The sequence below is a fragment of the Ylistrum balloti genome, unplaced genomic scaffold (assembly GCF_031769215.1).
Source record: "Ylistrum balloti isolate Yb309-2 unplaced genomic scaffold, AGI_CSIRO_Ybal_v1 Utg370790, whole genome shotgun sequence".
Taxonomy (NCBI): domain Eukaryota; kingdom Metazoa; phylum Mollusca; class Bivalvia; order Pectinida; family Pectinidae; genus Ylistrum; species Ylistrum balloti.
Window position 1 is genome coordinate 1 of NW_026782461.1, and position 72,089 is coordinate 72,089.

At 35.1% G+C, this 72,089-nt stretch overlaps 3 protein-coding genes across 3 annotated transcripts in view; all 3 read left to right on the forward strand.

Moving 5' to 3' along the window:
- The first annotated feature begins 5,960 nt into the window (after positions 1-5,960).
- LOC132558457 (Fanconi anemia group D2 protein-like) lies at positions 5,961-43,550 on the forward strand. The gene is made up of 40 exons (XM_060223033.1): positions 5,961-6,030; positions 6,353-6,478; positions 7,976-8,031; positions 8,892-8,944; positions 9,111-9,158; positions 10,531-10,591; positions 11,556-11,614; positions 12,368-12,455; positions 12,719-12,843; positions 13,779-13,866; positions 14,577-14,681; positions 16,714-16,805; positions 17,053-17,161; positions 17,829-18,002; positions 18,786-18,920; positions 19,880-20,011; positions 21,089-21,196; positions 22,411-22,460; positions 23,216-23,275; positions 24,088-24,268; positions 25,005-25,081; positions 26,405-26,542; positions 27,112-27,212; positions 27,594-27,818; positions 28,294-28,414; positions 30,208-30,283; positions 30,802-30,887; positions 31,442-31,523; positions 32,714-32,830; positions 33,649-33,896; positions 35,723-35,836; positions 37,046-37,173; positions 38,626-38,725; positions 39,745-39,961; positions 40,669-40,740; positions 41,360-41,398; positions 41,567-41,716; positions 42,027-42,173; positions 42,368-42,463; positions 43,470-43,550. The coding sequence occupies exons 1-40, from the start codon at positions 5,961-5,963 to the stop codon at positions 43,548-43,550; spliced, it is 4,335 nt and encodes a 1,444-aa protein (XP_060079016.1).
- A 5,052-nt stretch (positions 43,551-48,602) lies between these two features.
- Positions 48,603-56,351, forward strand: LOC132558468 (interaptin-like). The gene is made up of 3 exons (XM_060223047.1): positions 48,603-48,885; positions 54,927-55,075; positions 55,362-56,351. The coding sequence occupies exons 1-3, from the start codon at positions 48,603-48,605 to the stop codon at positions 56,349-56,351; spliced, it is 1,422 nt and encodes a 473-aa protein (XP_060079030.1).
- A 7,730-nt stretch (positions 56,352-64,081) lies between these two features.
- LOC132558463 (zinc finger MYND domain-containing protein 10-like) overlaps positions 64,082-72,089 on the forward strand; it is a 9,100-nt gene continuing 1,092 nt past the window's right edge. Inside the window, exons 1-11 of the mRNA XM_060223041.1 lie at positions 64,082-64,179; positions 65,067-65,175; positions 66,431-66,544; positions 66,951-67,084; positions 67,531-67,612; positions 68,296-68,384; positions 68,560-68,660; positions 69,986-70,068; positions 70,716-70,805; positions 71,161-71,286; positions 71,693-71,814. Of these exons, the coding sequence (XP_060079024.1) occupies positions 64,082-64,179; positions 65,067-65,175; positions 66,431-66,544; positions 66,951-67,084; positions 67,531-67,612; positions 68,296-68,384; positions 68,560-68,660; positions 69,986-70,068; positions 70,716-70,805; positions 71,161-71,286; positions 71,693-71,814 (1,148 nt within the window). The remainder of the gene's footprint in view (positions 64,180-65,066; positions 65,176-66,430; positions 66,545-66,950; positions 67,085-67,530; positions 67,613-68,295; positions 68,385-68,559; positions 68,661-69,985; positions 70,069-70,715; positions 70,806-71,160; positions 71,287-71,692; positions 71,815-72,089) is intronic.

The following is a 72,089-nucleotide window of genomic DNA, read 5'->3' on the forward strand; positions in this document are numbered from 1 at the left end:
TCCGTGATATAAAGTTTCAATTGAGAAAAAAATTATTATTTTATCGATTGCAATTATATTTTGCTGTGATTCCTTTCAAAAAAAGTTATAATTTATTGCTTTGGCCTTGTAGCCTGGACAGTTTCAGGCAGATCAGACAAAAACCAGCCTAAGCGTCTGACTGAGCGAGATTACACAGGCGGGAAATTCATCTTGTCGAGAATGTCATTCAGCTTAAGGAGCTAAATATTATCTATACGAGGACCCCATTTATCGACTACATTGTCCTGATTTCAATGTTACTTCGACGCGAATATAACATTAGATTTCTGAATACACTGAGAAATCATGTTAGTGTTAGAAACCAATTAAGGTCAATTAACAACTATCAAAAGTTGTATCATACAGACATAAATCAAAGTCTATGTCCTTGGTTAAAACATTTATAATTTTCGGACCTATCGGTGGCGGCCTAGATGTTGCTCGAGTTAACACGTGTGTTAGCTTCCGGTTTACATATGCTTTGTATAGCTCCGAAATATGGGGTTGTTAAAATGACTTAAATGTATCCGAACTTGGATGATTCCATGTACAATTTGATATTATGAATATGATGATGTATTTGTTTCACTTAGAAAAACACTATTTCCTTTGTTTATGGAACCTGTTCACATTCATTTAATCTCCATGATTTTCTCCCCTTCGTTTCACTCTATGATCAGTGCCTCTAGATGTAGTCACGGACCGTACATTGTTTGGTGGCGAATGATTAAGACCCTACTGCTTAATGAATAAAAAAATTGACATTATCGAAATTTGCTTCTAAGCTTTGCTTCAAAGTTGTGCAGCTGTATCCGAGGCCTTATTTTAAAATTGTGTTTTGAATTATATATATACATAAAAAGTCCTGAACAGCCATAATTTCAAAATGAAAGTAGAACTGTCACAATCCGGTTTAATTAATGTTTCCATTTCCGTGAATTGTCTGTGCTTATCATTTGCCTAGTTACAAAGTACAACTGAGTAAACATTCTATTTTTAGACGAAGTTATTATCTGTAAGATGCCTGAAATACAAGTTTTTTTTTTTTTTTTCTCTCTCTCTTTTTTTTTCTCCATTTTTTCTTCATTTTCTGGACTGTTTTTTCTTCTTTCTTCTTTCTTAATGATTGATACAATGACTTCACTCACTGATTAAAATATAGATATATTTCAAATCCGTGCTTGACTTGATAAAAAGATTATAGTAAAAATGTTGCCATATGCTTAAACATAATTTGAACAAAATCATTCATATTTTATATCCTTTTGGCATTTTTTTTAAAATTTCCGTTTCTGTTTCAGAGGTTTCTGTATACTTGTTTGTCTTCATACCTTTTTTTTATCGATTTCCAAATAAAACGAAACGCACACTTTTAAAAAAGATTTTTTTCATTACATGTATAAGGCATATACAACCGTAGTAAACCAGCCGTTAGCTTAAAAGTCTTATATGTTGCTTTAGCGTTTAGAAACACCGATGGCATATTTTGGTGTAATGTGATTCCAGATAGTTTCACTCATGTAAAATCGATTTTCTAGCAAAGTACACTTTACTTTTCAATGAAAATTAATCAGAAGGTATGAAATATATAAACCGGTAAAAATAGAGTTATTTTGTAAGTATAATAATTTCCTACCACGTGCAAACATTCCTATGCCGTATCTAACTGTGGCGTATTCAGACAGCACGGGTCACAGTGAAGTGCCTTCAAACTGTATCTTTAAATATATTCAAAATAAAAGAAGGATATGCTATTAATGTGGTCATAATACACATATGTTCTAGTTTCATATTAATATTTATAAAATTGGCTGAGTTAAATGATCTGAGATCTCAGGACTTTGTACTGGCAGGCACATGTAGTTCGGTTCATGTTCGGAGGTTCAGGTTCATGTTCAAGGTCAATCTACTTCCAAATGCAGCATAGTTTGTTTAATATGCAAGAGAAGTGAATAAGTAATAAAAGTCATATTTACAAGATGGCGGAGAACACAACCGAAGAAATTATAACACATACTGATACATATATAATGATTATCATACTAACAAATTTAATTGAAAACACGGGTACATTAAAGATATAATAATAAAAAAAAAAAAACAACAATGTAATTTCAAACATTTAATAGTGACATTATTTTTGAGGAAGCATAAATTAAGAATTTACCAAATCTTCTCAACGGTTTTATATTTTTACTTACAAATAATTCAGTTTATTTGTATCACTGATTCGAATCTACTCCAAGTCCATGCTTGTATACAGAAGAGCGCTGGTGAAGATATCGACTTAAAATGTAATAGTTTGGATTCTGAGAAAGCGAAGATCATAACTTTAAAGTGTGTCATTTTCCACGTCTCTTCTATAACATAACAAAGATAACATTTGGGTTTTACGTATACATTGGTACCTACCAGTTTCAACACTCAAATTACGTGCTTGTGTCCGTAAGTCAGTAAGACTGTGTTGATATATGTTTTTTTAAACATTGGTAACCAAAGACTTAGTAAGGTAAATCTTCAGTTCAAATCTATCAACAATATGTTTATATAACATACACTTTTTTTTTCAGTAAAACTGTTTCTCATCTCTTTGATAAAAACATCATGTACCCGTTGAGTATATAAAGACAAAATATTTTTCATTAGAAATATACCAAGCATTTTACAACCCTAAACTTATTACCTCCTGTTTAACATGATACATAAAATTCATCTAACAATTAGTTTTGTTTACACTCAGCTCCACAAGTTCATTACAACACGATCTTAAAAAGCAATTATCAATTTAAGCCAATATTATACAACAGCAATCTTACGACCCGTTTGTAAAGGAAAACAACCCAGCTCAGAGTACACCATTCGTAAGAGTTATTCCTGTCTTCTTAATATTAAACACATTTTAAGTAACAATAAATGTACCCTTTCTAACAGACGCGCAGGAATGAATGACTAAATCACATGTACAGTTACACTGGTAAACATGCAATATACATGTACGTATCAAAAGTGACAATTTATTTTTGTAGTTTTACATGAATATTTCCATTTTCCTGTTTAACAGGGAACAATTTTTTCTACCTTCAGCAGTCATGGTAGTTAAAGCAACGACAACTTTACCATTTTAAGACAACAAAATCGATCTACCAATGCAATTCAATGAACACATCATTTAAATCCACAGTTCGTTGGATAGATACGTCTAATTTTCCTAAACTTTGTCCAATTTAACATCTTAAGTTCATGGTACAGAACAAAAAACCCCACACAAACAAACTGGCATGTATTAGAGATCGCTTATGTCTTCCGAAAGCAGGGCGGTGTCATCAGCATCACCCAAATTTCTAATTAACACTATATCAGGCCTATGTAACCGATAAGATTTGTTTGGTAACTACGAGGTGTTATTACAGATTTTGTCATCGTGGGTAGTTTCGTTTTTGTTTGCTACAACAGTTAACGACAACGGAATAGGTCTTTACACGGCCAGAACCCGTACAGGTATGCTATTGCCTAACAAAACCTAATTTATGCTTTATGAGTGTAATTCACAACTATAGCGAAAGACCCAGATTCGCAAGTCTGGAACACGGGCCTGTGAGGGGACTGGCGCTTAGCTACATAACCTTAAGGCTTACATAATATTTTTTATAAGCGAGCTAAATTCCTGTGGTAGGGGGCTTAACTGGTGTTCACGGTTGTTATATTATTTCAGATACAGCCACTTTTTGCTGCCTGTCTACTAACTGATCTGTCATGTCTGTCTTACTGTTGGAGCCGTGACATACATTGTATAATCCAGAGATCGCAGTGGAGACTTATTTATCGAAAGCCTTTGTGTTTGCTCATTGAGCTGTGAAGTTTCCAAAGCTCACTCTTCTCACTGTTGTTATGTAATCTTCATAACCTATGTCTTATTTACTTCTTTTTTTGTGTATGTATTTAGTGTGAACATGGCACTAAGTCGGAAAACGTTGGCAAGTGAACAGCTACATGAAGAAAGCAGTGTGGATTTACAGAAAGTATAGACATTGATAAAGCAAACGGTATATTTAGTGGCAGATACAAGTGGAAAGACGATTTATACCTGTATTGACACCAAAAATGCAGATCACATCTAGCACCTGACTAACAACTAACCACTAACCCTCAGTCTATCGGATGGGACTTAAAATGGTGGCCTTTGTGAAAATGTCCAACTCGCACGATAAAGATCCCATTGTGGCTTTTTTTTTTTAAAAAAGAGCAGGCGTGAACTGGCCCCTGATTAGGGTAAGACTAACAATAGGAATTATTCATTAAGCAATTCTGACTGACTTCAAAATACTGTCAACAATTGAAATTTACTTGCTGTAGGATCCCCTTCCACTCGCTCTCTGTCCTTAACCGGTCCTCATGCTGTGACATGCTTAGTGTTAGATTATATCTACAATTAGGCCAAGAGGTCATCTTCTAAATTATAGTATAAGAACAGGTCAGGTAGTGTAGACAGCCCCTCTCAACCTCATCTCTGTATCCCATTTTTCCCCATTGCTTCCTAGTTTTCCCTTCTACTCATTTTCATATCTTTTCATGTCCGCTGAAAGGCCGAAAGACTGTTATAGTGGACATAAAACCTGTTAAATAGATAAATAAATAAATGGCACCAGTCTGAACAATGGGTCATGATGTTTAAGTTTTTACTAGTTTGTTTGGCCTTTTTTCAACATGGAAGATCACCGAGTTAGTGTTTTATTTTGTTCCTTCACCATTATCCTACTGATTTTCATCTAAATCAAACCTTTATCATGCTTCACTATTACTGAATTATTTCAGAAAAAATTACAAATTTCAGTTTGAATTTGCCAGTATAACTTTGCTATCATAATGTTTCCTGGCATGTCTCTGTGTACTAGGGGTATCCATGTGAACGCATTTGATGCTCAAAATTGACAATACAATGTCTGATTGATTCATGTACATACGCTCACTAGATACCATCATATATTAATAGAATTGATATGTATTACTCACAGGCAATCTGATGTTACCTAAAAATTAATTTTACAAAATGCCTAAAATTCCTTGTTCTACATCCTGCAGGCTATACCCTGGTGTAGGGTTATATGCAGGGAATTAAAATATTCTTTATTCTAAAAACACTAGTTTTGTGCTTTTGTAGAAAATTGGTATGTAGACACAGCAGGGCAAGTTAACTTGAATTTCCCGCTGTAACTTTACAGAGTTATATAGATTTTTGCTTATAGCCCTCTATTTTAAGTCCCAGGTGGGAAAATAGGACCCAATAGGGAAAATACAGTAATACTACTCCGTCTTAAAGAATGATTGGATTTTGGCTAACTTTAGTCTGAAGCATCCATGGGTGAATGTTGATTTACTTTGTATAAATGGTGTTTCTCAACATAGGGACTGGACCCAATAGGTGACTTAATTAAAAGCAATTCAAGGGTTCGCAGAAGGGCAGGCCTCATTATTATTTTCAGCCTTAAAAAATCCTTCTCTTTTAGAGAAAATGTTACATTTAATTATGAAAAAAAATGTTTTTAAGTGAAAATTGAAATATCTAGATGAGTGATGTGCCCCCACATGCATCTTGTTGATTATATACCAACCATTTCCGTTATAGTGTCCCATGCATGTTCACTTTCAATGTGAATAATGCTAGCACTCTTGGCCACTTGAGAGATTTATTTCAAATTTCAAAGTACATCAACCAATATCTATTTCATTTGATTTCTCTATTCTGCTAACACACCTGCTTCTTTTGAAATTTTATTTAAGAATTCTTGAATGAAAGATGAAGCCTAGGATTTTGATAGATCTAGTCTAGGTAGTCTGAAATGTTATCACTACTGGATTGGCATGTAAAAAAGAAAAGGGAAGAAGCATTTATGCTATAGTACTTCTTTTTCTAGATTGGATGTAATACTTGACCAGTGATAATGGCTGGTGACCGATCAAGAACGTCCAGCAAGAGAAAGGGATCTGACCACAGCACTGACCAACAGAAGGGTAAATCTTGTTTGAATTTTTGTTTTATATTTTGATTTTGACTTGTATGAAAGGCTCCTCGAAACACACACTGGCTGGATACTTAAATAAAACTTTACAGAGATATATAAGATGGCCTCTTGGTTTTCTGATTGGCTGTTACATTTATCTAAGTACCAAATTATTAAACCTTCATAAAACAAGTAGGGCTTACATTTTGTTGAGTTTGTCAAAATTACAATATACGAAGAAAAGACTTGCTTACAAATACAGTTTCATTTAATCTAGACGAAACAACAACTGAACGTGAAGTGATTTTATATCATTTGTATTTCATTCCCAGGAGCATTAGCTAAGAAGAGGAAGACTTCTAATGAAGACGAAAACTTTTCCAATGGCTCTGTGTTTTGTCAGCTGCTTGGAAAATGTGGACTTACATTAAAGAACAGCAAAAAGTTCAACACATTAAGTAAGTTAAAAATTTTAACGAAGAGAAGCTGAATAACAACATGCTGTTTAGGTATCCAGAGCAAAGCTCATTGTTCATTGCTGAGTTGTCCAGGGCAAAGCTCATTGTCCTTTACTGAATTGTCCAGGGCAAAGCTCATTGTCAATTGCTGAGTTGTCCAGGGTAAAGCTCATTGTCCTTTACTGAGTTGTCCATGGCAAAGCTCAGTGTCCTTTACTGAGTTGTCCAGAGCAAAGCTCAGTGTCCTTTACTGAGTTGTCCAGACAAAGGTCATTGTCCTTTACTGAATTGTCCAGAGCAAAGCTCATTGTCCTTTACTGAGTTGTCCAGGGCAAAGCTCATTGTCCTTTACTGAGTTGTCTAGGGTAAAGCTCATTGTCCTTTACTGAGTTGTCCAGACAAAGCTCATTGTCCTTTACTGAGTTGTGCAGACAAAGCTCATTGTCCTTTACTGAGTTGTCCAGGGCAAAGCTCATTGTCCTTTACTGAGTTGTGCAGACAAAGCTTATTGTCCTTTACTGAGTTGTCCAGGGTAAAGCTCATTGTCCTTTACTGAGTTGTCCAGAGCAAAGCTCATTGTCTTTTACTGAGTTGCCCACAGCAAAGCTCATTGTCCTTTACTGAGTTGTCCAGAGCAAAGCTCATTGTCCTTTACTGAGTTGTCCAGAGCAAAGCTCATTGTCCTTTACTGAGTTGTGCAGACAAAGCTCATTGTCCTTTACTGAGTTGTCCAGAGCAAAGCTCATTGTCCTTTACTGAGTTGTGCAGACAAAGCTCATTGTCCTTTACTGAGTTGTCCAGAGCAAAGCTCATAGTCCTTTACTGAGTTGTCCAGAGCAAAGCTCATTGTCCTTTACTGAGTTGTCCAAAGCAAAGCTCATTGTCCTTTACTGAGTTGTCCAGAGCAAAGCTCATTGTCCTTTACTGAGTTGTCCAGAGCAAAGCTCATTGTCCTTTACTGAGTTGTCCAGAGCAAAGCTCATTGTCCTTTACTGAGTTGTCCAGAGCAAAGCTCATTGTCCTTTACTGAGTAGTCTTTGTCTCTCGTGCATTGTCCATTAAATGTTTTTCATTGATGTCCTATTGATAACTGTGAAACTAATTCTTTAAAAATTGTAGCAAGGGTTCCATAGACCATGATAAACAACTCTGCAGGGCTCTGAAGGGCTGGACTCAAAGAAGGAAATTTGCCCATGTTTAGAGAAAACTCGGGCCCAATTTACTGTAGAATCAAAATCCCTGCATGGATGAAAATGTCCAAAGATGCTTTGACAAAACTGCCAATTTCATAACCCTAAGTTTAGCTCTATAAACTTTTCAAATGACTAATAGTCATGTTAATATGGTTTGGCTGAGTCCCTGGGGTCAGATGGGTGACCGGTTGGGCTTGTTGGGGAAACAGACGTAAACCTCCATATTTCCTTTTCCTTTGATTGGGATAAAGCTATTTCAGCTAAACAAATTAAAAACTAATTAAAGGGAATATGTTTATTGCAGATGTGGACCAAGCTATATTCCAACGAAACCTGCAGATGGCTCTGAAATGTCCTGAGGTAATGTACTGTAAAGGTTGTTGCTTTCTTTGGGCTAAGTATGAAGTATTAAAAAGCAGGCTATATGTTTTCATATTATTTAACAAATTCCTTTCTCTATAGCTTAGTGAAAATCTTATATTCATAGTTGCATATGCAGTTTCTGATTAAATTTGTACAATCTTATTGTCATTACCTCACTTTAACTGCTCAGTGAATTGGTACAGAAAAGAGCACAAATTCTGTTGATACAGGTACTGTAAATATGTTATCTACAATTGTGAAAATCATAAAATTAGAGCCCTGTAAAGGATAGATATTTTACAATGTTAGAAAGGTTTTCCATTGGGTGATGACCTGTTCTCCCTTCATCTGCAATCCATCTTCACATCTTCTTTTCACACTTCTCCCAATGTAACTCTTTGTAAAGAGGTGTGTGTGTACTGGTTTTGAGATATCTCTTTGTAATTCTCTGTAAAGAGGAGCGTGTGTACTGGTTTTGAGATATCTCATGAATCCTCAACATCTTTGTTTATATATCCTTGGGTATCCTTGTAGAATACTCAATTTTGTATAAAGCTAAGATTTGTCTCCCTTTGGGACAGAGGATTTGGCTTAATATGGGAAAAAGAGATAAGGTTTTAAAACCATTCTTTTCCTGCTTCCATGAAGATGTTTCGAGAAAAACTAATTATAATCATGAATAGAAATATTAACTGTGAAAGTTGAAATGTCTAGGTGAGTGATTCAGGCCCTTTGGGCCACTTCTTGAATATCATTTCCCCATTTCAATACAACCTTCCAAATAGACGTTCAGATGTGTTTTACACCCTTACTGTTTGGATAACAAAATAATTAGAAAATAATTTTTGTCTGAACAGGTTGTGGATGAGTTTGTTGAAGGTTTCCTTGAGTTCATTGAAGACCAGACAAGGTGAGTTAATTAAAACCCTTAAACTACTACAACCATATCTAGATATGGTTACTTCATAAACTTAATCATTTATTCATGTTCTCAATTCCAATTTTCAAACCCTTATGTTTTTCTTAGCCTTTGGAACTTTGTGTTTGATGTTGTTTGTTTTTTCTTTTTTTTTCAGATTTCACTACAGCCTTCTCCCAACCAGTTCAACATCAGACTGTGATCTGTAAGTCAGAGTATGAACAATCAACACTGGTCTCCTTAAACTTTTGTTATTAAATAATGGTATCATGTTTTCTATTTTAATCATCTTTCCCCTTGGATTGTATTCCCCTATCTCACTTACAAATGGCTGAAAGATTCTGATAATCTTACCTACACAAATGGCAGGTAAGCTTATGCTATGGCACAGTGTACATTGTCCATCAGTCTCTCAGTCAATCCACTAGTTTATTCATCAATTATTTCTACAAATCGCTGTTAGTCATGGATGACTGACTGGATTTGACCAAATTTGGTCAGAAGCATCCTTGGAGAAAGTGCTCCAAATGAAAAAAAGAGCAAGATCTTCTTCTCTAAGAATACCTGGACATTCAGTCATGATTTTGGTCTGAACTATCCTTGAGTTAAGGGAAATCAATTTTGTATTAAACAGTTGGTCTTGGCCTGCCAGGGCAAAAGAATGGGGTGCAATAGGAGAAACATTAAGAACCAGTTCTCATAAATCATTCTTCAACTGTAGGAATGTCTGGATTCTTAATATTTTCAGTTTTTGATTGAATTTGGTCTGAAGCTTCCTAAGGTGAAGGGGAATCAATTTTGATCTAGGCTCCCAGGGGCTAGAGAGTTGTGTCCTAAAAATCAATGCCCTTTGTTAAAATTTTGTGTTCAATGTAGTTGTTTTTGGGAAGCACTTGTCAATTTAATTGATATTCTTGTTATAGAAATTTACACCAAGCAGCACCATATTTATCATAACAATGAAATAGTTTGTTGGAGTCTAGTTGTGCATTATCCCATTTATGAACTTATCTGAAAAACAACATGACTGACAGGTGGCCATCTTGGAATCTCTTATTTAGGATAAAATAACACAAATATCTTGTAAAATTAAATTTAATAAAGTAAAAGAAATATAATTTTAAAAAGAGGAATAGCAGAATTTAAATATTGGTGATAAAAAATAATTTGGAAAAAATTGCTTGGATTTAGGATTTACTTTAGGTATATCCATAATGGCTGACCAACAGACAGATAAGGACGTTAGGATCTGATGTCTGAAATTACAGGTCTGTTCTGAATGACGAGCTGAAACTATGTGTCAAGTATACATTTTTTGTGTACTTGTAAAGCTTTATTCATGTTGAACCTGTTGATTAACCTTTAGGCAACTATTAATATTGCAACAGTACACATACAATATGTATTATAAAGTCATTAAGAGAGACCATGTGGAGTGATTATTGCGATGCCACATCACTATCAAGTATCAATATTTAGGCATATATACAATCTCACATATGTTTGAACAATTTGAATTGTAAGTGAAACAAAAATGGAAAGAGTTGAAATTTATCACTTGATTTTGATTATATCAGGGCACGGAACGGAGGACAGGACTGTGTTATACGTCTTATGTTGGGTGTGGACATACTGCAGGTATAGTAAACAGCTGTCATACTACAGGACAATAAGTCATAACACATGGGCATATTATAGGTACACTTCAAAGTCATTACACAGATACAGTACACAGTCATTACACAAGTACAGTACACAGTCATTACACAGGGACAGTACACAGTCATTACACAGGTACAGTACACAGTCATTACACAGGTACAGTACACAAGTACAGTACACTGTCATTACACAGGTACAGTATACAGTCATTACACAGGTACAGTACACAGTCATTACACAGGTACAGTACACAGTCATTACACAGGTACAATACGCAGGTACAGTACACAGTCATTACACAGGTACAATACACAGGTACAGTACACAGTCATTACACAGGTACAGTACACAGTCATTACACAGGTACAGTATACAGTCATTACACAGGTACAGTACACAGTCATTACACAGGTACAGTACACAGTCATTACACAGGTACACAGTCATTACACAGGTACAGTACACAGTCATTACACAGGTACATTACACAGGTACAGTACACAGGTACAGTACACAATCACTATACATTGATGTACTACACTTATAAACCAGTTAACTGACAGAAAGGCAAGGTAATAAGGTCAAAGTCAGCAAGTCCTATTTTTCAGAACAACAGTGGCAGAGAGTGATCATGATTTATATTATATTTCTGCAGTATAGGTTGGTGAAGGCAATCACATCTTTTACTAATGTGTTAAAATTCAACAATTAATGGGTCGGCATCTTTGAATTTGACAAATCAAATTTTTTATTATTTTCCAAAAAGTACTGGGATGATCATTCTTACATTTTGTTTGTTGATTTCCCTTTAAAAGATTAATATCTCTGTCAATACAACAAACAATTATGCAGAAAAAAAGAGAAAAAATTTCCATCATACATAGAACCAATAAAGTTTATAAAATGGTGGATACCTTGACGATCTCTCATTGTCTTGTAGCCAAAGTTGATGAATGCTTTACTGGAGAAGCTTGCAGAGTTCATGGAAGACGAAGATCAGTAAGTACTCGGATGACTTTTAGTTATAGAGTGTTGAAGTACTGTGTATTATCCTGTAGATACTAGGATAAGGGTGAGCATATGGAAATAGGGCCTTGTTTAAAAACAAAAACAAAACATAAAACATTAGCTCACTTGCTGGGAGGAAAAGTAAGCTTATGTTGTGGCTCAGTATCCATCCATCTGCCTATAACTTTTTTCTCTTCAATTGAATTCTTTTCGTTAACTGAAAAGTCCAAGGTAATGATAAATGACCTGTAATGTACTGGGATGAAGGGGAAGTTTGATGTCCAAATGATTGACCGTGTCCACTTGCAGGAGTAAATGTGTTAAAACTTGAATGACTTCTGAATATCCAAAAGTCCTCTGGTACTAATGTTGGTTCTGCTTCATGCTCTAATGAAGAATTACAAAGGTTGTTGAAATAAATGATGTTTAAAAATCTTCAGTTAGCTTTTGATAACTGAAAGGCTCAGGTTGCTGATATTTAACTAGTAGCATGCTATAAGGAATAGCTACTTAGTTCTGAACTCTTTTCATAATGTCATAATTGTTGCTACAGCAACGACTATTGTATGTAAGTTTTTTAGTGAGAGGAGTGTTGAGGCCAAAGGAACTCTTGTTGCAAAAACCCTTATGGAAGTTATTACTTAAAACCATGATTTATAATCAAAAGAGAGGTCAAATGGCTGTTCAAGCTCATAGGCCTCTTGTATACATGGATAAAAAATTGATTTTTTTTTCTTATTTTAGTTCTATATTTGATCATGGAGAGAAAGTGAACATACCTCGCCTGCTGATGTGTCAATTTAGGTGGCTGGATAACATCGTCCATGGCAAGGTTGATAAATTTTTTTCTTAATATCATGTTATTATGTTTTTACATTTGTTTTCTTCAACAAATTTCAAAGGAACAAGTAATATCCATATTATTCACAACATGATTTTTTTTCCTTTTTTCCCCTTTCTTTCCTTTTCCTTTTTGTTTTGTAATTTGCAATAATTTAGAATGAAAGACTGAATTTGAGTAATGAAGTTCTTTCATTATGTTGTACACACCAAATATCTGAGTAAAATCCTATTGTTTTGCCATATTTTATACAGGAGGTGACAGATAAGATGTTGGAAATGATTGGCATCGTGTCCCTTGATATACAAAGGGAAATAATCACCTGCCTTCCTGAAGTTGTGGAAGATTCTGAGCATGGAGAAATAGCTAAAGCCCTAAGGTAAATCTGCCCAAGCCTAACACCCAGAGCATACATGGTAATTATTTGGTATGGAACCAGCAGATAATTCAAGGAGAGATGTTTCAGTAAGAGTTCAAAGTTTGGGCCAGCTCCTGCAAGTTGTTCTTTGACATTACCTAAGAACAACCCAAACATGCTCAATTGTTAAAAAATCAGTTCAGTGTGAGCTTATGCATCACTCTATACCCCAGTTGTCAACACTTGTTTTCAAACTTCTTCTTCATAACCAGAAGGCCAAGGGTACTTTTATTAGAACTGTATTATGCTTGTCTGAAATGCTATTGAGTTATAAGTTTATCAGACCCAATAGTGGAACACAACCGCATCTTTTGTCCATCCACCACTCCGTCTGTCAATCAACTTTTCCTACAAATCGCTACTTGTCATTAACAACTGAGTAGATTTTTACTAAATTTGGTCAGAAGCATCCTTAGGGGAAGGGAAATCAATTCTGTATAAATAGTGGTTCTGTCCCTCTTTGGTCCTGAGGGGCAAGGCCGCAAATGAATTTATCAAATTCTTAAAATCCTTCTGCTTCTGCAATGCTTCTGTAGGACTCATTGGATTTTTGGATTTTGTCAATATTTGGTCCAAAACATTCTTAGATGAAAGGGGTCAGTCTTGTATATAAATGGTGAGTTTCAAGCCAGTGGAATGAGAGAAGCAGGGTCCATTAGGAGAAATAGGGAAAATTCTTGAAACTCATTCTTCTTCTATATTAATTACGTCAATCTCTCCCAATTTGATATGACTATCCTGAGTCAACGGATTTCTAAGAGTGCTTTATATACTCCAATTCACTATAAATGATATTATTTAGTCTTCTCTGAACTGAGGCATTTTCACAAAAAAATGGATTAATGCACAGTAAACTGAAATCTTGATTTCTTTGATATTGTTTTCATCTTATATAGGGAACTTCTGCTGCAGAATAACCAATTGACTGTTCCTGTACTGGATGCTTTGTCTAACCTGACCCTTACTCCAGACCTGTTATCTGAGGTAAGTTATCTGTTCTAACTAGACACTCCAGACCTGTTATCTGAGGTAAGTTATCTGTTTAAACCTGATACTTTAGATATTTTGTTAGAGATAAGTATATTTTCAGATTCAAATGCTCTTGATAGATGGAGGAACATTATGGTATTTTATAGAAGTTGTAGATTAAGGACCCCTGGATCTCAGAAGGTTACTGTATTTTATTGAGGAGCATCAGCATAACTTGTTAGAGTTATCTTTCTTTGTTAACAACTTTTATGACAATCATAGCAATAAAAATGTCATTTTTTATAAAATTGGATAAAATGCATAAAAATGCATGAAGGTCCTATGGCCTCTTGTTTGAGAAGTACTGGATGAATCATTCTCAAATCTCATGCTATTGCCCTTAATTATGCAGTGTCCATAGAACTAGGTTATGTATATATATGAGAATTCTGGATGGATCATTCTCAAATTTGCTGAAAACGAAAGAAGATGAGAAAAGATCCAACTTATATAAAATCTATAAAAATTGTATGTTTATATGTATGATGACAAAGTCCCTCAGAGATGTCTTGTTTACTGATTCTAACATGTAATTGATATACTCATCAATGCAACATGTGATTGAGAGAAAATAAGAAGAAAGAAGTGAAAAGAAAGGGAAAATGTATAAAGAACAAGATAAACATAGTGTAATTACAGCTAAACAAAGTCTTCTGATGTTACAGGTGAGAGGATCACTGCTGCTGACGTTGGCATCAGTAAAGATGGAAGATTTACCAGTCGTTATCAAGTTCCTTTTTGAGTCGGTCAACAATCAGGACACTGTTGAGGTATATAGATACATATAATAGACCCTTAATAATTTAAATACCTTCGTACTCGGCTTAAGTTTTCTGGATCAGATGTTTTCCTGACTGCCTGAACCTCGATCTTAACCTGTCTCTCTCAATTACAATGACGTCATCAGTAAAGTGCTCTGGGTTGTTTTCAGAATGTTAATATCACTTTTACTGTGAATATAAACACATATAAACATCTCTCATCATCTAAACATGTTTTGTTTTTATAAATAATTGTATATGAAAGTTAGAGTTCAGTATTATGAATGATTAGTTAAAATGTCTGTTAGATATCACAGTGATATGGAATTTAAACATACTTGATAACCCATTCTTTCTGAATGTGATATAAATTACATAAAACATATCTATGTGTGTTTGATGCAATTTGATTGCCAAGATATTTCCTTAAGATGACATGGAACGCTTCTTATTTTTAGAATCAAGTGATTCTGCATGACGAGCACGTATCCTATATTTGCATGTAAAAGACTCAGTGATTTGAAAGTAATCAAAATACTGTAGTTTATTTAATGAATATTTTTTGTACTCAGTTTGCTTTCAAATACATCACTGATGACATGGAAATCTGATTAGCTAAAATACTGGGCCAAATGAGCGAACTTATGGCATGTGCCATCCATCTGTCCGTCAACTTTTTGAGGACCGGGCAAATGTATGCCCTTATGCTGCCGTGCCGGGGGCCAAATAGGGGATATAAAAGTACTACTTTAAAATCCTTCTTCTTTTGTAGGAATCCCGAATTTGGTCTAAAGCATCCTTTGGTGAAGAGAAACCGGCTTTGTATTATTGGTAGCCTCAGTCTACTGGGTTGAGAGGAGTGGGACCAAATTTAGGAAATAGAGCAAATGCTTTAAATCCTTCTGAAGGAATGTCTGATTCAATCCAAAGCACCATGTGGTGAAGTGGAATCAATTCTATGTAAACAGTGGGTTTCAGCCCCCTGGGATGGGAAGGGCAAATAGGGAAATAGGGCAGGATTATGCCCAAGGACATTCTTTTATGAGAGGATTTAAAACTTTAATTCAGCTGGTCCGAAGCACTGGTGAGCTTGTATCATACCATGGGTGTCCAGGTTCTGGCATCTTTCCATCTGGGATGGGAAGGGCAGGGCCCAATAGAGGTAACTGAGGAAATTTTGTAACATCCTTGCTTTTCAGGAATGCTGGGATTCTGTCCCAATATGGTGTGAAGCATATTGGGTCTTGGCTCCTAAAAGGAGAAGGGCAGGGCCAAAACATAAAATATCAGGTAGAGCAAGTTCTATGAAGTCCTTCTTCTGTAGAAATGCCTGGATTATGTCCAAATTTCATTTGAAACATTTTTGGAAGTAGAATCAATTTTATATAGAAGATGGGTCTTGGCTTCCTGGGGCTGGAATGGCAGGGACCAATGGGGAAATATGGCAAATTCTTAGTAATCCATTTCCTGTAGGAATGCTAGGAATTTGGCCCAATATTGTCTGAAGCATGTCTAGAGGAAAGGGAATCAATTCAATTTTGTTCTTTTTTAATTTGGCCCAATTTCTTCTGATGCATCCCTGGGTAAAACAAATAAATTTTGTGTTAAAGATTGGTCTGGGGGCAGTAGTGGAATATTCCAATATGGGAAATAGAGCAAACCCTTCAAAACTCTTCCTCTCTAGGAATGCTTGGATTCTGTACCAATTTTGTCTAAAGCATCCTTGAATGAAGGGGAATAATTTCTGTGTAAGAGGTGGATTTCAACCCTCTGGAGCAGGATGGGCAAGGCCCAATGGGTGAAATAGAGCTGATTCTTTAAAATCCATCTTGTTCTGCATGGATGTCAGGATTATGTCCCAATTTAGACTAGGACATTCTTTGATAAGAGGATTTAAATTTTTAATTCAGCTTGTCTGAAGCACTGGTGAGCTTGTATCATACCATGGGTGTCCAGGTTATGGCATCTTTCCATCTGTCATGAACGTCTGATTAAATTTTGACTGAATTTGGTGAGAAACATCTCTTTGTGATATTTTCAGATTGTGAAAGAAATTCGTACCAATCTTGACTTCAACTCCAGTTTCAACCCCAAGATCACTTCCACACCATTTACAGCCAATGGAGGCAAGAGGTATCTATAGATATTAAGTTATTATCAGGATAAAATGCACTCTTTTTTTTTTGCAACTATGATAGGTGCGATTATAAGTTCTGTGTTAAAAGTCATACGTTCCTTCATACATAGATCTTACTATCATATATTTATTGATTTGATACACAGATCCTACTAAAGAAAAAAAAAATTTTTATGTTCTTATTTTCCTGTTACGTTGACTATAGAAAGGACAGTTTTACAAAACATGTTGTGTTGATGACAGGGGATCAGAGTCTGAGATAGAGAGTGCCAGAGGCTCAGAGCTGCTAACCTTGGATGCCATCAAATCAGGAATACACTTCCAGAAAAATGTAGCAGAAGCTTGGATAAAGGTGACAATGTTTTAATAGATACAGAAAGATACAGTGAATTTTACTGGTGGTGATAGGCTTAGCAAATCTTCCATCGGTCACAAGTATAGACCCTGAAATGTTTAACATTCCCCATTATTAGTGGTGATAGGCGTAGAAAATCTTCCATCTGTCATAAGTATAGACCCTGAAATGTTTAACATTCCCCATTACTAGTGGTGATAGGCTTAGAAAATCTTCCATCTGTCATAAGTATAGACCCTGAAATGTTTAACATTCATACATATGCCTTTTAGTTATGTAAGCGTTTCTTTGGTTTGGTTCATTTGCATTTTGATTTTATTTGTTTGCATTTCTGCCTCCCTTTTGACTGTTTGCTTTAATGTTAGTGTACGTTTGCATTGGTTTGCATTTGCATTCACCAGATGTATATGTCTATTTCCATGTAATTTCCATCCTTTTGAGTTTGCAAAGAATTGGAAAATTTGCATTCACCAGATGTATTTCTATTTAGGTTTTCCATGGAAGTAACAAAGAAAAAGAAAAATTGAAGACAGATTATTTCCATAGGTTTTCCATGGAATTAACCAAGGCAACCAGTCTATGCATTCTCCATCACTGTACCAAGATTTTGAATTCTTCATTGTTCAATGAACATAAAACCCCATGAGCATCCTTTTTTTGTCAGGTGATTGATGGGGTAAAACAGCCAGGTGACCACAAAGTGATTGACATTTTTGTTCTTCTCATACTGCACACCACCAATCGTAAGAAGGCTGTAGTGAGTCTTTTCCGTAACAAGATTCGGGCTGGTGGCTTCACTGAGGTGTTGGTAAAGGCAGCATTTAAGGCCCACTCACAGGTAATATGTGAAACATAAGCTTAAATTCAGAACATTTTCTTCAGATTTGTAATGTCAGTTAAATAAAAGTTCTTGTTACACAACCAGTAGAAGATTTGAGTGTGACATCTTGATGACTACACAGTCACCTTCATCAGACAAAGTGTGAAGCGTACTAGCACTGATGTACGTAGTGTAATCAACCAAGTCATTCATCTGTACTAAAATCCTAATGGTGTTGTGAAAATCATGGCAATAAGAACATACCAGTTCCAAGTTAGGCTGAAAGGATGCACAAGAATGAAGATTTATGGGATATTGTTAAGTGTACTGTTATGCAGAAAATGAGATATTATTAGAAATAAAATGCCTTTTCTGGTTAAATATAGCTAAAACATTTAAAATATCATTTGGTTTACATGAAGCAATTTCAGCAAACAAAAACCTTGTGAGCGATACAGGCCCTATTGGGCATTTGTTAGTGTTAGTACAGGCATTGGGACCTTATTTATGGAATTTCCCATCTCTCTCTACTTTCATTGCTTATGTCATAAGGTTGATTTTGTGAACTGCTGGTCATAGAAGAAAAACAAAAGTAGAAGACCTACAATAATATGTAAACATTTTAGGCTTAAAGGGTGACCTAAAAGGATATGTAAATATTTTGCAGTCACAGGAATACATACTATATATTAAATTGTTAATGAAACTAAATACAAATTTCAGGTTGACATAGTTGTAGGATCATTGATATTCTGTTGAATGAATTAACTACTGATTCGTAGAGTTTTCATTATATTTCAGGTAATGCGGGACTACTTTCCGTCCTTCTTGTCACTTGCAGAGATTCTGCTGCGGTCTCCAGAACCTGCAGTCATGTATTTTGCTTGTGTTATGTACAAGCAAGCATTCACAGCATTTGACTCCTTCTTTCAGCAGGTAGGATTTTCACGGTGTTTACTCCACCATAAAGCAAGGGTGTGCCAATTGTTTTCAAAGCAAGTGAAAATCCATTTACCATTAGAATAATTTCTACTTGCCCCATAAAGAATACAGTATTCATTTGGAATACTTAAGGCATGACTAAGAAATTGTTTATCTTACCTGGTCACCCATGTTAGAAATGGCTACAAATTGGTTTGAATATTTAGCCCACCACAATCAGACAGTGGGCTTTTTCAGAATGCCCTGCATCCATAGTTAATCCTTCTGTCCATTTGTCCATCTGTACTGATTGACCTCTGCTTGTAAATTTTTTTTTAGCTCACCTTCAAAGCATGCAGCATCCATTTTCCCTCTGTCCTCTGTCCTTCTAGCCATGAATGACAGAGCAAGTTTTTGACCAAAAAGAGAAATTTAACAAATACCTCAAGATCCTTCTTCCTTTATAGCAATGATAAGATTTTGATCATATTTGATCTCCAGCATTCTTTGGTTCAGTAGAATAAATTTTGTATAATAATAATAACCAAAAGGAAAAAAAATGTTTTTATTGAGGGTGACATATTTAACACAGTATACATTATTTCGCGAATATTGATCTAGAAATGACTTTACATTTACAAATGATGAGCTGTTAGAGACATGGACTCTGGAAAACTCCTATATCGGCAACCAATAGCTTTATATAAGCCGCCATTTTGCTTATGAGAGTCATGTGACTATATCTGAAATGGGATTCAGTCATGTGATACATGTTGTGTCCATACTTAGTTTTATTTACCAGAGTTCATGCATTCTAGTACATAGACAAAAGAAACGAACATTAACACTCCACCTGCTTTTATGTTTGAAGAGTGAAGTGAGTTGTGTTCAGGGTAAGATGACAGGACTTTAATAGGCCAGACATATTGTGCAATCTAGTGAAATAAATTTGTAATGGGTTTGAATGTTTCCAGGAAATTGTAGGAAACCTGGTGACTCACATTGGAATCGGGTTTGAAGGTGAGATCGACTCTTCGCTTGACATTTTGGCTGAACTTGTCGATACACATCTCTCAATGATGGCACCTTTTGCAATATTTGTCAAGGTATGTTTCTTTCCATTCAATTGTAAAAAGAATTTTTTTTCCAATTCATGTTATTTAGATTAATAATTAGCAGAAACTTAACTATTCAGACAAATATCAATTATCGTGAATCACCAAAGTTTGTGGAGGTTGTATAAGATGTGAAAATCATCATGAATTTATTCAAATATCACCAATCTGACATGGCGTTGACATTTATTGTCAACATTTTTCATATTGCAGCTTTCATCACAATTGGTGGGTGTGTTAAGGAAAGGAATTGATAATGTGTTGTTGATTTTAACCCACCATCAACAGAGACTTGGCTATTCAAATCACTTTTACAACTATAGTCCCTGACATGTCATGCCTCCGTCTGTAAACAATCATTGATGTAGCTTTTTCTTGAGAAGCCTTGTATAGATTTTTCTCAGATTTTACATGCAAGTGCCCCTCGGTTTTGCCTGTTTGATTTTGGGATGAACAAAATGGCTGACAGGCTGCGATCCTTAGTTTTTTAAAAAGAAAGATTTTTTTTCTATTTCTTGAGAAGCATCCTATGGATCTTTTTTCAAGTTTTATATGCAGGCTTTCCTTGGTCTTTAATTGTGCCTTTTTGAGTTTTAGACTGAACAAAATTCAAAATGGCTGACAGATGGCCATCTTCCTTTTAGATCAAATTTCTTACAATTAAGAGCAAGAACAAAGGAAATAATTCAAAAGAAGGGAAAAGATTAAACTTTTAAAAAAACAAATTAAGACCAAACAATGGTGGTCACCTCTTATTGTATAAATGTTTGGTTTGCGCCAGTGGGTGGGGCCCCGCATGCGAGCGATACAGGTTATATATGAATGTTGTTTTGTCATTTTATCATTCTATAATGCTTCCTTCCTGGTTTGCACTCATTTAATATTTCAGTAGATTTAGGCATTGAAATGTGAGTTCGTTTGTATTTTCAAAATAGCAAGTGAGGACTTGTTTGCAGTGGCCTGTACGATCCTGGAATAAAACTGAAATATTCTGCATTGTACTATTGTTACCTTGTATTGCTGGGCACTTATTCATGATGACGCTGTTATCTGGATGTCTGTTTACAGGGTGTTCTGGATTACTTAGACAACCTCTCTGTGATACAGATACGCAAACTCTATTCCATGCTGAGTATGTTGGCATTCAGGAATTCTTCAGAAGGGGGACTCATACAGGTAGGAGAAAATATTAATTCTTACAAATGAATTCTGTGACAAAATATCAGATGACATGTATTGTCACTTACAAATGTGATTATGTGTAAGCTTACTGTAAATATGACATGATTGTTCATTGTTATTTATAATAGCAGCTTATATATTTCATAAAATAAATACCATGTTAGCAAGTACACAAGCTCCTGAGTGTATTTCTACAATTTATTATGATCTTCGTCTACATGTTCACCCTTATCAGACTTCATCAGGTAAAATCTACCTCAATTTCTATCCCCTAAAGTATGAAAATTATGGGCACAACATTTCTATAAATAGTTACTATTTGGTAAAACGACTCTGCCATATATGAGATAACTACTGTGTTGATTTACATTCTATAACATTATTTTTATATTGCTGTGTCCATACTGTAATCTGCCTATCCTTATACTAGTAATAGCTTAATCCATCACGGTTGATACAATTGATAAAAAAATTGTTCAAAATGTGCAGAGTTGCTACATATTTTCGTTATTTTTAGGGCTTGGGAATACGGTATAGAACATGTTTTTAGCTCACCTTGTCCGAAAGCTAGAGACAGTACTTTCATAAATTCGCTGTACATATGTAGTTGCAAGCTTTTTTGACAATGGGACTCAAATATCTCATGGACCACTCAACTGAATGAGTGTGGGTAGAAGTATATCTGAAGCATCATTGGGTGAAGGGGACTGAACTTTCTGTAAGTGGTAGGTGTAATGCCTCTTGGGACAAAAGGCAGAGGCCCAATAAAGGAAGTAGAGGTCTGAAGCATCTTTGGGTGAAGGGGACTGAACTTTCTGTAAGTGGTAGGTGTAATGCCTCTTGGGACAAAAGGCAGAGGCCCAATAAAGGAAGTAGAGGTCTGAAGCATCTTTGGGTGAAGAGGAATACATTTTTCTCTGCCCCCCAGGGTCTGAGGGGCGGGGCTAAATATTGATCAAAATTTTTATAAAATTTGATTTTTGTTCTATTCTATTGACCTTTGCCATGGAATGGAAAAGCATGCCATTTTGAAAAGCAGTGATGACAATTTTACGTGATTTCTTGATCCACAGACTATTCTGAGGCCATTTTCTTTGGGATTATGATGTTACATCCCTCTAGAAGTGAACTCTCTAGAGAAAATTTAGGTCTGTTGGCCCCTTGTTATTTCTTCACACTGTGCCTATATAAATGTCTAATTATTTCAGGATGACCTTCATATTTTGATCAGGAAGCAGCTTTCCAGTAATATTCCAAAGTAAGTATAAAAGAGCATGGTTTCTGTAAATGTGGCAATGTTGTGAGGGATCAAATTCTGTTGATTCTTTGTTCTTTATCAGTATGCATGGACATCTTCCTATTTACACCATGCAACTCAAGGAAATCTGACTGTTTCATCACTAATATTTTGCTGCAAAGGTGATTATGATCAGTCAGTGATAAGTTTATGTGATAGTAACCTATATATGTGTTATCTATGTACAGGTACAAGGGGATGGGAGTGATAGAGGCAATGTGATAGTAACCTATATATGTGTTATCTATGTACAGGTACAAGGGGATGGGAGTGATAGGGGAAATGTGATAGTAACCTATATATGTGTTATCTGTGAACAGATACTAGAGGATGGGAGTGATAGGGGCAATGTGATAGTAACCTATATATGTGTTATCTATGTACAGGTACAAGAGGATGGGAGTGATAGGGGCAATGTGATAGTAACCTATATATGTGTTATTTATGTACAGGTACAAGGGGATGGGAGTGATAGGGGCAATGTGATAGTAACCTATATATGTGTTATCTATGTACAGGTACAAGAGGATGGGAGTGATAGGGGCAATGTGATAGTAACCTATATATGTGTTATCTATGTACAGGTACAAGGGGATGGGAGTGATAGGGGCAATGTGATAGTAACCTATATATGTGTTATCTATGTACAGGTACAAGGGGATGGGAGTGATAGGGGCAATGTGATAGTAACCTATATATGTGTTATCTATGTACAGGTACAAGAGGATGGGAGTGATAGGGGCAATCATGATCATCAGGAGCATCACCTGTAAAAGGTTTGTGTCTTGTCTGATTACCCTGCTTACTCTACAGGAAAAAGTAATTGAACATCAGAATTGGCTGTATGATGTTTGAAAAGCGTTCAGTTCAGGAATTTTAGCCGAAATTATTTTTATCTTTTCATATTTTAGTTTGAAGGGATTCAATAATGTGTGCTGTCATCAGGCTTCTGTCTTAGTAGGTTCAGCTCTATCTACTGTATCCTGCATAAAGAAACAAAAAGTACATGATTAATTGAAGTATAAATACATCCTTGAAAAGCCCTTGAATTCAGTGTTTTGACTTCAAATTTTCCATGAGTTTTGACAGATAATTTAGCAAAATTGTCTTCATCCATGAAACAATTCAGCTTTTAAATGTCTGCAGTTCCATGAGTGTTACTCAGCTTAAACTTACCTGAAATGATCATGAGAAAGTCATGACCAAATCTTTTCTTCAAGTGGCTGCAAATTTCAATATGGCCTCCATATCCCCCATCTTGAAAACTTGAAAAAACACATTTGGAACTTCTTCACATTTCACATTTTTAGCTCTCCTGCACTGAGAAGGGGGAAATGGGCAGAGGAATCATGGGGAAAAAATGCTTCTTTTCTGTAGAAATAATAGGATTTTGTCTAAATTATGTGAAGCACTTTCAGTTGAACGGGGACATAATTTTGTATAAAAATGGATCTTAGCATATAGAGGCAGAAGAGCAAATAGGTAAAGTAAATATGAATTTTTAAAACTATTTTACTTCAGTTTTATTAAAGCAATTTCAGCCAAACCAAAGCAGATGAGCACTAGAGGCCATATGTTGTTATTGCAGAACAAACCCAGCCAGTCTTCAACTTGAGTCTGTGCCTCTGACTGATGATCTCTACAAACAAGTGATCAGTCTCCTACAGTTAGTTAAGACATCAAGCAGCCGCATGCCTGAGGTGGCATCTCTCTTCATGGATGAGCTAGCAGCTATCATTCACGGTGGCCACATTGATTCTAAAATTGAGGTAAAGTAATTTGTTATCAAAAAATAAAGATAGTAAAATAAACATAATTAATGTTATATCTGTTATTGTGACATTCCATTTATCATACCCTCACCTCATTTAGTTCATGTTCATACCATGGCATCACAAAATCATGTTCTACACCTGTTTAAGTTTGGTGTCAACAGGAAAACACTAAAGATTACCCTGTGTATCTCACCTGACCCACATGACTTAATGAGCTGATGGCATGGTGTCTTTCGTCCGTCTGTCTGTCCTTGAATGGTTCTTGTTTTAGCTATTGCATTGGTCTCTGTTTGTACTTGATCCACTTAAGAAATAATCAGGTGGTCAGACGCAGTGATAACACGCTCGCGTATCACCAAGTTGTTGGGGGTGCCAATTGATGAACAGACATCAGAAAGGTCAGGGGTCACTTGCTAGACCAGTTGGGTTTCTCCCAAGCACTCTTGATTCTTCCCACAGTAGATTCCTTGCATGCCTAGGTCTGGGCAAACAAGCGTGATTGCCATGGAAGCATCCTTGTGTGAATGGAAATCATTTTGGTATAAACTTTATAAGCTTTATAATTCCTTATCTTGTTGGTAAAATATAACAATAATAGAGTGAGTGAAAGTTTAAATATTTAGGTGAGTGATATAGGCCTCATGGGCCTTTTGCATGTTATGTGTATAGCTTTAGAAATAAAATGCTGTCATTACACTGTACTTCAATATTGTGTTAAATATCTTTACAGGCATGGATTAGTGACAATGTTATCACAGACTTCCAGGACGATTATGTGGTTGACATTGAGGAAGTACCAGATAAATGGTAAGTAGGTTGGTAACATGAGTGAGAGGGAACCAGTTTGTGTTATATATTAACTCAATTCATTTTGTGGAATTACTCAGGCATATTGGGTACTTGAGCTGTAGTGTGATGGACAAGAAATGATGAATTACAATTTTTAAGTAAAACTTTGACATTTAGGACAGATATCATACAGCAACCTGTGATAATAACAGGCCTTGTCTATAGTATATACAAAACCTAATCTTTGACCTGACATCCATTTATACCTATAGCTGTCTGAATTACAATGCTGACTTCAATTTCCACTGAGTTAAATTCCCAAGGTATAAACTTACAACTAGAGGAGAGATGGTAGCATTCAAGAAGTTTATGAATTACTCAATTTTTTTTCATTATTTGCTGAATTTGCCCTTTCTGGTCCTGTCCTTCAGGTCCCACGGGTTCACACCCACCATTCATACCAAATTGAGTCCGAATTACCTAACGAATGCTTCTGGCTCAATTTGGTATAAATGGTGGGTGTGACCTCATGGGGCAGGACTAGAGAGGGGAAATTTAGCAAATAATGAAAAAAATTTCTTCGGGAATTTTGTCTGCAGTATCCTTTGGTGAATGGGGACTCAACTTTTGGGGCAAGAGAGGTTGGGCCCAATAATAGGGAAAATAGATCAAATTTTTCAAACTCCTTCTTCAGTAGCAATGCCTGAATTCTGTCCAGATTTGATCTGCAATATCCTTGAGTCTAGAGTGGACTAACGTTTGTAAAAACAGTGGACTCGGCCCCTTGGGTAGAAAGGGCAGAGTGCAAAAGACAAAGTAGATAAAAAAATCTTTAAAATCCTTCTTCTGAAGGAGTATCAGGATTCTGTCCCTATGTGGTTATGAAACATCCTTGGATGAAAGGAAATAAATCTTGTCTTTAGGGGTGATCTTAGTTCCATGGGGCTGAAATTGCAAGGCTAAATAGGGGAAATAGAGATGATCTTATCATTCTGCTGGCCATGTGGAACAAGAGGGTGGGGCCATGGCAGAAATAGATACAAACCTTTAGACTTTCTTTTCCTTTAGTTTGGAGAAAGCAAAGTGAACAAATCAAAATCAGGTGAGCAATACAGTCCCTATTGACCTTTTGTTTGCCCAGTGTCTTCATGATTAAAGGAATTTTGCCAGAATTTAGTTTGTAGCTTTGAATATCTTCTATCCTTTAGAGAAAAATTAATGTTATTAGATATGAATGAAAATATTTTTATGTGAAAGCTGAAATACACAGTGCCTACTAGCTACTTGTTGCACATGTACTGGTTGATGCAAAGAAGAAAGATTAGTTGTATTTCTTCACAGCAAGTTTGTGGTTCCATTTGAGATGAAATACAGTCTAGATGATGATGTGGAGGGATCCATTGCTATCAATATCATCCCACTGGTGGAAAGGAGTATACAGGACAGGAAAAAACAGCAGCCGCAAAGGAATGAAAATGGGTAACATTTATACTATACTCAAACTATATCAACAATGTAAACTTTATACTGTTCTCAAACTATATCAACAATGTAAACTTTATACTGTACTAAAACTATATCAACAATGTAAACTTTATACTGTACTAAAACTATATCAACAATGTAACCTTTATACTGTACTAAAACTATATCAACAATGTAACCTTTATACTGTACTAAAACTATATCAACAATGTAACCTTTATACTATACTAAAGCTATTTAAACTGTATATTATACTAAAACTATATAAACTTTATACTATATTACATGTAAATCTATATAAATTATGCAAACTTTATATTATAGGGCATTTCGACCAAATTCATTCCTAAGCATGATTTTGTAGAATAGATTCAAATTTGTAAAAACCAAAGGTCTCCCTTGGGCATAATAAGGGAACAGATGTAAGTCTTCAAAATCTGTGACCAAACCTGACGAAATGAGTTGTACAGCTTTTTGTATAAGATGGGAGGAGGTCACCAACTTTTCAGAGGAGACTGTTTACAAGACTGTACAATTCATATATCTTATATGTATCATTACAGAAGATCTCCAGATCCTGTGTGTCTATCGTCTCATTTCCGTCTACTGCGGATCTGTGAAGAAATGCAACAGGGAGATCTTGCCAACATTGATGCACTTCTGGGTTAGTGGTTTTGACTTACAGTACAACACACATCAGGTTTCACAGTGAAGTCCAGAATAAAGTGACATACATCCCCTACTGGTGAAACAGAAGTAATGGTGGTGTTGGGAGTAGGCGGAGGGGAAGGAGGTTAAAAGTTTCTCGTCTCTTTGAAGCAAACAAGCTAAAGTCCATATTTACTACATGGTATCACAACATCTTGTTTTACACCTGATTAGATTTTGATGATCATTTGTCAAGGTTAAAATTGATTTTATTTGTAATGTACATTTTGAACTTTCTACAAAGACTGTTTTCCACATAATGATTATTTTGGCATTCTTTACACTAATATCCATTGGAGTGATACATGCCCTCTGGGCCTCTTGTCTTACATGCCAGGTTGCCCACTATTGCTGCCATCCCCTGAGACTTTTGAGAAAATTACGAGTTTATCACACAGAGAGAAAGAGATTGTTTGTTCAGCTCTGTTCACTGGCCTCAACTGGTTCAAAGAAATTATCAATGCCTTTGCCTCCCAGGACGACCTTGAAATGAAAGGCAAGGTCATCAAAAGAGTTCAGAACATTACAGAACTACAAGACTTGCTTGAGAAATGCTTGGCAGGTATATATCTCAATAATGTTATGTTTAAAATGTTTGACTTTAAATCATGTTGATTTTTCTTGTTAATTTTGTGTGTTTACATGGTGAAACAGAAATTTTTTTGTCTCTCATATGGTTGTTTAATAGCAAGGTAACATATTCTAATTTTTATGACAGATTAACTTCAGGTGACCCAGTTATTGTATGATTGAGAAGAATGTTTTAACATAAGTATACCAGATATGTTTGTGAGACAATTTGTCTAAATTCTGTATATGTAAAGAGTATCAATCTATATGCCCTTAGATTAGAATAGTGGATCTATTGGTACTCCCGAAACATAATACCTAATTATAAGCTTTATGTGATTAATATCTACTGTGTAGGTGATTGTACTGATCTTCTCAGCATGCATTGTTCTTCCTGTAACTTTATTCAAGGACTAAATTGATATACTTGACAAATAACACCCAGAATTTGTAATACTTTCTTGTAGCCACACCAAATTTCAAACCTCAGCCTGCCAATTTTGACTTTTGTGAATGTCCTGCTCCAACTCTACAGACTGCTAATGTAGTGAGTAAAAACAAGAAGAAGGGCAAGAAAACAGGCAAAAAGTAAGACATCTTGTTAGTATTTGTTCAGCCTCATGCCACGCTTGCATATATATATATTGTGCATACAGTGCTTATTGTATTTACATATGTGTGTGCGTGCGTGCGTGTGTAAAAAGTGTACTGTTGTGTTGCCATTGCAAGGCAAGGCTGCATTCCTCGATCTATAGTTACACCTCATATACGTGTTTTACACAAGTGCAGTCAAACATATTTGAAATACTATACCTACAGGATACCATGACTTTGACTGCTTTAAGCAGATAACTGGGTTAAAGTTGAATTCGCAAGTTCTTTAAAATCCCTCTTTTCCTGTAGGAATGATTAGATTTTGTCAAAATTTAGGCTTAATATTTGTAATCGGTGAAGAAGAATCAATTTTGTATAAACAGTGTGTCTCGGCCACTTTCAGCAGGATGTGTAGAACTTACAGGGGAAATAAAGGAAATTCTTGAAAATCCATCCTCCTCTGTAGGAATTCCTGAATTCTGTTCCAGTTTGATCTGATGCATCTTTGGGTGAAGAGAATTCAGTATTGTATAAACCTTTGTTCTCAGGCCCATGGGTCTTCTGTAGGAAAGACAAGGTCCTGTCCCATTGTATCTGAAGCATCGTTTTGTGAAGGGAAATTATTATTGTATAAACAATAGGTCTTGGGTCCTAGGGGCCTGAGGGGAGGGGCCAAAAAGGGAAATAGAGGATCTCCTTTACAATCTTTCTTCTTTCTTGGAAATGTTTCTGTTCTAATTTGGTCTAAAACATACCTGATTAAAACAAACCCAATTTGGTAAAACCAAGAAGCGTGACCCTCCTCAGAGGCCAGAGGTGTGGAGTGCCATCCTTCTTTCATACAAGGATATTGTCAATGTTTGGTCTGAAGCATCTTCAGTAAATGGGACTCAGTTTTGTATATTGTTTGTTCCTTTCACCTGTCAGAGATCCCCTGCATCCTTTTGGATTCACCATACCCCATTACTGCACTATAGTATATGACTGGTAGGACATTTGCAATAACAGAACTTACCAAAAGCTTAGATAAATTCACCACTGACACCAACCCCAAGAAGACATAAAGAAAGTCATTCAGACACAGACCATCAGGATCTGCGCCACTTAGTGATAACCCAAGCCCACAACAAACAAAATAACAGAAACTTTATACAACAACATTGTTCCTTTGCTTCAGAAGACAAAATGGCTACCAGAGATTATGATCTTTGAATTTGAACTTGGAAGATTGATATTGCTCTTTCTCACAAAGTTCATGTTAGGTCTTTCTTACATGAAGGATGTCTTTGTTATCAAGTGATTAATAGAAAATGAGGAAAGTAGAGGGAAAGGTCAGTCTTGCTCAAATCAATAATGATGGATAGCACAATTCTCTCAGATTTCTTGTTACCATGTCCAAATATTACCTCCCTCAGTCTTTAGCTCACCTGCTGTGGCATAGTATCTGTCCATCCAGGGTCAACTTTTCCCTCTTTACTTTCAAGGTCACAGAGGTCAAATATTTAAAATCTTTAAACAACTTCTCAGTAATTGAAAGGCTCAGGGTTCAGGTACCGGGCCAATAGCATACTGGGATGGAAAGCAACAAAGTTTGCTCAAACGATGACCTTGACTCACTCTAAAGGTCACAGAGTTAATTGTGATAAGAAGTTAACATTCAATAACAAATAGTCTCTGAGTCAAAATATTTTTATAGTCACATGCAGGGAATTGGCTTAGCAAAACTCAGGCCCATTAGGTGTCATGTTAATTTAGATTATAAAATATGTTCTGTCATTGATTTCCAGGAAAAAGGCTGACAAAGAAAATTCACCAGAAGAGGAGAGTGATGATAACAGTAAGAATGCTTCAGTCCTAAGCAAAGTAAGTCACTCTAAAGTCAAAAGATTCAGGGCCTTTCAATGACTTTCTTTTCCTGTCAATGACTTGGTCAGTTTTCTCTCCCTGTCAATGACTTGGTCAGTCTTCTCTCCCTGTCAATGACTTGGTCAGTTTTCTCTCCCTGTCAATGACTTGGTCAGTTTTCTCTCCCTGTCAATGACTTGGTCAGTTTTCTCTCCCTGTCAATGACTTGGTCAGTTTTCTCTCCCTGTCAATGACTTGGTCAGTTTTCTCTCCCTGTCAATGACTTGGTCAGTTTTCTCTCCCTGTCAATGACTTGGTCAGTTTTCTCTCCCTGTCAATGACTTGGTCAGTCTTCTCTCCCTGTCGATGACTTGGTTAGTTTTCTCTCCCTTTGTGTTATTGGTTAAGTTTTCTCTTTCTTGAAATCACCACATCAGTGTTTTCCCTCTCGGGATACACTTAAATGGTCTTTTTTGTATTGAGCAAATAAACTACTGGAAAATATTTACATTCACATTGAGTAAAACTTTTTGTAGACAATGGCCGACACACAGGTGGATGATGGAACAGAACAGTCTGATCAAGCAGTTGTCAGTTTCAGTAAATACAGACCTTTTCTCAGGTAAGGTTTCTAGGTCCCTCTTCAGGTAAGAGGTATCATGTTTGTTCAAATAAATTGCAGATACCTTCATACTGTGACGAGAATGAAATATGCCATGACCTTGATTTGTATTAATTTTTGATTGGAATTACAAAACAGCTTGGAATTTTGTTGTCAAGGAGGTTCAGTGTTTTGTTCAAATTTCTGTAATGTTCTTTAAATCCACACTTGCTACAAACAGTACTCAGCAGGCTTAAATTTGATGCTTGATATTGGATAAAGCAGTTTTGTTAAGTTTGTGCAGTTGTTCCAAGCAAAAATTCAACTCAGTTGACTGTTAAAGACTATGAACCTCTTGTTTAAAAAATTGGAGGACCCTAAACTTCCTAATTACACCTGCACAATCATGTAAAGCAAAACTATGACATTTTAAAGAACATTTCAATTAATTACAAGTATGAAAGGATAAAAGTTAATGATAAAACCTCATGGAAATTCTTGTTCTTCAATATGAATACTACCAAAACATGTTTCAGTGTGGCTGTCTCTGACTCCTGTGTGTGTCTGTTTTTTAGGGAGTTTGACATCAGCGTTTTCACCATTTTACATACAGGAACAGTCATGGACAAAGCATTGGACACAGATCTTAACACCAAGGTAAGTCTGAGGATATAAAAGAAATGTTAACTGATTTTGTCTGATTTTTTACTGTACTGGAAACATCTGTATTGTGGTATTAGGTTTTAGGCTTTGTAAACTTCTTGTTAAGTTCTACCAGTTGAATTTAGCTCAATTTTCATGTTAGGCAAATTGAGCTGATGGCAAGGGTGTAAGTTTTCACCCGTCTATCTTATTTCTTCTGGAAACTTTGAGGTTGTTACTAGTCATACAAGACAAAACTGAATTTATTTTGGTTAGAAGCATCCATGGGGGGAAAAGGAAACAAATCTATACAATGCATTTATGATCCCAGTAGACCAAATGGGTGGGGCCTAATAGTGGAAATTTTGCAAATTCATCAAAATTTTACTGCAGCAATGACAGGAAGTTGTCAAAAGTTTCATTTGAAGTATACTAAGGTTAAGGAGAACCAATGTTAGGGCCCACAACCCCTTAATTACAGAGTTATTACCCTTTGTTAATTTCATGTCTGAAGCATAACTTTATCGATGGTTAAGCAAGGATCATGAAACTTTGTGTATACAGTACATTGATGATACTAAGACAATGTGTTGTGTACTGAATTTAGGGCCCTTGACCCCTCAATTACAGAGTTATTGCACTTTTGTTAAAAATATATTTTCTAGAGTATAACTTTGCTTGCATTTAAGGTAGGACAATCCCTTAGTACCAAACTTATTGCCCTTTGTTAAAATTTTGTGTCCAATAAAGTCGTTTTCAGGGAGCATTCATCATTTACACTGATACTCGTTTTGGGGACAGATCAGTAAAAACAAAATGGCCAACAAGCTGTGATTTAGACAGTTTAAGTTTGCAATTGCTATTTCTTTAAAAGTGTAGAACACACTTTTCTTAAATTTTGAAATTTTGTTGGTCACTGGTTTTGTATGCTCAACTTTGGGACTCACAGGAAAATACAAAATGGCAGATACAATGGGGATAAAGAGCAATAAAGGAAAAAGAAGAGAAAAGATTTATCTTATATAGAGAGCCAAAAATGTCATACAAAGTGGGAACCAAAGTCCCTCTGGGATCTTTTCGGAAGTGCATAAAATATGATTGTTAGATACAATGTTGAAATATCCAACTGACTGATTCAGACCCTTAATGGGTCTGTTGTGATGGGAATTTACTTATATGTTTTATGATATACTTTGACTTTCAAGGCAACCACAGAGCTGTTGATCCAGCCAAGACAGCTTGAGTTTCTGTTGGAGGATCTTACCAGTAAACTAAACCACATTCTGATTTCCTCTACATCTACACGGAGGTCGTTTTTCAAGGTCAGGTCAAAATGCAACCTATATGTTTTATAATCATATGTCAATTTAGATTTTTCACAATGTAATGTCACCTGAATACATATTCGAGCTTTCTTAGTCTGTAAAAGTATTACTTGGGAGATTGTAAAATGACACAGCATCCATTGTCCTTTAAACCCACCATCATCAATTCTTTGTTTTCATTTTATGACTGATCAAAGGGAAAATAAATGGCGAAATAGTGGCCATCTTGGATTTTTGACAACTATATTTTGTTATCAGTTTGTCCTAAGAAGTATTGGATGGATCTATCTCAAATTTATTGTGTAGGTTTCCATTTATCTGTAGTTGTGAATTATAATTTTAGGACCAATCTGAAAAAAAATTGTCCTCAGTATTTCTGGAGTGTTACTTGGTTTTTGGACCAATTAGAAAGAAAAAAAGGAAGAAAATTTGGCTGATGAACTAATAAAACATGTGACATGGAATTGTTGTGGGTATAAATCCATTAAATTTAATAAGTTTTAATAGATTTACAACTGATTGGAGAACTCAGTAAGTTGTAAAGTTGATAACTGAATCTGTGAAGTTTTTGGTTTCATGCTTGGGTGCCCACAAAGATATTAGTACAACTGATTCAATACATTGTGGCAGTTTGTGAAGTTGACTTTACAGCAATAGCATTCAAACATTAGGAAAATCTTTTCCTATAAAATTGATGGTGGGATTCAAGTTTGATGATTAAAACAGATGGTAAAACACTTCTGTTATTATGTATGTATACATCCCACAAAACATTTTGCACTCTAATATAACTTTTTTGTACTTGATCTTAACAGACAAGGGTGGCGAAGAACATAGGATTTTCACGTTTGGAACAACATTGTCCTAAAACAATTGTTCTCAAGACAATAAAGCTGTTACCAGCCCTGTGTAACCACCTGGAGGGTGCCAGCGGGTTTTTCCAGACCATGATTGCAGAAAATGATGGTGTGATGGACGGACCAGGCAGTAATAAGCCGGAGGCTATCTTAATGGGATCCTGTTTCCATCTATTGCTACAGTGTTTACTGTCATTATTCTCATGGTAGGTATTATATATTGTTGGGGACCAATTTTGGAATCACTGTGGTAATCAATTCATTTGTCTGTCTCTGTCTGTGAATTCATGTCCCGTCTTTTTTTTAACAACTGTAGCAAACTTCATGAATGTGTGATGCAATTAAATTCATATTTAAGCTATACAAGTTTATTCAATTAAAAATTTTAAAAAGGTGGTAGTCACATGTGTGTCTGTTTATCTTTTGTACAATCTTTGAGATGGTGGTAGAAAGCCCACCCACCCTTGAGGTCTTCACCTCCCGTCTTGACTTGCTTTACCAAAATTGTGAACTTAATGACCCCAGAGTTTCACTTTCCCCCTGGGGAGGGGGATATATTTTACTCTACCTTATATAAGAAAATCACATATAAGCATAAAGTTTTATCAATCTCCATTAGAAATATTTTAATTCAAAGTTAGCGAGAATTATTAGCACAGGATGTTAGTTTGACAGTACATTGTATGTCTATATTGACCCTGGCTGACGTCCAAGGTCATGTGGGTGTGGCCATTAGAGATCAGATCATTAAGGCCAGTCTGGAAAGTAGGGGAAATTGGGGTATAATTAAACAAAAGTAGGTAAAATTCAATTTTTTCATACCAACATAGCTTAAACCAGTTCTTGTTTCAGAATTTTACCAATATTTTTAGCAGAGTTATGTCCCTTTTATTGGCAAATATGTGCATTGTGTAGAAAAGGCTAAATCTTTTTTAATTCTATTCCTTTCAAACTTGATATGATGATACAGGAAGCAAAGGGATTTGACAAACATTTCATGTGACACTGATTGCCCCTTTATGCCTTTTTCTACAGGTATTGCCAATTTTATTCATCGTGTACAATGGCTAGAAATACACATTTTGTAACAGGCTACAATCTAATATCATTTTAACAGTGTACACTTTGTCTAAACAAGGATATGGATCTTTATAATATTGACATACAGTATGTATCTGGTAACAATATTTCTATGATTGCTTTGTAAAATTTCCTTTTAGGGACATCACAGTAAAAGCATTATTCTTTTTATTGATTATGCATGTTATTCAGTTATGTTTCTATGCTATTCCGATAATTATATTCCTTCCCAAACTCTAGTTTGACCCTTCATATTATCTAGGAAACCCCTCGCAAATTTAGAGCTGATAACATGTGACAGTTTTGAAAATAAGGAAGTTCATTTGTATACACAAACACATGTATGGTGGCGAAAAATGTAGTGACACTGTACATAGTCACCTGTTTTTCAGCACCCAGACATGATATGGACAAGAAGACATTGTTTGATAACTTAAATTTTATTTAAAATGATGAAAAACGGTGATATTAATAACCATCAGCTGTACACATATTGTAAACAACACGCAAAGCATTGACCTAGTTCAACTTAGTAGGTCTGTCAGTCATTCCAGCAGTTTACATGCACCATCCTGATTGCTTTTTTCGTCTGATAAGTTCCCGTCTGCCATGGTAAGCTGGTGCAATTCTGAGATTTTTGTCTGCCAATTTGGTCATAATTCATTTTGTGGCTAAAATCATAACTTTTTTTCAACCCTGTCCGATTCACATTGGAAGCCATTGTCGTTTACTGATGTGGTGTGTTACATAAACAGACTTATTAATCAATGATGAGAGATTTTCCTTTTATGGTGAATACTTAGCATCTTTATGTACATGTTTCAACAGAAACCAACTGGCATTGTTCATCAGGTGATACACTCGATATATATGCCCTAAAATGATAAAAACTACAGAAAAAAACATTGTTTTACCGTGTTGTCGCTTTAATTATTACTGTTTCGCCTCACAGGAATGGATTCTTGATGACAGAAAACAAGCCTCTTTTGAAGGAAGCACTAGGAGTCCTGGTGGCAAGGATAAAGACATTCACAGCATCCCAGATAGGGCTTAAAGAGCTTGTCAGGTAGGTAGTTTATATACAAGGCTTGTTACAGCATCCCAGATAGGGCTTAAAGAGCTTGTCAGGTAGGTAGTTTATATACAAGGCTTGTTACAGCATCCCAGATAGGACTTAAAGAGCTTGTCAGGAGGGTAGTTTATATACAAGGGTTGTTACAGCATCCCAGATAGGACTTAAAGAGCTTGTCAGGTGGGTAGTTTATATACAAGGGTTGTTACAGCATCCCAAATAGGGCTTAAAGAGCGTGTCAGGTAGGTAGTTTATATACAAGGGTTGTTACAGCATCCCAGATAGGGCTTAAAGAGCTTGTCAGGTGGGTAGTTTATATACAAGACTTGTTACAGCATCCCAGATAGGGCTTAAAGAGCGTGTCAGGTAGGTAGTTTATATACAAGGCTTGTTACAGCATCCCAGATAGGGCTTAAAGATCTTGTCAGGTGGGTAGTTTATATACAAGGCTTGTTACAGCATCCCAGATAGGGCTTAAAGAGCTTGTCAGGTGGGTAGTTTATATACAAGGCTTGTTACAGCATCCCAGATAGGGCTTAAAGAGCTTGTCATGTGGGTAGTTTATATACAAGGCTTGTTACAGCATCCCAGATAGGGCTTAAAGAGCTTGTCAGGTGGGTAGTTTATATACAAGGCTTGTTACAGCATCCCAGATAGGGCTTAAAGAGCTTGTCATGTGGGTAGTTTATATACAAGGGTTGTTACAGCATCCCAGATAGGGCTTAAAGAAATTGTCAGGTGGGTAGTTTATATACAAGGGTTGTTACAGCAGCCCAGATAGGGCTTAAAGAACTTGTCAGGTAGGTAGTTTATATACAAGGGTTGTTACAGCTGATAGGCAACCATCTTGGCAGTTAAAATTTTTTTTTAATTTTTAATTTCTTAGATGAATTTTAGAATTTCATATAGTCAAAAGCAAAGCAGAGAAAAGAAGGAGACAAATCAAACTTTAAAGAACAAGGAAAGATAATTGATGGCAGGCGCCAACATCCCTCAGGTGTTTCTGGTACAAATATTAATAGTTGTCATGGTTTTCATGTAAACACAAAAATATAGTACAAAAATGTACTATACCATTTGATTTACTTAAAAAATACTCATAGTTTGAACATAAAGCAATTCAAATGTAGAGATAACTGGAAGAAAATATTCACAAATATTGTTTGTCATTAATGTACATTTATTCACTGAATTACATTCCAGAACCTCCTACCAGTACATTGCAAATTTTGCAAGTACAGTGCCAAACTTGACCACTTCAGTGACTTTACTCAGAGTCCTGCTCACACTTGGGGACAAAGTTGTCACTGATGACCTTCATTCCAAAATAGGTGAGTCTAAGTTATATACAGTTGTCAAAGCTAACTATCTATTAGTATCTAACTATCTATTTTATATGATTGGTTTGGTCTCTGCTCCTGGGGCTGGAGGCCCAATATGGGAAATAGTGCAATCATTTAAAATCCTTATTCTGAAGGAATGACAGAATTTTATCCCAATTTGGTCAGAAGCATGTTTTGGTGAAGGGGTATCAATACAGTGGATCACGCGCCTTCCCTGGACAGGAGGGATGGGGCCCAGGGCGGGAGGGATAGGGCCCAATATGGGAAATAGAGTAAGTTATTTCTAATCCTTCATTTTCTCTGGGAATGCCAGGATTCTGTCCTAATTTTGTCTGAAGCATCCTTGCATGAATGGTAATCAATTTTTGTTATAAATGGTTGGTATAGGTTCCCTGGGGTGGGAGGGGCGGGGCCCTTTAGGGAATAAATAGCAAATTATTGGAATTCCTTTTGCTGATTTTGTCCACATTTGGTAAGGGTGAGGCCCAAAACGAGAAAATCCTTTTCCTCATCATGGGTAAAGCAAATCCAAGTGAGCAATACAGGCCATGTGGACCTCTTGTCCAATTTTATAAAACAACCTTCATATTTATACATACGGTATATATATATATCTCACAATGAACTATATAACAAAGATTATTGGTTATGTAATCATTTTATTTATGAGCAATGCCAACCCATATAGTAGTAAAAGATGATCTACATGGTGGAATTGTAATATAACATGTATATACAATAGTCTGTCTTTTCAAAACAGTGAAGCGCTGGGAATAATATCACACTTTATGTTATCTTGTTATACATCAGTGATAAAGCTGTCAGATTGTCATACATATCTGTTGTATAAACAGCAGAGCCAAATTGACTACAGTACATTGTAACCATCTTGTGTACTTTCTATTTTATTATCTCTTTACCACAGCCGAAATAGTTAGTCGATTCCTTACTATCTCGTACACTATGTACAACATTGTTAGTTTGCTTAATACTGGTCATTTGTCTGATAGAGGTGACCGTGTAGTCATTGAAAAGTCTCACTCTAATCTTTTACTTGCTGTGTTATAAGAACTACTATTCCATTGACATTACAAACCTGAAGAAAATGTTCTGAAAAAATAGGTTTATTATTTTAAAAGCCATGAATTGATATAAATCCAGGTAAAATGAAATTATAAGAAAAACAATCATCAATTTCTTATTACGTGTTTGCCAGCCAATCAAAACGTTTTCAAAGTATTGATTAAAAGTTTATTTATATGATGGTTGTAATTATTAATTGATGTCTTTGAATTGAGTTGAATAACACCCATATATGGTGGTAGAAAAGAAAAATCATCATATTATCATAGAGACAAGTTTTGGGATTATAAGGTATTGAACCCTCTTTCATAATTATTTATATGTGATGCAAACAGTTTTTGTGTTTAATGTTGACAGCGACAATATCGGAGGAGTTCCTAAAGCGGGAATGGATTGGAACTGATGGTGAGAGGGAGAAGGGAGCTAAATATAATGAGAACCTACAGTTTGTACTTAGGTAAGATGAGCTGTGTATCTTGTGTCTGTTCATCTTGTGTCTGTTCATCTGTCCTTAACAAGTTTTGTTATTAGGTAAGGTGAGCTGTTTGTCTTGTGTCTGTCCATTCATCCTGGATTTTGGTTACCAGTATGTGGGATTTTGAAAGCTTTTTAACAATGTCTTGCTGAAAAATAATTAATCTTTCTAAAATTTCATATGCAGGTTCCCAATGGTTTCTATAGCACAATGCCCACTGTCTGGAAAATCATGTTAACATTGTTTTCTCCTGATGTAATTTGTATTAAGACAGAACTTCCCAGGCCTACAAGTTTCCTATAAAACAATAGCAAATGTGTGTTTAAAATGGACTTGTATTGCCAGGTGAGGAGACAAAAACCTCAGATTAGCGTCCTAAATCAGGTTATTAACTCACTTGCTTATGCCATGCCTTGGTGTCCATCACCCATCTGTTTGTCTTTAGGAGTCAACTTTTCTCATCTGCCAAGAGGCTACGCTCATGCATAATAATATTGACCTGTAGTTAGCATGCTAGGATCCATTCCTACCAAATTTGTTCAGATGAATGACCTTCACCCGCTTTCAATGCTACAGGGGTCAGATGTGATAAAATCTTTGAAAAGCTTCTTCTGGATAACCAAAAGGTCAAGGCTATTGATAATGTTTCCACAACATAATTGTATGAAGGGCTATCTTTATTTAAATGAACAACTCTAAACAACTTTCACAGTCACAGGTGTTTTGGCAGGGCCAGATGTGTTGTGAACTTAAAAGTTCTTCTGAAAACAAGCAATAGGACCTTGGTCATGGCATTTGCGAAGTAGCATGTAATTAACTTTATGAACTGACAAAATCTTCTTTTTATAACTGTAGAACAGGTGAGCAATTCAGGCCCATCAGGCCTATATCATATATCGGATCTTTAAAGTCAACTATCCACCAAGGCCTATTGCTGTCTTTTCAGTTTATTGCTTAAATGTATATGTCTGCAGGTCTTCAGAATTCTTCTTTCCTTTCAGGACCTACCTCAGTTATTCTGAGGACTCTTTGTCATGTGTAGAAACCATAGTGACCAAGGGAATAACAGAGTTACTGGAGATGGACAAGAATGGCAGCTCTGACTTGTATCCTACACTGACTAAACACTCATTCTCAGTGTTCTACAGGATAATGTTCAATGAATTGATTGGATGCCTCAAAATAATCACACCTGTAAAACAAAGTGACACTAGAGAGGTAAAGTTGTCTCCTTGTAATAAACAGAGAAGTAGATTTGTTTCCCTGTAAAATAGAATAAGACCAGAAAGGTAGAGTTGTCTCCCTGTAAAATAGAGTGAGACCAGAAAGGTAGAGTTGTCTTTCTGTAAGATAAAGTGACACCAGAAAGGTAGAGTTGTCTTTCTGTAAAATAGAGTGGGACCAGAAAGGTAGAGTTGTCTCCCTGTAAAAAAGAGTGAGACCAGAAAGGTAGATTTGTCCCCCTGTAAAATAGAATAAGACCAGAAAGGTAGAGTTGTCTCCCTGTAAAATAGAATGAGACCAGAAAGGTAGATTTGTCTCCCTGTAAAATAGAGTGAAATTTAAGCTGTAATTCTGTATCAGTATGTCCTCCCTATTAAGATATTTTGGAAACATTAGGTCAGTAATGTCAGTAGAATAGAAATGCTTCAACACAACCAGCAGAGGCTTGAAAAGTGACATTTCAATAACAACACTGGCAACTTCATCTGTAATCAGTCGACACAACTTTTTTCTCTGAAATCTCATGTACACTATGATGTAAAATATTGTGATGTGCTGGTAAAATGATTGTAGGAAAAAAAGTACACAAAATGTAGCTATTTACTGAAGTCAATTAATTTATGTGATTTAATGTATTTTGTCTATCAGGTCTTCCATTGCTCTCCTCTCTTTACTAATTCCTGTGATTGTATCTTTACCAGATGAAGCTAGACTGCCTGTTGAGATGGAATCAAACAGTTCGTATATTACACATACTGGTGAACCTTATCAAGGTAAGAGTAACAAAATATTATGCTGCCATGTTTGTAATATTTATCTCCAGAGTTTCATTAGCAAACCTGGCCAAAATTCTTCTTCCTCTGAAGGAATGACAAAATATTATCCAAATTTGGTCTGGAGCATCCCTGGGTAAAAATGAACTCAATATTGTATAACCAATTGGCCTGACTCCCCTTGGGAGCATAACATTGGGGTACAATAGAAGAAACAGAGGAATAACTACGACCTTCTGTTAAGATGAATGTATCTATGGGAAAAAGGGAAAAATTTTGTTTTATTAATGGATTGCCGATATGCAACCATGATGGATTCGACTTTCTTAAGAGGAGTTTTCAAATTTTCTATATAATTGAGAGCAAAAACAAAGGAAGGAAAAGAAAAGTACTTCTTTACAAACCCAAATGAGTATAAAAAAAATGGTGGGTACAAAGATTTTTGTCTAAATTTGAACACAGGTTTTCAATATGTATACATTAATAATATGCACATTTTGAATCTTTGTATCTTTTATCACTTTTTTTTCAACTCCACTGGATATGTTAAACTGATTTCTTTTGAATGGTTTTGTAATTTTTATGGATTTGATAACATTGAGCTATGTTTTCATTTCAGGCTTTTGATGGAAGGATGAATCTGGGAACAGCTCTGAAGGTATGATCGAAATCATATCATTTTTAGCTAACTTAAGTAGATTTGTGTATATCTAAAGCATGTGTCATGCTGCATATATTTTCCATGCTTAGTCATCAATATCTTAACAATAAAAGATCATAGAAAGAACCTTGTGATATTGATTCACTCTTGATAATGTTTTTGCAGTGTGGTCGCCAGTTCCTGGACATATTCTTGCGACAAGGAATGCCACTGTTGGACAGCTTGTTTCGGTCACATAGAGAAGATATTCAAAGTTTGCTCAAAAACCTACAGCTTAGTACACGTGCACTCCACCATATGTGTGGTCACTCAAAGGTCAGTATACACACTCCAACACACGTGCGATAATCCAAAGTCAGTGCACACTTTACCACATGTGTAAGCTGTAGAAAAGGTCAGTGAGTCGGGCCCATTGTGCCTCTTGTTTGCCTTTACTGCGAAACTGAATTTTGGCATAGCTGAGTTAATAAGAAGCATGTGTAATGATACTTATGGCATATATCCTGTATGGCATGGCAATATGGAAGATAATTTACTAGCAAAAACACAGGATTTGTTAAATGAAGCAGTCTGACAAACATTTTTGACAGCATTGCTAAATGTTGGTATGTATGATACCTTACAGATATTGAGAGACCTAGCACTGACCAATCAGGTGCCATTTTTGAAGAAAAGTCTGGAGACATTTGTGTACAGAGTCAAAGTCATGCTCACAGTCAACAAGTGCTTGGAGGCATTCTGGCTTGGCAACCTCAAAAACAGGGATCTTAAGGTAAGTCACTCCACCTTTATAGTGTACCTGAACATTATATCAGGTCACTCAACCTTTATAGTGTACCCCATGATAGTGTTAAATGGTTCCTTGACCACCTACAGTCAGTTGACCGAATGAATGCCACAAGAACCAAACTCTTCAGGCCTTTTTAATGTGTTACTACATGATGTATGTTTATGGTCCAATAACAGGGTGAAGAAATAATGTCCCAGACATCAGTTGTGGAAGAGGAAAAGGAAGATGAAAGTGATGAAGAGGAATCTGTTCCCGATGAAGAAAGTGATGTGGTAGGTCCTAGTCAACATACAGATCCATTCCATTGTCACCATCAAGCCTGTAGGGGACTATTATTTGATCAACTAAATCAGCCAGGAATGTTAATTTGTGGTTGCAAATGTCACATCATACATTGTAATGCACCAGACATGATAAGAGGGTGGGGTTTAACTGTGTTTTTTTTTCGACCATTCACTTTATATATTTTTCATTTAACACTACACATATGAGGCTAGTGTCCACATCCTGGCTTTTGCTATTTGGAAGATTTCTTTAATATTTTATATGTCTTTGTTACCCTGTAAAATAGCCATCAGGCATACAAAGCCCTGTGTTTGTAAGCTTTTGTAGGCTGCATTTCGAAAAATCGTGCAACTGAAGGATCCTTAACTGAAGAACAATCAGTTTTGTATAACTGGTGGGTCTGACCCCTCTGGCCAAAAGGGCAGGGTTCAATAGAGACAATGTAACCAATACTTTAAACACCTTCATATGTATAGGAATTGAAGGATTCTGTTCCAATGTGGTGAAGAAGAATACAATTTGTATAAGCAGTGGGTGGCGACTGATCAAACTTAGCCTGAGGCATCCAAATTGGCCAGATAGAGAAGATAGACGTAAAGTTTGAAATTCATGTTCATTTGTTGCTATGGAAGTAGCCTTGGTTAAAGGGAACTCAGTTTTATGTAAATCAATGGCCTACAGAGGACAGGGCCCAAAATAAAAAACAGAGGTAAAAGTTTGGAATTTTTTAACTCTGCTTGAATGAAGGTATTTTGTCAAAATTTAGCTTGAGGCTTTCAAATTCCTAAAAGTTTGGGAAAACGTAACAACATGATAGTGAATAACAACAGGTCCCATTAGTCTCTTGATGATATTTTCTCTACAGGTTACCATGGAAACAAAAGGTAAAGAATTTAGGTTTTATTTTTTCAATTTACTGTTGACAAAATTTTGAGCCTACCTGCCCAAAGTACAAGTGATCTTACACTTGAATTTCAAACATCTTCATTACAGGAAATGGATAACCAGAGTGAGGCAGGAAGTGATGAAACAAAAGGAGACAGTGATAATGAGTCCTGCAGTCAAATGTTTTAAGGGCAGATAACTCTGACTAAAAGGCTGTGGAAGATTTAAAAGCAATATAAATACTAATAAGAATATAATATCAATGCAAAACAGTAGAATGAGATATAGATAAAGTGTCAAATAGGTGATGACTGTGTCTTTGTGATCAGTGGAGGATCATGGTCAAACAAGATCAATACCAAGTGTGATCAGTGGAGGATCAAACAAGATCAATACCAAGTGTGATCAGTGGAGGATCAAACAAGATCAATACCATGTGTGATCAGTGAAGGATCAAACAAGATCAATACCAAGTGTGTTCAGTTGGGAATCATGATCAAACAAGATCAATACCAGGTGTGATCAGTGGAGGATCAAACAAGATCAATACCAAGTGTGATCAGTGAAGGATCAAACAAGATCAATACCAAGTGTGATCAGTGAAGGATCAAAGAAGATCAATACCAAGTGTGTTCAGTTGGGAATCATGATCAAACAAGATCAATACCAGGTGTGATCAGTGGAGGATCATGATAAAACAAGATCAATACCAAGTGTGTTCAGTGGAGGATCAAACAAGATCAATACCAAGTGTGATCAGTGGAGGATCATGGTCAAACAAGATCAATACCAAGTGTGATCAGTGGAGGATCAAACAAGATCAATACCAAGTGTGTTCAGTTGGGAATCATGATCAAACAAGATCAATACCAGGTGTGATCAGTGGAGGATCAAACAAGATCAATACCAAGTGTGATCAGTGAAGGATCAAACAAGATCAATACCAAGTGTGATCAGTGAAGGATCAAACAAGATCAATACCAAGTGTGATCAGTGGAGGATCAAACAAGATCAATACCAAGTGTGATCAGTGAAGGATCAAACAAGATCAATACCAAGTGTGTTCAGTTGGGAATCATGATCAAACAAGATCAATACCAGGTGTGATCAGTGTGATCAGTGGAGGATCAAACAAGATCAATACCAAGTGTGATCAGTGGAGGATCAAACAAGATCAATACCTAGTGTGATCAGTGGAGGATCATGATCAAACAAGATCAATACCAAGTGTGATCAGTGGAGGATCAAACAAGATCAATACCATGTGTGATCAGTAGAGGATCATGGTCAAACAAGATCAATACCAAGTGTGATCAGTGGAGGGTCAAACAAGATCAATACCAAGTGTGTTCAGTGGAGGGTCAAACAAGATCAATACCAAGTGTGTTCAGTGGAGGATCAAACAAGATCAATACCAGGTGTGATCAGTGGAGGATCAAACAAGATCAATACCAGGTGTGATCAGTGGAGGATCATAGTTAAACAAGATCAATACCAAGTGTGATCAGTGGAGGATCAAACAAGATCAATACCAAGTGTGATCAGTGGAGGATCAAACAAGATCAATACCAAGTGTGATCAGTGAAGGATCAAACAAGATCAATACCAAGTGTGATCAGCGGAGGATCAAACAAGATCAATACCAAGTGTGATCAGTGGAGGATCATAGTCAAACAAGATCAATACCAAGTGTGTTCAGTGGAGGATCAAACAAGATCAATACCAGGTGTGATCAGTGGAGGATCAAACAAGATCAATACCAGGTGTGATCAGTGGAGGATCATAGTCAAACAAGATCAATACCAAGTGTGATCAGTGGAGGATCAAACAAGATCAATACCAAGTGTGATCAGTGGAGGATCAAACAAGATCAATACCAAGTGTGATCAGTGGAGGATCATAGTCAAACAAGATCAATACCAAGTGTGATCAGTGGAGGATCAAACAAGATCAATACCAGGTGTGATCAGTGGAGGATCATAGTCAAACAAGATCAATACCAAGTGTGATCAGTGGAGGAGCAAACAAGATCAATACCATGTGTGATCAGTAGAGGATCATGGTCAAACAAGATCAATACCAAGTGTGATCAGTGGAGGATCAAACAAGATCAATACCAAGTGTGATCAGTGGAGGATCAAACAAGATCAATACCAAGTGTGATCAGTGGAGGATCATGGTCAAACAAGATCAATACCAAGTGTGATCAGTGGAGGATCAAACAAGATCAATACCAAGTGTGATCAGTGGAGGATCATAGTCAAACAAGATCAATACCAAGTGTGATCAGTGGAGGATCAAACAAGATCAATACCAAGTGTGATCAGTGGAGGATCAAACAAGATCAATACCAAGTGTGATCAGTGGAGGATCAAACAAGATCAATACCAAGTGTGATCAGTGGAGGATCATAGTCAAACAAGATCAATACCAAGTGTGATCAGTGGAGGATCATAGTCAAACAAGATCAATACCAAGTGTGATCAGTGGAGGATCATAGTCAAACAAGATCAATACCAAGTGTGATCAGTGGAGGACATTGATCATCAGACAAGGTTAATTCAGAACATTTTCTTTGGGTGGTTATGTCAATAGAATTAAGGTTTTTATAACACAAGTAGATGATTAGAGTGTGACATGTCAGTGACTACAGAAGTATGAAACGTACTAGCACTGATGAAGGAGACCGTCTAGTTATGGAAATGTCACACTCAATTTTTCTACTGGTTGTGTTATAAGGATTCTTTTCTATCAGACAAGGTTAATTACCAGGTGCATTTATTGAGGGACAGTCATGACCTTAACACAAAAATAACAAAAATGGGGAAATTTGATGCCTGATATTTTACTGATATGCATGTTCCATTCTTCATGTGCAAAAATGGAATTAAATGTGACATGAAGCTTGGTTTTTACTCATAGTGCTTTTGATAGTGTTTTCTTCACTTAAAAACTGCAGAAGCTATCAACTCGTTTTAAAAAATGTCTTTCAGTCATATTAAGATTTCAATTTTTTCAAAGCAATAAATACCTCGTGTAGAATATTTTAGCAAATTTGCACTGTACTTTAGTCGGTCTTTATATGTGGTTGATTTCTCAGAGCAGGTGTTATACAATAGAAAGATATCACATTTCAAATGTCGTTAAATAAGGTTGTTTACATTATATGTTTCATAGAGCAAAACAAAAAAATTTCTGGTTATAATGATGTTGTCAACCATTCTAAACCAAGAATAAATTTTGTTACAATGATATCCTTGTTTGGGTTATTTGTTAGCAATGCAACTAGACTAACTTGTTGATATTCATGAATGTAAACTGCGTTGTGGACATGAGAATTATCTATGGATATAAAGACATATTTATGGTTATATGTAAATTAATTATTGATATTCCTGAATTGATTTACAGATATCAATAAACAGTATCATTTTTAGCTTACCTGTCCCAAAGGGCTGTCGTTCTTATATCGGCCTTTTCCACAAATTACTACCAGTCATGAACAATTACATGTAGATATATTTTCACAAAATTTGGTCAGAGGCATCCTTGCATGAAGCTAAAACAAAAGTTGTATAAATGGTAGGTTTCTGCCCACTGGGGTGGGAAGGGCAGGGCCCATTAGGGTGAAACAGAGAAAATCCTACTCCTCCTGTAGGAATGTTTGAATTTTACCCAAATTTAGTCTGAAGCCATGCTCGGGTGTCAAGGGTTTCAAGGAAACAGTCATCTAGGCAGGAAGGTTGGAGCTCTGTTTGGGAAATTGAACATCAATTTTCTTTTGTAAGGATGTAGGAATTCTGTCCAAATATCTTTGGATTAAAGGGATTCAACTTTTTATTAATTGAAGGTCTGACCCTCTAAAGTCATAGGGGAAGTGCTATCTGTAGGGATGCATGTATTCTGTCCCATTGGTCTGAAGCATACTTAGGTGAAGGAGAATCAATTTTATATAAACAGTGGGCCTGACCCCCTCTATGCCCAGAGGATGGGCCCGATAGGAGATATAGAGAAAATTCTTCAAAATCCTTCTGTATGAATGCCAGGATTCTGTCACCATTTGGTTTGAAGCATTCTTGGATGGAAGGGATAAATTTTGTGTGTATGATTGGTCTTGGCCCCTTGGTAGGGTGAGTGGGGCCCAATAGATGGGAAAAGAGCAAATTTTTAAAAATGCTTTTTCTGTGAAAACGTCCCAATTTAGCCAAGAAGATTCCATCGATGAAGGGAGATAAATCAATTGCTCTGGGCCCATTGGGTAGGAGGGACAGGGCACAGTAGAGGATTTTTCTTTTTTCAGAAAATTATTGATAATCTTTCTTTTTCCATAGGAATTACAGGGTTCTGTTCCAATTTAGTTTGAAACCATTCCTGGTTGAAGAGAAATCAATTTTGTGTAACGGTGAGTCTTACCCTCCTAGGATGGGAGGGGTATGACCATTAAAGGGGAGATAAAAAAAATTCTATAAAATCCTTCCTCTGTAAGAGTTTGATGATTCTTTCCCAATTTGATCCAAAGCATCCTTGGGTGAAGATGAATAGTTTTATGTAAACGGTGGGTCTTTGTGGCCCCCTAGGATATGAGGGGCGAGGCTCAAAATGGGAGATAGAAAAAATTCCCAATAGGGAAATAGAAAAAATTTTCTAAAATCCTTCTGATTTGTTGGAATGCCTTGGTTATGTCCTAATTTGGTCTGAAACATATCTGATTGAAAAGAACCAAATTTTGTATAAGCCAGGAGTATGGTACCCCAAAGCTCAGTGTTTTGTGGTGCAATAAGTTCTTAAAAATCCTTCTTTCATTTAAGAATATTGTCGATGACTTAATTTTGTAGTGGAAAGCTGAACTAGCCATGTGAACAATGCAGGCCCCATGTGCCTATTGTTTTTAAGGTAACACACTGGTTTAGGCAAGTATCCAAAATGACATGAACGTTACCTTTAAATGACTGTTTCTTTGTTGTTTTGTTTCAAGTCTGTGGAGACTTTGTATCAGTCACTGATCAAAGCTCAATAGAGCATACCATATTACTATTGTTTTAATATTTGTGTATAGGTTTTAATAGACCACAGGTAATGAGTACTCTTTAAAACAAGGCAGGTATACCTGTCTAAAGTCATTCAAGGTGAAATATTTAAACACCAGGTATAGGTAGTGTGGAGCGTTTATGGTGTACTTATTACTGTTAGATAAATATCATACCTTAAAAAAAAAGAGGATATAAAATTTAAAAACAAAAGATGGATAAAGAACAGAAAAAAAGGATTACTTCAAACATCACTTTCCTAAAAGAGAGGTTGGGTTACCTAGACCCGATTCTTGACCATCTAGTGGACAAGAATGTGATCACATTTGATGAACGTGAACGAATAGACAAAGTGAACCCACCAACACCCCATAAGAAGTTCAATGAGTTTATCCAGTTACTTCTGGCTTCAACTGAACCTCATGCCTTCACAGCCTTCATACAGAGTCTGGAGGAAGAACGATTCTTCAATATTGTGGAAAAACTTTGCAAGGATGGTATGTATTTGAGTTGAGTCAATAATATTAAACTTTCACTTTTTCTTTATTTACATCGATTTTCCTGTGGATATGCCAGCATTACTGGGCATAGAACAGTTCATTTCAGTCAGGATATTAAAGTTATGGATTAAATGATTATTTATTGTTTTATATAGCAATATGTTATAACCTTATAAGGCGATATATAATTTATCAATTAAAGACCTTTTCCATTCTGTCAATATTTTTCTGTCAGGTCAATGTAACACATATCATACTGACTGAAATCAAAGGACCTTAATTTGTGTATTACACACACGTAATGTGTACCAGTAATTTGAATATTGCCTTGAATATATTATAAAGTGTATAAATATTTATAAAGTGTAATCATATTTTAACATTGAACATTCAGACAAATAGGGGAGAAGGAGCAAATTTTCAAAATTCCTCCTTCTGTACAATTGTCAGGATTGTATCCCAAATTGACAGCGTAATTATTAAAATGTTGTAAATATTTAAATGTGTAGTGTGCAACGTTCAAGTAAGACCATAATTTGATATAATTTTGAAAGATATTACAGGTATTTATTGTAAACTTATACTAATATATGATGTAAGATATTTTTGTAAAATCACTCAAAATGTCATCATTTCTCCCATTTAAATGATTTAGTTACCATTTTATCATATTGAAATTAGTTTTCATGTAACACAATCTCACATCACACCAACAGTTTATTTCAGTTGATGTGAAATACAGAATGTATCATTTTTAAACATTATAGAACTGACAAACCAAACACTGATATAACATTATAGAACTGACCAAACATTGATATCACATTATAGAACTGACCAAACATTGATATCACATTATAGAACTGACAAACCAAACATTGATATCACATTATAGAACTGACCAAACATTGATATCACATTATAGAACTGACCAAACATTGATATCACATTATAGAACTGACCTACCAAACATTGATATCACATTATAGAACTGACCTACCAAACATTGATATCACATTATAGAACTGACCAAACATTGATATCACATTATAGAACTGACCTACCAAACATTGATATCACATTATAGAACTACCAAACATTGATATCACATTATAGAACTGACCAAACATTGATATCACATTATAGAACTGACCAAACATTGATATCACATTATAGAACTGACCAAACATTGATATCACATTATAGAACTGACCTACCAAACATTGATATCACATTATAGAACATTGATATCACATTATAGAACTACCAAACATTGATATCACATTATAGAACTGACCAAACATTGATATCACATTATAGAACTGACCAAACATTGATATCACATTATAGAACTGACCTACCAAACATTGATATCACATTATAGAACTGACCAAACATTGATATCACATTATAGAACTGACCAAACATTGATATCACATTATAGAACTGACCAAACATTGATATCACATTATAGAACTGACCAAACATTGATATCACATTATAGAACTGACCAAACATTGATATCACATTATAGAACTGACCAAACATTGATATCACATTATAGAACTGACCTACCAAACATTGATATCACATTATAGAACTGACCTACCAAACATTGATATCACATTATAGAACTGACCAAACATTGATATCACATTATAGAACTGACCAAACATTGATATCACATTATAGAACTGACCAAACATTGATATCAACTGACCAAACATTGATATCACATTATAGAACTGACCAAACATTGATATCACCAAACATTGATATCACATTATAGAACTGACCTACCAAACATTGATATCACATTATAGAACTGACCAAACATTGATATCACATTATAGAACTGACCAAACATTGATATCACATTATAGAACTGACCAAACATTGATATCACATTATAGAACTGACCAAACATTGATATCACATTATAGAACTGACCAAACATTGATATCACATTATAGAACTGATGTACCAAACATTGATATCACATTATAGAACTGACCAAACATTGATATCACATTATAGAACTGACCAAACATTGATATCACATTATAGAACTGACCAAACATTGATATCACATTATAGAACTGACCAAACATTGATATCACATTATAGAACTGACCTACCAAACATTGATATCACATTAAAGAACTGACCTACCAAACATTGATATCACATTATAGAACTGACCAAACATTGATATCACATTATAGAACTGACCAAACATTGATATCACATTATAGAACTGATGTACCAAACACTGATATCACATTATATAACTGACCTACCAAACATTGATATCACATTATAGAACTGACCAAACATTGATATCACATTATAGAACTGACCAAACATTGATATCACATTATAGAACTGACCAAACATTGATATCACATTATAGAACTGACCTACCAAACATTGATATCACATTATAGAACTGACCAAACATTGATATCACATTATAGAACTGACCAAACATTGATATCACATTATAGAACTGACCAAACATTGATATCACATTATAGAACTGATGTACCAAACATTGATATCACATTATAGAACTGACCAAACATTGATATCACATTATAGAACTGACCAAACATTGATATCACATTATAGAACTGACCAAACATTGATATCACATTATAGAACTGACCAAACATTGATATCACATTATAGAACTGATGTACCAAACACTGATATCACATTATAGAACTGACCAAACATTGATATCACATTATAGAACTGACCTACCAAACATTGATATCACATTATAGAACTGACCAAACATTGATATCACATTATAGAACTGACCAAACATTGATATCACATTATAGAACTGACCAAACATTGATATCACATTATAGAACTGACCTACCAAACATTGATATCACATTATAGAACTGACCAAACATTGATATCACATTATAGAACTGACCAAACATTGATATCACATTATAGAACTGACCAAACATTGATATCACATTATAGAACTGACCAAACATTGATATCACATTATAGAACTGACCAAACATTGATATCACATTATAGAACTGACCAAACATTGATATCACATTATAGAACTGATGTACCAAACATTGATATCACATTATAGAACTGACCAAACATTGATATCACATTATAGAACTGACCAAACATTGATATCACATTATAGAACTGACCAAACATTGATATCACATTATAGAACTGATGTACCAAACACTGATATCACATTATAGAACTGACCAAACATTGATATCACATTATAGAACTGACCTACCAAACATTGATATCACATTATAGAACTGACCTACCAAACATTGATATCACATTATAGAACTGACCAAACATTGATATCACATTATAGAACTGACCAAACATTGATATCACATTATAGAACTGACCTACCAAACATTGATAATTATATTCTAGGTCTATCATACAAAGCAATGATTATCATATTTCAGGTCTGAGTATTTCCTGAAAAAAACCCTTTTACCTAGTACTACTGTAGGGTTCACCTACCACTATGTCTTCATTTTTTCTACTGTAATCTATATATATCAGTGGAGTAGATCCACGGGAATTCCACCAGGTATATACAGGTGTGTATACTATATTGGAAATCCATTATTTAACATCTCATTGTCTCTATGTATCTAATGAACCCAATTTTAATTGGATAAGAAATTAGTTCAGAAGCTATCTTAACACTGATTCCTTATCTAATGGGATCCGATATTGTGATAAGTTATATGTTCAATGTTATCAATAATTAAGTCCAATGTTAAAATTCAGTTTTATTTTTTTTTTTATTTCACAACAACAGGTTTCCCAGGTAAATAATTAATATTTATAATTACGATCAGTTTTCCATTGGCGTGATCACTGCATGCTGCATGATTTTGTATGTAAATTTATACTTCACTCATTATTTTACACTTTGTCTACTTTTGTGGTAATAAATTGAAGCAAATTAACATTTTCAAATCAGGAAAACAGTAGGAAGTCATTTTGGTCAGCCCCAGTAAAAATAAAATGGCCGAACAGCGACTGGGGATCGCTCAATGAAGATATAATGGAAAAAGGAAGTAGTTTAGATGTGAAATGGAACTTTTTGTAACATAAAGAAGCATTCTCATATATAGATATGTATCACTTTACAATATAAAGTATTAAACAGTTTAATCTTAATACATTTGTATTCTCATGTTATTTCATTGTGGTTCAGATCAGATCATAGCATGTTGCATGTGTTCTCAACATATTAACAGTTTAGTTTACAATCAATTGAAGTGTCGTGGAAAGAAATATTCATAAAAATTAAAGCTGACAATTTTTAGAAATAATTTCAGTGACCCAAAGTGTTAAGTGTATAACACCATGAATTTCATTCCTTAGAACTAGATACGTACAAAGGGTGACGTCTTCGATGTCGTTATCTTTGGCTGCTATTTGTACCTATTGTAACTGTTACCATTGTTTAGATTGGCACAAATTGTCGAGGCTACTTGGCAAAGACACGAAAATTCAATGTATTGTAATTCACTACAATCCATAAATACTTGGATACTTTTTGACCAAAGGATTTGAAAAATGTAACATTCAGATCCGAAAGTAGTTATAAATGGCATGTGTCTAAAAATTAGTATTGAAGTTGTGATTTCTGTGTTGCATTACACATAATGTTTAAGGTAACAACTTTCACGATTTGTAAAGATAATGTACAAATTATAACAGATATTTTTTGTCCTGTTTATGGAATTTATAAACCGATACTTAATTCAATGCTTCCTAATAAAGACATATTGCTACAGCCTGGGATTCAGTCAGATAACCTGTCAAAGACAGGCTTACATATATTAAAGCAAATATTCTCTGTTATTCTCCAACATTCCGTTGTGGTTTCATGTTTTTTTTAGGATTATTTTAATATCAGTTGAGAATATAACAAACAATAGACTGTCCTACGATGAAACTTCTATGTGCTCAACTTATCTACTGCTTTTATACCGTGATTTGATGAGATTGATTATATTTGAACGGCACAAGTTGATGAAGAAAATGCATAACAGTCAAGCAATCTTTATCCTTATTAGACTGGTACAGGAAGCATCCTTAGGTGGTTGGGATTCAAAATTGTACAAATGATAGGACTGACTCCCACTGGGCTGAGGAGCAGCTCCAAAAGGGGAAATGTAACTATATTGGTATAAACAACTTCTTCTCTAGAACTATCCACTGGATATTACTCATATTTGGCTGGAAAAATTCAGGCAAGATGGAGAGTCAAGACTGTACAAATGAAGGGCTGATCCCCCAAAAAGGGGCAAATTTAGTAAAAAAAAAAAAGAAAAAATGAAATGATCTAAATTTGGTCTGACACATCATTGGGTGAAGATAATCAATTTTGTATTAATAGTTGGTATGACAACCCCTATTCTAATGCCAGAGAGGTGGGTCAAATAGAGGAAATATAGTAAATCCTCTATAATACTTCTTCTGATGGGGTGATAGAATATTGGTCTGAAGCATCCTTTGGTGAAGCAGAATTGATTTTGTGTTTACCATGGCACCAAAGATGTTGGGAGCAAAAGAGGAAAATTCTTTGAAATCAAGTAAAATAATTTTTTCTGTATGATGAAGGAATATTCTGGATATTGTCCCAATTTCATCAGTAGCATCCTTGGTGCAATTCTAATTTTGTATAAACAATGGGACAACCAAGCATCCTCCCTAAGGCCAGTGAAGCAGGGCCCAGTATGAGAAATGTAGTAATTTTTTTTAAATACTTCTCCTGTTTTAATGTATTTTGTTTGAATTAGGTCAGAACTATGGTTGGGTAAATGGGACTTTGGTTTAGTTTATGACAGACCCCCTTTGTAGAGAGGGGGCAGGTCTAACAGATAAGTAGTTATCAGTCTTTAAGATAACGTTCCTTTGTTTAAAATGAAGCAACCTTACCAAACCAAGTGAATGTTACAAGCCCCATAGACCTCTTGTTTGAAATTATTTCTTATCTTTAGGTCGGCCTAACGCGAGGGCATCTTCGTCAATGGTCAGGGAGAGCGCACTGGCACAACAACTACGTCCATCAACCAGCATGGCACCTAGACGGGAACACACAGTCCATGCCACAAATGGTGTCTTCCACATGTCATCAGAGGCTTCTGTGGTAATACACACCAAAAATAACAAATACATTTTTCAAAACACCAACTACACGTTAAGTTGTTTAAAGCTGAAATGTTTCCTGACAAAAGTATATTATACATTTTTTTCAAATTCAAAATGCAAAATTCAAATTTACTTCATCACATTTTCAATTTAATCGATTTGATTTTTTTATTTTTATTCTGTTTTATATGACTGTGAGTATGACAAGCCTCCAGCATGAAAAAGTAGCCTTGTTTAATTTGTGATTGATTGTTGGTTAATTATAACTTATTACTCTGTCGTAGACTAAGATGATGGGGACACATTCAGCAGAGCATCAACAACCACAACAACAGCAGTCCCCACATGTGATAAAGGAGGCTTCGGGTGGACATTACGATAGTGGATTCAATGGCAGTGCAAGGGTCCAAACTCCAGTTTCTGAAAGAGTAAATCACATGAACATGGATAGGATGACCACAGCTATTGGTCAGATGTTTGCTGAATTCAGCGGCAAGGTGACAAATGACCTCCTTGATGGATTCGAAAGACGTCGCCACGAAGAGAGAATGGAAATAGAATTGTCAATGGAGAGAAAAATTGCTCAAGAAATTGAGAGGAAAATGGACGAAAAATTGAATAATTTTCGTGGCGACTGGGAAGAACAAAAGGCGCAACTGGTTGACAGGAATGAGAAGGCTTTGTTTTCCTTACAAGACAGCGTAGAGCAGCTGCGAAACTCCTCTGACGCTTATAATCAGCTGAAGCAGAAGTACGATCAGCTGCAACAAACTCATGCACAGATGAGGGACAAGGAGAACGAAAGATGGTCCAAACTCTCGACAACAAACAAGGAAAACACACAGTTGAAGAGTGAACTAGAAATGTCAAATATCGAGATTCTGAATCTGAGAGAACGTGTAGATGAACTGGAATCAGACAACCGTGCTTTGAAAGACAATGAGCTTGCAGATCAACACCGAATTAACCAAATGGTTGCTGAGAAGGAGGATCTGATAATAGAGCTGGAAAGAGCAGAGCGGGAGAAGATGGATCTCAAAATGAGGGTGGACTCATTATCTCGTGAAATTGAGCGACTACTTTTGCAGCAACAGGAGCGGGCCAATAAAGATGATAAGGCTTACCAGGAAGCACTGAAGAAGCAAAACGAGAGGCTTGACGAACTGTACAAGGTCGTACAGGCACTTACTGAACGAGAAAGGCAGTCCAAGACGCTGTTCATCGGTGGGAATGCTGTGCAGAAATCTGCACGCATGGCAAGACCCAACAAATAAACATGATTTCCTACCTGGCCAAATCGGACATATCAACATTAACAGATCTTGTTCCCATTTTTGGACACTAGATCTTGTTCCCATTTTTGGACACTAGAACAATCTTGTATTTTTTAATGCTTAACCTAGGCTGATAGTTAACTCTTTATTCTAGACATTTGTAAACACTGCAGTGCAGTAACAAAAAGTAAGCAATATACTTTTTAGGTCACCAGAGTTGAAATCTGAAGTGACCTTATGCAATGACATTGTGTGTGTTGTACTCTGTTTGCCATCTTTTGGCAAACATTTTACTTTTTCAATTTCTCAAAAATACTTAAAAACAAATTAAAAGAATTTTTTCAGAAATATTTCATTGCGAAAGTTGAACCAAAATTATGAATTTATAAGGTCCCCCCCCAAAAAAGGGCCTTAGGGGTGGGGCCAGAAGGGATCAGATTGACTGAAATCCCAAAAATCTTCTTCTCAAGATTGATAATATGATAGCACTGAATTCTGAGAGGACTTGAAGTACTTTACCTAGGTTATGAATTCAATGGCCCCAGGGTCCTCACATTTACCTCTTTGAAGGAAAAAACTATGAATCAATTTATGTAAAAGAAATTTATCTAATTGTTTTAAAACTTGGTCACAATTATTCTCTGGGACCACAATTTAATACAGTTCAAGTTATCTTTCTTTGTCAAATATATGACCTTTTACATGTTACAATAGCAAAAATGAGTTTTTTTAGAACTCGGGTGTCTGTTGAGACCCATGGACTATTTCATTTTTTTTTAAATTTTGTTTTTTATTTCGTTTAGTTTAGGACATAAATTCATAAAACAATACATTTTTCCTCATGTGTTGGCATACACAACTGAAAAATGACAACAATCTATAGTCAGAATCAATGTCATTCTATACAGTTATACTACAATATAACATTGTAAATACACTCATTAATTCATATTAAACTAACCCAGTAGTAAACTACTATCAGAATTAGTGACAATCTTGGAACACATACATATCTTTGACACATTTCCAACATGTTTGTGTATTAAATGCTGAGTGCTAATTTCTATAAATATGTCAAGCTTATCTCAGCACCAAGGTTTTGCTCCTTTCTTCAAGCATCTTTAATTGTAAATATATTTGTTGAAATTCCAAGAAGACTTCTAAGATTCTAGATACATTTTTCATTTTACATGAGATTTTTATGGGATGAAACATAAAAGTTTGGCAGCTTTGACAAACAAAATTTGAAACTTCGAAACAAGTTTCAGAAAATCTCATATAAAATGAAAAAAGGCTTATCATTATATTCATCACATAAATCACATTTTGACAGGTGTAATGACATGTAATGTGGATGACAAAATTTAAATGAAAGTAGCCATTTTAATCACTTTTAATTCAAAACTTATGGTCATTTTCCATATATGACATCACAATCAAGTTCTGACTGGCACAGCCAATGAAAAACTTCTCTGGGGTATATTGAACTGGTGAAAGATACAAAAATTTTACAGAGTTGATTTCACTGGATAACAGGCGGATTATGTGACTGATGATTTTATACTGTATTAGGGGTGTTATTCAAATGTTAAAACATCAATGAATCATACCCACATAGGGAATGAATTGTAACACGTTTTTATTTACTGGCATAGTGAACTTTGGCTGGAAAGGCACTTCACGTACTCCCAGAAATTAAAAACGTGTTTTTGTAATATATCGATTTTATATGGATTTCCACAAATTTATTGTTTTGAAGTTAATAAAACTGTTAATTACCTGTTGTTATGATTTGTGATAAATTATGATATCTCCACACATTCCTGAAATTTTACACATTGATTAGCAGAATTATACTACATGTTCTATAACGCTCTGACTGATATCAACAAAACACACCTTTTACTATATGTAGAGTTTCTTCCCATGAGCAATGCTTTATTAGATGTATTATACTTAGCTATATCCCTCCGTGAAATCAAGATCAAGTGTCTATATATATTTATGAAATCAGGTGTCCGTCTCTCCAGTCTTATTGGAATATAAAATCATTCAACATATCGAAATTGGTTCTTTTATATAACAAAACCTTACATTTGTACACGGAGTAAAAGCGAATGGTAATTTTACTCTAATAATCCAACCTTCATGATCACTGTTTGTTCTTCTTACGTTTATGACAGAAGAATCAATAGGGAGCCAATTAACTATAATGGATCAAGTATACTAGATCTGATTTGACCATTACACACAGTTTCCATTGTAACATTTGATAGACTATGTATGTAACTTAATTAACAATATCTAGAAAACATCCATATACATACATCACTAAAGACAACAGGAGAATCACAGAAAATTTGAAAATTTGAAAATTTTGGAACCAAGACCAGAGAAAAACACTCAACAGGTCATTTAAGTGTTAGTACTGGTGTAATGTGCCTATGAAGTAAATCCATTTATCCTAAAGTACAAAGTAGGACAGGAAATTTGATTACTTTTGCAAGATAATAGAAATTTCAACACTGGAACGATAACAATGTTACATTTCTTGATTTAAGCCTGCAAACATGTGCCTACCCTGGTATTTTGAACAGAATGTCAGTAAACTTAACCGTTTGCCTATTGAGTGTGTTCTACCATAAAACAGACCAACAATAACACATCGACTTATAAGTATATCCAGGTTTGTTGTACAACATCCCATATCAGAGAATAAAATTACATTATCTATAGATACATGTACCAAAGTTACCAAAGACAGCTTCATGCTCTTAAAATCATGGCACCGTCAATGAAGAGATTATGAAAGTAAAAAAAAATTCAAGCAAGACTGACAACAGGGATTAGTAAAGGAAAGAGATATGAGAAGATAAATAGAGAATATATATGGTATAGTAAGTAATTAGAGTTAAATACATAAATGTTTCTACAGGTGTATAATTACATACACTGAGTAAAAAAATTAACAGACAAGGCTGTTATACATGTACATAAAACGCGAGATCTCCGTGATATGATGGTTAAGGTTCAATACAATTAGATATACCAATATGCTGATCGTACATAGATTAACATACGTTGGGGTATCAATATTGTGATTTAATATTTCATACAGCGGTATCTTTTGTGTGTATTTGTAAACAGTCCCCAGTAATCAATCAATTCTATCGAGAGCTGATCAGCTTCCAAACTGATCATATCAATTCTATAGAACTACGACTTGTTGTCAATACAATTGACCAGACACTGCACTGTTGTAATCACGTAAACAATCCCCATCTACGTGCATATACATTGTAAACATGCTATGGAACTTGGCTGTAGTGATCTTTTTGTGCAGTGTAAATACATAAGACAATATATTGACATACAAACATTTACAAAACGTTGACAACATTCACTGTCCTGCTTCACAGATCATGAACACAAGATCCATGGGAAAACATGGACTTCAGCCCATGTGCAGACAAATGCAAACATGCTGATGAGCCAGCTGTCACTGTGAAGAGACTTTCACCTGAAAACTAACACAATGTGTATAAAAGTTTTACACTCCAAGTGTGTTGGTAATAAACAGGTGGTCACATAGGATTAAAAAACAACAAACAAAATATCAATAGAATCACAATCCAAACTCAAATTCAATAAAAATAAAGGACAATTTGAATAAAAGAAAGATTTACATTGCACCTCATGGACAACATTAAAACTTAATTTTCATTTTCGCCAACCTGCATGTTTAGTACCCTGTAGTGTGAATTTGTCTTCTCAGTTCCTGATATCTTGCACAAAAGTTGTGATATTGAGAACAAACAATGTGACGTAAATATTATAGGTTGGGGATGCAGGAATACTGCAATCCAGAAATGGAAAATTTACAACATGGAAATTGAAATCTTCATGCTTATCATAAGGCTTGGTAGAAAGCTGTACCTGTTGATTTCTGTGTTGGAAAAAATCGAGATAGTAAGCGGCTAATGTGTGTATTATGTGCTTAACCAACAAATCTCTTGATATTTAATGACAAGACATTATCAGGTATCTGAAAGTTTAATTGGAGGTCTTCATAAGATCTTTGTGATCAGTTTTGACAAATTCAGCCTGATATGAAACCAAAAACAAATCAGACAGTTTGATCCCATGGTTATTCCACTAGTCTTGTGGAATATCTTGTCGTCAAATGGTACAAGGTATTTCTACAGCTCTTTCCTTCGAGTAATCTTTTATTTTGATGTATATATATATTTTTTTAAAATCTTTTTTTCAAAATACCCTTCAGTATAGTTTATAACATATATTTGTATCAACATTCACCTTTCTTTGAAAAAGAAACCTCTCATAACAAGAGAATAAAGACGTACCTTCTGTTTAAAAAATGAGAAATATGACATCACAACACTTACCTATACAACAAGCAAGTGATGAATGTACAAACTACATATAGCACTAGATGCACCATAGGATCAGAGCATACGTAAATATACTGAAATATGACAAACGGTTTTTGGCATTTTTCACAAGTCACATAAGTTCTGTAGTTGTTAGTAAACAAAATAACCATGTAAACAGTTCTTATATCATTATCAATACATTCATTTCTTAAGTGTTTTGTGTAATTTTATATTTTCAAACGTTGATAATCTATATGAAAATACGCCAAAAATATACTAAATATCCCTAAAGATAAGCTATCTTACTTAGTTCATAGGAGAGTTATCACACCTCTTAAGTTCAAAGTTCATTAGTTAGTCCATAGATGAGTTATCACACCCCTAAAGTTCAAAGTTCATTAGTTAGTCCATAGATGAGTTATCACAGCCCTAAAGTTCAAAGTTCATTAGTTAGTCCATAGGAGAGTTATCACACCTCTAAACATCAAAGATCTTTACTTAGTCCACAGGAGATTCATATTTGTCCCTGAATAGATTTTCAATGTTCCAAAACCTATGAACTTGTCACGCTGATCGTTTTAAGTCTTTATTATGAAGGGCTTTGTTTGAAAGAAATGCTCTTTGAAAATGATCACAGTCGCACTTGTTTGACCATCCCTTGTAAGGCACGTTAACTATTTGGGGCCTAGCCAGGTGATCATATTTACTGATAATATATAATTTATTTTGGTATTATGTCACTACTGCTATAACAATGCTATGGATATATACTAATTCATATATTACATAATTAATTCTATGCTATACAGTTGCAAAACACCACACATTTTTCAAACAGGTATTGCATTCAACTGTAGTTTGACCCATCACCCACCCAAGCCATCCCTCTCCATATAACTCAGCAATTGGCCATATACTATCTGACAAACATTAGGAGTCAAGCCTTGTTCAAACACATGCATTTTTCATTTCCCTTTTATAAAATCTATTTTTCAGTTTTTACCTTCATTGTGCGTATTGCGTCTGTAAATAATTTCAAATTTTTTACTTCTAAAAAATTCCTGAACCAATTTTGCTGAATTTTTTCTGAAACCTTTCCTGGCCTAATATAAAAAAAACAAAATAATATGGTCCCCCCCCCCACCCATAGGCCCTGAGGAGTAGGGCCAAAAGGGTCAAATTTATTCATATTTAAAAAACTTTCTCAATACCCAGATGTGATAGCTTCTACAGTCCATGGTAGAATGGAAGCGTTTTAAGGTGGTTTATAAAAATTGTGAATTTCATGGCCCCAGGGTCTCACATTTTTCCGTGGGGAGGAGGTAAAGTTTGCTGTAGCTTATATAGGAAAATTAGCTTTTTGGGTATGCTTTGTTTAATTATCATTAAAAATATTTCAAACTTGCTTAGAATTATAAGCAAAGGATGACACAGCTAGATAGTATGGATAGATTGATCCTGACTAACCCCCAGGGGCTGTTAGGCAGGGCTAAACGGGGTCAAATTGTCTTAAATTTCAAAAATCTTCTTCTCAACACCCAGGTATGGTCAAATCAAATGTGCTTAGGTGCTTTAATTACCAAAATGGCTCTCACATTTCTTCCTGGAGAGGAGGTTAACTTTACTATAATTTTTATAGAAAATTGCATTTTTGAGCATAACATATTGTTACGGGCTCACATTTGAAGAGTCTGCCTTCTGCACTACTGTTTACAACTGGGGGTGGTCATATGGCACAATGGTAATGCACTCGCCTTTCACCAAGACGTCCTGGGTTTGATTCCTCGAAAGTGAGAAGGTAAGGAGTCACATGACCGAATGTGGGTTTTCCCCCAGTAATCTGTTATCCTTTTATATTAAGACTGCTCACACCCTTACATTCAGGTCAACAAGCATGATTAGTATAAGTTAGATAAGTTCTGTTTCGCGATTGCAGTACACATGTTAGACATGGTCAGTCAAAGTATTCTGCTTTGAGAACATGTGTATCACGTGACTGGTCACCTCATTAAATTTCATGCGTAATGAGTTGTTTCGACTATCTAGAAATAGGTAAAGAATTAAAGCATATCTTAGTGGAGCCATACCAGACGTACATGCATATCACTGAATAAAGATTAAAATGTGGCTAATCTAGAACAGATATGAGGTGATGTTGTCTTCACTGTGAAATATATTGTCTGAGAATAAATAAGTTTCGATGCCTAATGGAATATCTATAACATGGTTAAGTTATACCTTATAAGGATATTTGTTTTTGTAGATCCACATTTACAATAAACATTTTCCATTTGGTTGACATATTGTATATATTTTGAATCTACATGCTTTATGTCACGTAAAGAAAAAGGAGACACTAACTTATAGGTCATAGCATTGATTGCCAAACATGATACCAATGGTATGGGATATAAATTCATAAGCATTAAGATAGTCCCGCCATTAATAGAGAATATAAGTTTGGTACTAAACTAGTATAAAAGTGTTTGATCATGTTGACTTCTACATAGGCAGAGGCGTAGCAATAATGTATGCTTGTATGCTTAAACATACACTCGAATTCCATTGAGATATATTTGCCCTACTTTTTTAACCTTACTGCGCCCCTAGACCCCCTTAACCGGGGCTTCGCCCTTGGATCCTCTCTTGAAAGCATACATTCTTTAAAATGTTTTGCTACGCCACTGATAGGCCTCAATATCACCTAAAGTTGCCGATTTGACACAAATGTTACACAGAACGTTTTCATGATGTTGATGTCAGTCTTAAAAGTTCAGAGTATTGATTTATTTTTTGTTTTATTATTATTTTGTTTTCATGATTGCTAAATCGTGTGGTAGATGGTCTGAGAACTGGTACAGTACCCTTATGCCTGCCACGCGATCTTTGACCAAATAAAGCTAATGTAAAAAATGCAAACAAAAAGAAATGACTTAATGGAAACAATAGAAAATAAACAAAAATTGACGAAAAATGATAAAAGGAGAAAATGGCGTATAGTTTCTGTCTTTACTCCGCCTCGAATCGCTTTAGTGAAATTTAAATTCCCGCCAATTATTTATTTTGACTGTGACGAGGATCGCATTATCAATAAAAAAAATTGCAGTTCAAAAATCACAGACCATAACATTTCCACTGAAGATTATATTTCTGATCCAAACTAAAGGATTAATTGAAATAACTTTTTATGTGTTTTATTAGATATATTGACGTTTTGCTCCGTACCACCGGAAGTTTACATGTTGACCAAGCGTGCATGTGCTTGTGCGAGTTTACTGAGCAAGATAAAAAATCATCACGAATATTGATTAATATTCAAGAAGATTCGAAAAGAAAATGACTACAGATACAGGCCAAGTTTTGATGTCCGTCGAAGCTGAAGCTTATGTGGAACACTTGGTGAAATACAAGCTTAGAGATGTCGGAAGTTCAGAGTAAGTTTTCGGATATCGGTTTCTATGGTAAACAACCATGTCATGGCGATGTTTCTGGTTTCCATTTGTTGTACGCGCTCAATAATAATAATAATAATAATGATAAAAGCCGATATCACTTACAGTTTTCAATTGAATATTGATTCAAGAAATTTAGTCTGTAAAGCACAAACATGATGTTCCAGAAGATTCCGTAATACATTCCAGTTGTAATATTAACGGATCCGTCGATTTTCCCAACACTATAATCAGTACAACTGATATAGACCACATAACTACACAATTAGTTCCAAAATGTCGGGTTTATGGGAAATCGGTGCAAAATATGAACAGACAGAAACATATACTTTACTGCTTAACTGTACGTTTACTGTTCTTACAGGTTTAATAGGTAAATTAATGTTCAAGTATTAACGTACACGATGCTCTGTGCATGATACATATATACAATAAATGAAATCACAATCAATTTGATAACTTCTGAGATAAATTCTCTGTCTCAATATTCTACATCTATAACATACAAGCAGGGGCTGAACACAGTACAATATATATATATTATTACTTCATTGATCATATATCTATCCCAGTGATACATATCCAACGAGCATTTGTTTGTTAAGATCCAGTACCAATATTGGACCATACTGACGATATTACGTACTAGATTATATATATTTATATATATGTGTCCGGTACAGGCAGGAAATACAATGGTTATAAAAGTTAAATTAAACAAACAAGAAGAGTTCAAGGTTTTCATTTCAAAATAGGGGTGTACCCATCAGAATTTAGACTACTAATTGCTTTTCTCTGGCTCTCTGAAGTACATTCTGTACTGTTGTTTGAGAAAAGAAATCTACCTTAAGTTGTGAATTATATTACAGTTGGTCCAGACAACATGAGATGCTGGAGAAATTGAACATGCAAGCTGTCATTAATGCCTCTGCCCAGGAAGATGAATTTGTGAAAGATTTCTTCATCTCATGCGGCAAGGTTAGTATAATCCTATACACTTTTCATCCTATCAATATTTTGTAAACTTTTGAAAATGGAATGTCATCACAATTTGCTTATCTCCTGCCAAGCACCTACACAAGAATTGAACTTAAATAATTGAGTCTCTTAAGTGATAATTCACAGATCTACTTTTCCAACTGAGCAAAAGAGCCATGCTCTCTGAGCTGAGTACAATGACTATATTTAACACTATATACAAGCCACACCTACCCTCTCCGTTTGCACCTGTGTTGCAACGTCCCTTCTCAATAACAAACAAACCAAATGTCATGGTATTTGGCTGGTGGTTTGCTGGGATGACCCCCAACAAAGATTGTGAAAAGAATTTACCTTTACTCATAATCAGGGGCAGAAGGGTCAAATTTGTTACTACATTCAAAACACAGGTCATGTGACTACAGTTTAAGATGCCACTTTGAGGTTTACAGCAAAGTCCAGGGTAACAGCTTTTTTAATCACAAATCCTCCACCATCCCCTATCTCCTCCAGGTTATTTTAGTTATCAGGACTTTGCTGTAACTTGTCAGCCCTGTTGGTTGTATTATATTTTATGTTACACCCTCACCTACATTAATCAGATTTGATTTTTACCTTGATTTATAGAACAATGGTATGTATCATATTGTTGAACTGATGCTTAATGGTAAAGCTTTAATCACATGTCGTCATAATAAACAGCCAATTCGATCTATGCATTTCTTGACTAAGGTATCAGCTGGCAGTTTAACTAGATGTGTTGGTAACAAGCAGCTATGCATAGATATTCATATATACCATTTGCCTTGTTTTCAATACATTAATACACAATTATACACACTTACATTTTTACTTGAACTGTAACTCTAGATAAATGAATTATACATCTTTTTTGAAAAAAGGGCGTAGTAGTCAATCACAACAGGCGAAGAGGCTTGTTTCATCAATTTATTGTCGACCGGTTTTGCACCTTTTTCGGGCTTCTTCAGGACAACACAATAGTAATTTTGGGCACCTAAAGTACATAAAATGAGGGAATTTCTTCAATTATTCAATTATGACGTATGCTCAAGCGGCATAACTACCCTCTTTATTTTTTGAAAAAAATGATATAACATTATTTTTGATCTTATTTAATGTCTGCTTCTCAACAAAACAAATTATAACCGTTTAACCTTAGTAATAAGACATCTGATCAGGTCATTAAAAATTTTGATATTAAGCATTTTCACAAAGATCTTTCCTATCAATACAGTTTGAGGTGCTGATCTATGACCTACTGGTGACAGAGGTGTGGAAAGAGAAAATCTTCCCAGCATTGATTGACATGGACTTTGAACCTAAAACAACATTCCCAATTTACATGGTGGTGAGTGTCAATTTTTAAAGTGATATTAAATACCTGTAGGTGAAAAATTAGTGCTGAATTAATATAGAATATATATATACTGAATTATGTTTTAAGTTTATACTGAGTGAATGTCAACTAGCATATGTGGAACACTTTTATTGAATAGATGTAGATTTTATAATGAATAGCTTTTAAAAAAGATGAAGAATTAAGTGTAAAAAGTGCTGAATGAGGCCTAATATTTACTCTGAGTTAGTCTAGAATTAACAATGAATTGGTGTATTGTGTAGCTCTACCATGATACAACAGTAGACATCCTGGATAGTGATGTACTACATCAGTTTGTGTATTGTTTAGCTCTACCATGATACAACAATCACCATTCTAGATAGTGATGTACTACATCAGTTTGTGTATTGTTTAGCTCTACCATGAGGCAACAGTAGCCACACTACTAGAGACGACCATGTTTTTCCGTGAGAGTTGTGAGAATGCAGAGGATCAGATTACAGACCTTGTGGATTACTGTTACAGGAAACTAACACAACTTGTAGCGAGGTAACATAACCCTCTCCTCCAGGTTTACCGGTTTACGTTATTTCACTTGATTATGATATAGAGCTTTTATTGACTGTACTGAATGTATGTAATTCAGAAATACCAACACAAATAATTTCTTGGTGAAAAAAAATCAATTTTTTTTTTTGTATAATTGAGGTATATGTACATATATATAATTAATTATAATTTCATAATGTTCAGACTGCAAAATTAGGAAAACAATATAATACATTGTACCAAGATATGTGTATAAGTGTGGGTTAATCAATTTCTACATATTGGCTTGGATGGCTTATTTAAGTGTTCTGTAATAAGAAATATATTCCGACATGTTGTGGGATTTATGAGGCCAGAAATATATTGAGAAAAGAAATAATATTAGACTGAGCTTTGGTAATACATTGTGTTGATCAACATAACTTATCATCAACTGTTTATATCAGAATGCAGGAACGAGAGAATGATGATTCTGATGAAGAGGATAATGAGATAACTGCAGACAGTGAAAACAAAACAAATATGGAGGTAAGAAAAAATTCTACTTTGGAGGACAAACTGCACTATTCATACATTGTACCTTATGTTATAGACTCGACATACATTCACATATCTATACAAAGGGTTGTGGAACCGAGAATCCACTTCACAGATAACAACCTGTATTGACTCTTTTCTCTCTTATGTTGTGTACATGCATTCACTTAAACTGTGCGGTTGTCACTGCCCTTAAAAAATGAGTTGAAATAAAAAAAAAAAAAGAAACACTTTTTTTTTTACTTTCATGCATCATTATGTAAGCACTAAATATATATGAAGGTAGTTTTCACTTTAAAGCGATTTTGAATGTTTGGAAATGTGTCTTTTATGGTACACGGTACACTATCGCGGAAGTAACACTTTGATATCACATAACCTCAGTTTGCATTCAAAATATGGATATTCACCATTTCCTTAGATTTCAGTACAGTATTCAGACATAATTATTTAGACTGAACAATTGATGTTTCTGTGTCTATTAATTTTAATTAATACACATTTCTTAATTATATAATCTTTCTGTTTATTCTTGACGTGAGTTTGGTGTTTGACATCATACATGCGATTTTCGTCATTGATAATGAATTTCACACCTTTTGATATATCATCTCTGTACCTAAAATGAATATTATACATACATGTAATATATGAATATTTAATTTTTGTTGTAGGAACTACAAGAACAAGATAGGAAGCTGAACTTTGAGATTTGTATTAAAGTTCTGTCTCTCCTACGTTACATTGTAGATCACATAGAATGGTATGTACATGTTATGTTTCAAAGTTTGGACTAATTTCTGGTGTATGCTATATGTAGATAATTACAGAATATATTGTTTTGGTTTGATAAGACATTTTCTGAATGTTTAAGGTCGGGTTTTGCTAAATTTTCAAGTTTTGAGTTTAATATAACCATATTATGATTGATGTTTTAGCCTGCCTTTGAGTGTTCTCAGTCGAGTACTTAACACACATGATATCCCTATTCTGTTGGTACAACTTGTTGAGAATCCACCGTGGAGTAAAAGGAAAGGGGGTAAGTTATCTACTCAGGACAATTCACTTCTCCTTACAAACATCTGTTTATCTCAGTATCAGGACAATTCACTTCTCCTTACAAACATCTGTTTATCTCAGTATCAGGACAATTCACTTCTCCTTACAAACATCTGTTTATCTCTGTATCAGGACAATTCACTTCTCCTTACAAACATCTGTTTATCTCAGTATCAGGACAATTCTCTTCTCCTCACAAACATCTATTTATCTCAGTATCGGGACAATTCACTTCTCCTTACAAACATCTATTTATCTCAGTATCGGGACAATTCACTTCTCCTTACAAACATCTGTTTATCTCAGTATCAGGACAATTCACTTCTCCTTACAAACATCTGTTTATCTCTGTATCAGGACAATTCACTTCTCCTTACAAACATCTGTTTATCTCAGTATCGGGACAATTCACTTCTCCTTACAAACATCTGTTTATCTCTGTATCAGGACACTTCTCCTTACAAACATCTGTATATCTATTTATCAGGACACTTCTCCTTACAAACATCTGTTTATCTCAGTGTCAGGACAATTCACTTCTCCTTACAAACATCTGTTTATCTCTGTATCAGGACACTTCTCCTTACAAACATCTGTATATCTATTTATCAGGACACTTCTCCTTACAAACATCTGTTTATCTCAGTGTCAGGACAATTCACTTCTCCTTACAAACATCTGTTTATCTCTGTATCAGGACACTTCTCCTTACAAACATCTGTATATCTATTTATCAGGACACTTCTCCTTACAAACATCTGTTTATATCAGTATCATGACAATTCACTTCTCCTAATAAACATCTGTTTATCTCTGTATCAGGACAATTCACTTCTCCTTACAAACATCTGTTTATCTCAGTTTCAGGACAATTCACTTCTCCTTACAAACATCTGTTTATCTCAGTATCAGGACAATTCACTTCTCCTTACAAACATCTGTTTATCTCAGTATCAGGACTATTCACTTCTCCTTACAAACATCTGTTTATCTCAGTGTCATGTATTTCTTGCGTTTGAAGCTCATTCATTTTTACAATAGGAAGGAAAGATTATTTCAATATTACTCTCTCAATGTAGTTACACTGTACATACTAGTATCAGTTACAGGGATTGATTCTATGAGGACAGTCGATCCGGTTTGTGTATTTGATGTAATTGGTTAATTGATTTTATTTTTTCATATTGATTAAAAAATGTATATAATTTTGTTGGATTATCAGGGAATACCTAGTGATTGATGATATAGAATATTTAATCAATAATGTAATCCTGTGTTATTAATAATACTAAAATGGATTGACAGGGAAGCTGCAGAAATTCATGGACAACAAGTGGCAGGAGGTCAGCCGAGAAGACAGCTTCAAATTGACCAAAACAGAAGGACAGGTAGGTCATCCCTTGACCACTACAGATATCCAGCTTAGTACGGTGATATTTGACTCCATGACATTTTTGTAGGCATGGGTTCTATATCCTCATAAGATGTGGTCCCAGTAGAGTTTTAAGCAAGAGTTTGTTCTTCTACTTATTACAATAATTCTGTAACTGAACCTGGAGTTTTCCTTTGTTGCTGGCCATATACAGATATAGTGGTAGGGGGAACTTATATTTTTTTTAAATTCAATTTAGTTGATTTCAAACTTAAATCAATATAGGAGTGTGTAAATGTTTCACTTAGGAAGTTATCTCCCTTGGATTTTAAATGGTACAGAGTTACCTCCCTTGGATTTTAAATGGTACAGAGTCATTCTCTCAATTTTAGAATCATTACTATTTTTGGCAAAATATTTTACAAAATATGGACTTTCTAAATATTATGATTATGTTGCATATTTGTTTAATTTTGTATATATTTCGTGATCATTCAGTAATTGGAAAAAGGAAGAAAATACATTTTACCATCCATAAGAATCCTCCATTGGTGTTCATGAAGACTGTCAGGGATCTCTCACGACACATTCATTGTATACATTTAGAGAGATGTCCAATATTACTGGTGTGGTTAACTCATTCAGACATTCCAATTTTCACAGGTATGGTTGGCCCTATTCCAGCTACTCATGAACCAGACATGTCAACAGAAGTATGAATTAAATTCCTTCAGGAAAAATATTATATTGAAGGTATGTTATATCTCGGAACACTGCTGACATAGTGCACAATGTGTGATGTTGCTCTCAGTATGATGTCAATACCATCTGACTGAATTGAATTTGCAATAGATCAATGTTTCTTGACTGCCAACACCATTTGATCACATAATTTTTGTAAGCTGTTGTATAACAAAATATCCCCGATATTCAGTCTCCAATTTAAATGGGCACAAAATACATCTATGTATTGAATGAAAGAAAACCGTTGTTGAAATGAATCAGTCATGAAAATGTTTGATATCTTTCAAAAAATTGGATAAAATACACTAGGATTGATATGCTATGAAGCTTGACACTGATATAGCCTTTAACCTTTGACCTACAGCTGAGATCTTACCTGACAGAGGTGATGCTGGATCAGTTACCTGTCCTATCTGAAATGCAGAGATACTTAGAACACCTGTCAATGATGGACCCACCTGCAGCTAAAAAAGATCTCATCTTAGAACAGGTAAGTTATAACAAACATAGACCAAATTACTTATCTCAAACAAGATCTTACATTGTAATAGTTATATCTCCTAACAAAGTTGTATAATGGTATAACATAGGTCATTATAACTTTTTCAACACCTGAGTTTGGAATCAAACCTGTGACGTCTGGTGTACAAATATGTCACTCAACCAATCTAAAGAGTTGTTCTTGTTAAGTGTTATATTGCAGCTAGAATCTACCATGGTTACATTGCTTTTTTTTGGATCCTACATATGCATTATAGTTTTTGATTTTGGCCGCTGTTGACATTGAAATGTTAATTACATCTAGGTCAAGCTGTGTACTAGAGAAAGGATATTCCGAAAGCTGATACTTCAATTTATATCTTGTTACTAAAGAATTAAAATTTTTCTCCCCAAAGGTGCCAGAAATTAGAGAAAAAATCCTATCTGACAATGACAAGAAATGGAAACAAATTGCCAAGAAGCAGTCAAAGACTCATTTTAATCCGTCCCAATCAGACATGAGAGCTCAAGCTAAAAGGTATGAAAAGGTTATCTTTATAGAAGTTTACACAGAATGTAATCTTCATAATCCCTGCATAGTATAGCCTCTCTTCAGATGGAGAAAAAGATAGATGGATTAATAATATTGCTCTGTTTCGTTTAAAAAAATCAGTAAATTTGCAAGATTTGGATTTTGTTGACATTAAAATACATATTTTCTATACTTTGATAAAATATTTGAAAAATAATGAAGCACAGTTAGTAGTATTGTATATTGTCACTGATGTTAGCAGAGTGAAGTTGTAATCTTCA

Bases quoted from the DNA above. Each gene is read 5' to 3' on its own strand.
- LOC132558457 (XM_060223033.1), top strand. From the start codon at position 5,961: ATGGCTGGTGACCGATCAAGAACGTCCAGCAAGAGAAAGGGATCTGAC. The intron at 28,415-30,207 runs GTAAGACATCTT...ATTGATTTCCAG, and splicing joins GGCAAGAAAACAGGCAAAAA to GAAAAAGGCTGACAAAGAAA. The intron at 30,284-30,801 runs GTAAGTCACTCT...AACTTTTTGTAG, and splicing joins ATGCTTCAGTCCTAAGCAAA to ACAATGGCCGACACACAGGT.
- LOC132558468 (XM_060223047.1), top strand. From the start codon at position 48,603: ATGGATAAAGAACAGAAAAAAAGGATTACTTCAAACATCACTTTCCTA. The intron at 48,886-54,926 runs GTATGTATTTGA...TCTTATCTTTAG, and splicing joins GGAAAAACTTTGCAAGGATG to GTCGGCCTAACGCGAGGGCA. The intron at 55,076-55,361 runs GTAATACACACC...ACTCTGTCGTAG, and splicing joins TGTCATCAGAGGCTTCTGTG to ACTAAGATGATGGGGACACA.